Source organism: Salmo trutta, chromosome 18 (genome assembly GCF_901001165.1).
Source record: "Salmo trutta chromosome 18, fSalTru1.1, whole genome shotgun sequence".
NCBI classification, from domain to species: Eukaryota; Metazoa; Chordata; class Actinopteri; order Salmoniformes; family Salmonidae; genus Salmo; species Salmo trutta.
The window spans coordinates 19,508,965-19,581,053 of NC_042974.1; the positions used below are offsets into that span (position 1 = coordinate 19,508,965).

Genomic DNA, 72,089 nt, shown 5'->3' on the forward strand with positions numbered 1-72,089 from the left:
CGTGTATGACGTCATTCAGTGTGTTTGTATTGGTGCAGTGTTTTTGGCATTTGGCGGATTGTTTAGCATGAGGCAGTGTGTTTGGCATAGGGCAGTGTGTTTGGAATTGTGCAGTGTGTTCAGAATGGTGCAGTGTGTTTAGAATGGTGCAGTGTGATTGGCATGGGGCAGTGTGTTTGGCATGGGGCAGTGTGTTTGGAATGGGGCAGTGTGTTTGGAATGGGGCAGTGTGTTTGGAATGGCGTGGTGTGTTTGGAATGGGGCAGTTTGTTTGGCATTGGGCAGTTTGTTTGGAATGGGGCAGTGTGTTCGGCATGGGGTAGTGAGTTTGGAATGGGGCAGTGTGTTTGGAATGGGGCAGTGTGTTTTGCATGGGCCAATGTGTTTGCTATCAATCAGTGTGTTTGGCATGGTGTGGTGTGTTTGTCATAGGTCACTGTGTTTGGCATGGTCAGTGTGTTTTGAATGGAACAGTGTGTTTGGAAAGGTGCAGTGTGGTTGGAACTGGGCGGTGTGTTTGGAATGGAGCAGTGTTTTTGGCATGGGGCGGTGTGTTTGGCATGGGGCAGTGTGTTTGGAATGGGGCGGTGTGTTTGGCATGGGGCAGTGTGTTTGGCATGGGGCAGTGTGTTTGGCATGGGGCAGTGTGTTTGGCATGGGGCAGTGTGTTTGGCATGGGGCAGTGTGTTTGGCATGGGGCAGTGTGTTTGGCATGGGGCAGTGTGTTTGGCATGGGGCAGTGTGTTTGGCATTGGGCAGTGTGTTTGGAATGGGGCAGTGTGTTTTCTGTCAATCAGTGGTTTTGGCATGGTGCGGTGTGTTTGGCATGGTGCGGTGCGGTGTGTTTGAAATGGTGCATTGTTTTTTGCCTGCGGCAATGTGTTTTGAATGGGGCAGCGTGTATGACGTCATTCAGTGTGTTTGTATTGGTGCAGTGTTTTTGGCATTTGTCGGATTGTTTAGCATGAGGCAGTGTGTTTGGCATAGGGCAGTGTGTTTGGAATGGTGCAGTGTGTTCAGAATGGTGCAGTGTGTTTAGAATGGTGCAGTGTGATTGTCATGGGGCAGTGTGTTTGGAATGGGGCAGTGTGTTTGGAATGAGGCAGTTTGTTTGGAATTGGACAGTTTGTTTGGCATTGGGCAGTGTGTTCGACATGGGGTAGTGAGTTTGGAATGGGGCAGTGTGTTTGGAATATGGGCAGTGTGTTTGCCATGGGGCAGAGTGTTCGGCATGGGGTAGGGAGTTTGGAATGGGGCAGTGTGTTTGGAATGGGGCAGTGTGTTTTGCATGGGCCAATGTGTTTGCTATCAATCAGTGTGTTTGGCATGGTGTGATGTGTTTGTCATAGGTCACTGTGTTTGGCATGGTCAGTGTGTTTTGAATGGAGCAGTGTGTTTGGAAAGGTGCAGTGTGGTTGGAACTGGGCGGTGTGTTTGGAATGGAGCAGTGTTTTTGGCATGGGGCGGTGTGTTTGGTATGGGGCAGTGTGTTTGGCATGGGGCAGTGTTTTTGGCATGGGGCAGTGTGTTTGGAATGGTGCAGTGTGTTTGGCATGGGGCAGTGTGTTTGGCATGGTGCGGTGTGTTTGAAATGGTGCATTGTGTTTGGCCTGCGGCAATGTGTTTGGAATGGGGCAGCGTGTATGACGTCATTCCGTGTGTTTGTATTGGTGCAGTGTTTTTGGCATTTGGTGGATTGTTTAGCATGAGGCAGTGTGTTTGGCATAGGGCAGTGTGTTTGGCATGGGGCAGAGTGTTCGGCATGGGGTAATGAGTTTGGAATGGGGCAGTGTGTTTGGAATGGGGCAGTGTGTTTTGCATGGGCCAATTTGTTTGCTATCAATCAGTGTGTTTGGCATGGTGTGGTTTGTTTGTCATAGGTCACTGTGTTTGTCATGGTCAGTGTGTTTGGAATGGAGCAGTGTGTTTGGAAAGGTGCCGTGTGGTTGGAACTGGGCGGTGTGTTTGGAATGGAGCAGTGTGTTTGGCATGGGGCAGTGTGTTTGGCATGGGGCAGTGTGTTTGGAATTGTGCAGTGTGTTCAGAATGGTGCAGTGTGTTTAGAATGGTGCAGTGTGATTGGCATGGGGCAGTGTGTTTGGCATGGGGCAGTGTGTTTGGAATGGGGCAGTGTGTTTGGAATGGGGCAGTGTGTTTGGCATGGGGCAGTGTGTTTGGAATGGGGCAGTTTGTTTGGCATGGGGCAGTGTGTTTGAAATGGTGCAGTGTTTTTGGCATGGGGCAGTGCGTTTGCCATGGGTAAATGCTTTTGGCATGGTGCGGTGTGTTTGGCATGGTGCAGTGTGTTTGGAATAGTGCAGTGTGTTTGGAATGAGGCGGTGTGTTTGAAATGGTGCAGTGTGTTTGGTATCGGGCTGTGTGTTTGCCATGGATAAATGTTTTTGGCATGGTGCTGTGTGTTTGGCATGGTGCAGTGTGTTTGGCATGTGTCATCGTGTTTGGCATGGTCAGTGTGGTTGGCATGGTGCTGTGTGTTTGGAATGGGGAATTGTGTTGGGAAAGGTGCAGTGTGTTTGGCATTGATCAGTGTGATTGGAATGGGTCAGTGTGTTAATGGTGCTGTGTGTTTGAAATGGGTCAGTGTGTTTGGCATGGGGCAGTGTGTTTGGAATGGGGCAGTGTTTTTGGAAAGGTGCAGTGTGTTTGGAAAGGTGCAGTGTGTTTGGAAAGGTGCAGTGTGTTTGGCATGGGTCAGTGTGTTCAGAATGGTGCAATGTGCTTAGATTGGGGCAGTGTGTTTGGCATGGGGCAGTGTGTTTGGCATGGGGCAGTGTGTTTGGCATGGTGCAGTGTGTTTGGCATGGGGCAGTGTTTGGAATGGGGCAGTGTGTTTGGCATGGGGCAGTGTGTTTGGCATGTTGCGGATTGTTTAGCATGGGGTAATGTGTTTGGCATAGGGCAGAGTTTTTGTAATTGTGCAGTGTGTTCGGTATGGTGCAGTGTGTTTAGAATGGTGCAGTGTGATTGGCATGGGACAGTGTGTTTGGCATGGGGCAGTGTGTTTGGCATGGGGCAGTGTGTTTGGAATGGGGCAGTGTGTTTGGAATGGGGCAGTTTGTTTGGAATGGGGCAGTTTGTTTGGCATGGTCAGTGTGTTTGGCATGGGGCAGTGTGTTTGAAATGGGGCAGTGTGTTCACCATGGGGCAGTGTGTTTGGAATGGTCATTGTCTTTGGAAAGGTGCAGTGTGTTTGGAAAGTAGCAGTGTGTTTGACATGGTGCAGTGTGTTCAGAATGGGGCAGTGTGTTTGGCATGTGGCAGTGTGTTTGCCATGGGTAAATGTTTTTGGCATGGTGCTGTGTGTTTGGCATGGTGCAGTGTGTTTGGCATGTGTCATCGTTTTTGGCATGGTCAGTGTGGTTGGCATGGTGCTGTGTGTTTGGAATGGGGAATTGTGTTGGGAAAGGTGCAGTGTGTTTGGCATTGATCAGTGTGATTGGAATGGGTCAGTGTGTTCGGAATGGTGCAGTGTGTTAAGAATGGTGCTGTGTGTTTGAAATGGGTCAGTGTGTTTGGCATGGGTCAGTGTGTTTGGAATGGGGCAGTGTTTTTGGAAAGGTGCAGTGTGTTTGGAAAGGTGCAGTGTGTTTGGAAAGGTGCAGTGTCTTTGGCATGGTCCAGTGTATTTGGCATGGGTCAGTGTGTTCAGAATGGTGCAATGTGCTTAGATTGGGGCAGTGTGTTTGGCATGGGGCAGTGTGTTTGGCATGGTGCAGTGTGTTCGGCATGGGGCAGTGTGTTTGGCATGGTGCAGTGTGTTTGGAATGGGGCAGTGTGTTTGGCATGGGGCAGTGTTTGGAATGGGGCAGTGTGTTTGGCATGGGGCAGTGTGTTTGGCATGTTGCGGATTGTTTAGCATGGGGTAATGTGTTTGGCATAGGGCAGAGTTTTTGTAATTGTGCAGTGTGTTCGGAATGGTGCAGTGTGTTTAGAATGGTGCAGTGTGATTGGCATGGGGCAGTGTGTTTGTATTGGTGCAGTGTTTTTGGCATGTGGCGGATTTTTTAGCATGGGGCAGTGTGTTTGGAATGGGGCAGTGTGTTTGGAATGGGGCAGTTTGTTTGGAATGGGGCAGTGTGTTTGGAATGGGGCAGTGTGTTTGGCATGGGGCAGTGTGTTTGGAATGGGGCAGTGTTTTTGGAAAGGTGCAGTGTGTTTGGAAAGGTGCAGTGTGTTTGGAAAGGTGCAGTGTGTTTAGCATGGTCCAGTGTATTTGGCATGGGTCAGTGTGTTCAGAATGGTGCAATGTGCTTAGATTGGGGCAGTGTGTTTGGCATGGGGCAGTGTGTTTGGCATGGTGAAGTGTGTTTGGAATGGGGCAGTGTGTTTGGCATGGGGCAGTGTTTGGAATGGGGCAGTGTGTTTGGCATGGGGCAGTGTGTTTGGCATGGTGCAGTGTGTTTGGAATGGGGCAGTGTGTTTGGAATGGGGCGCTGTGTTTGGCATGGGGCAGTGTGTTTTGCATGGGCCAGTGTGTTTGGCATTGGGCAGTGTGTTTGGAATTGGGCATTGTGTTTGGAATGGTGCAGTGTGTTTGGAATGGGGCAGTGTGTTTGGCATGGTGCAGTGTGTTCGGAATGGTGCAGTGTGATTGGCATGGGGCAGTGTTTTTGGAATGGGGCAGTGTGTTTGGCATGGTGCAGTGTGTTCGGAATGGTGCAGTGTGTTTAGAATGGTGCAGTGTGTTTAGAATGGTGCAGTGTGATTGGCATGGGGCAGTGTGTTTGGAATGGTGCAGTGTGTTTGGAATGGGGCAGTGTGTTTGGCATGGGGCAGTGTTTGGAATGGGGCAGTGTGTTTGGCATGGGGCAATGTGTTTGGCATGGTGCAGTGTGTTTGGAATGGGGCGCTGTGTTTGGCATGGGGCAGTGTGTTTTGCATGGGGCAGTGTGTTTGGAATTGGGCATTGTGTTTGGAATGGTGCAGTGTGTTTGGCATGGGGCAATGTGTTTGGCATGGGGCAGTGTGTTTGGAATGGTGCAGTGTTTTTGGCATGGGGCAGTGTGTTTGGCAGTGGGCAGTGTGTTTGGCAGTGGGCAGTGTGTTTGGAATGGGGTGGTGTGTTTGGCATGGGGCCGTGTGTTCGGCAGGGTGCAGTGGGTTTGAAATGGTGCATTGTGTTTTGAATGGTGTAGTGTGTTTTGAATGGTGCAGTGTGTTTGGAATTGAGCAGTGTGTTTGGCATGGGGCAGTGTGTTTGAAATGGTGCAGCGTGTTTGGAATGGTGCAGTGTTTTTGGCATGGGGCAGTGTGTTTGAAATGGTGCAGCGTGTTTGGAATGGTGCATTGTGTTTGGAATGGGGCAGTGTGTTTAGAGCAGCCAGTTTAGTTCCATCGTCTCCTTCTCTCCCCTGAGCAGCCAGTTTAGTTCCATAGACCCTCCCTTCTCTCCTCTGAGCAGCCAGTTTAGTTCCATAGTCTCCCCCCTCCCTTCTCTCCCCTGAGCAGCCAGTTAGGTTCCATAGACCCTCCCTTCTCTCCTCTGAGCAGCCAGTTTAGTTCCATAGTCTCCCCCCTGCCTTCTCTCCCCTGAGCAGCCAGTTTAGTTCCATTGTCTCCCCCCTCCCTTCTCTCCTCTGAGCAGCCAGTTAGGTTCCATAGACCCTCCCTTCTCTCCCCTGAGCAGCCAGTTTAGTTCCATAGTCTCCCCCTCCCTTCTCTCCCCTGAGCAGCCAGTTAGGTTCCATAGACCCTCCCTTCTCTCCTCTGAGCAGCCAGTTAGGTTCCATAGACCCTCCCTTCTCTCCTCTGAGCAGCCAGTTTAGTTCCATAGTCTCCCCCTCCCTTCTCTCCCCTGAGCAGCCAGTTTAGTTCCATAGTCTCCCCCCTCACTTCTCTCCCCTGAGCAGCCAGTTAGGTTCCATAGAACCTCCCTTCTCTCCTCTTTGCAGCCAGTTTAGTTCCATAGTCTCCCCCCTCCCTTCTCTCCTCTGAGCAGCCAGTTTAGTTCCATAGTCTCCCCCTCCCTTCTCTCCTCTGAGCAGCCAGTTTAGTTCCATAGTCTCCCCCCTCCCTTCTCTCCTCTGAGCAGCCAGTTTAGTTCCATAGTCTCCCCCCTCCCTTCTCTCCCCTGAGCAGCCAGTTTAGTTCCATAGTCTCCCCCCTCCCTTCTCTCCTCTAAGCAGCCAGTTAGGTTCCATAGACCCCCCTCTCTTCTCTCCTCTGAGCAGGCAGTTAGGTTCCATAGACCCTCCCTTCTCTCCCCTTAGCAGCCAGATAGGTTCCATAGACCCTCCCTTCTCTCCCCTGAGCAGCCAGTTAGGTTCCATAGACCCCCTCTCTTCTCTCCTCTGAGCAGGCAGTTAGGTTCCATAGACCCTCCCTTCTCTCCTCTGAGCAGCCAGATAGGTTCCATAGACCCTCCCTTCTCTCCCCTGAGCAGCCAGTTAGGTTCCATAGACCCCCCCTTCTCTCCTCTGAGCAGCCAGTTAGGTTCCATAGACCCCCCCCTTCTCTCCTCTGAGCAGCCAGTTAGGTTCCATAGACCCCCCTTCTCTCCTCTGAGCAGCCAGTTAGGTTCCATAGAACCCCCTTCTCTCCTCTGAGCAGCCAGTTAGGTTCCATAGACCCCCCCCTTCTCTCCTCTGAGCAGCCAGTTTAGTTCCATAGACCCCCCTTCTCTCCTCTGAGCAGCCAGTTTAGTTCCATAGAACCCATAGATCATGGTGACCTAATGGAGCAGAGAGGAATGTCTTTCACTGACCTGGACAGTAGTGGTAGCAGCAATGCCAACACACACCAACACCCTCTGGAAAACACTCCACGGGACTCCAACAACACACATCATTATGGCACATACTGCTTACCAACTTTATCATACAAACACCACTGTCCGTAGCACTGCTAGTACTGCCCCATCAGAGTAGAGGCCTGACTGGAATGATATTTAACACAATTTGAATAGACAGAGAAGATCGCCTTCTACAATGAGCGAGCACCATAAGCTATTCATGAGATTCAGGGAAAATAAATGGCATCTCTCTGTTTCTCATTTCAAGCTCTCTGTTCTGCAGCTTATAGATCCCCCCTTTACTACTACTGTGCAGTGGTTCAATGGTGGCACACATTTCCAAATTGACCACCCCATTCCCTAACTCCTAGGCACTTGTGTAGACCTGGATAATTAATTTATTTGTAGGTGCATTTGAAGTCGGAAGTTTACATACACTTAGGTTGGAGTCATTAAAACTCGTTTTTCAACCACTCCACAAATTTCTTGTTAACAAATTATAGTTTTGGCAAGTCGGTTAGGACATCTACTTTGTGCATGACACAAGTAATTTTTCCAACAATTGTTTACAGACAGATTATTTCACTTATAATTCACTGTATCACAATTCCAGTGGGTCAGAAGTTTACATACACTAAGTTGACTGTGCCTTTAAACAGCTTAGAAAATTCCAGAAAATTATGTCTGATAGGCTAATTGACATAATTTGAGTCAATTGGAGGTGTACCTGTGGATGTATTTCAAGGCCTACCTTCAAACTCAGTGCCTCTTCGCTTGACATCATGGGAAAATCAAAAGAAATCAGCCAAGACCTCAGAAAAAAAGTTGCAGACCTCCTCAAGTCTGGTTCATCCTTGGAGCAATTTCCAAACGTCTGAAGGTACCACGTTCATCTGTACAAACAACAGTATACAAGTATAAACACCATGGGACCACGCAGCCGTCATACCGCTCAGGAAGGAGACGCATTCTGTCTCCTAGAGATGAACGTACTTTGGCGCGAAAAGTGAAAATCAATCCCAGAACAACAGCAAAGGACCTTGTGAAGATGCTGGAGAAACAGGTACAAAAGTATCTATATCCACAGTAAAATGAGTCCTATATCGACAGCAAGGAAGAAGCCACTGCTCCAAAACCACCATAAAAAAGCCAGACTACGGTTTGCAACTGCACATGGGGACAAAGATCATACTTTTTGGAGAAATATCCTCTGGACTGATGAAACAAAAATGGAACTGTTTGGCCATAATGACCATCGTTATGTTTGAGGAAAAAGGGGGAGGCTTGCAAGCCGAAGAACACCATCCCAACCATGAAGCACGGGGGTGGCAGCATCATGTTGTGGGTGTGCTTTGCTGCAGGAGGGACTGGTGCACTTCACAAAATAGATGGCATCATGAGGAGGGAAAATTATGTGGATATATTGAAGCAACATCTCAAGACATCAGTCAGGAAGTTAAAGCTTGGTCGCAAATGGGTCTTCCAAATGGACAATGATCCTAAGCATACTTCCAATGTTGTGGCAAAATGGCTTAAGGACAACAAAGTCAAGGTATTGGAGTGGCCATCACAAAGCCCTGACCTCAATCCCATAGAAAATTTGTGGGCGGAACTGAAAAAGCGTGTGCGAGCAAGGAGGCCTACAAACCTGACTCAGTTACACCAGCTCTGTCAGGAGGAATGGGCCAAAATTCACCCAACTTATTGTGAGAAGCTTGTGGAAGGCTACCCCAAACGTTTGGCCCAAGTTAAACAATTTAAAGGCAATGCTACCAAATACTAATTGAGTGTATGTAAACTTCTGACCCACTGGGAATGTGATGAAAGATTTAAAAGCTGAAATAAATCATTATCTTTACTATTATTCTGACATTTCACATTCTTAAAAATAAAGTGGTGATCCTAACTGACCTTAGACAGGGAATTTATACTAGGATTAAATGTCAGGAATTGTGAAAAACTGAGTTTAAATGTATTTAGCTAAGGTGTATGTAAACTTCTGACTTCAGTGTATTAATAATATGTTAATAGTTTCAAATGGACCCCTAAAATATTAGTTGGAGTTTTCGTTCACCATATTGCTTCCATCTCATAACCTATAGTTCAGGTGCCTAGAATAGATAAGGGTCGATTTAGAATTGGTGGTCGTCACCTTTGATCGAAGAGGACGTCTGTCTGCATAAAAGCATGCACCACATTTATTTGCATTTAAATGCTTCTCTGTTTCTATAGCATACTGGTCCACTGAATAACAGAACTGTGCTTAATAGTCAACCCCCTATAGAATGAACCCTCTGAATAACATAGAACTGTGAGGGTAGGGTTAGGGCAAGTGAGGTGAGGTAAGAGGAAGGTTAGGGCAGGGCAGCTGAGGGGAGGGGAGTTAGGGCAGGTGAGGGGAGGGTAGGTGAGGTGAGGTGAGGGGAGGGCAGGTGAGGGTAGGGTTAGGGCAGGTGAGGTGAGGGGAGGGGAGGGCATGGTGAGGGCATGGTGAGGGGAGTTAGGGCAGATGAGGGGAGTTAGGGCAGGTGAGGGGAGGGTAGGTAAGGGGAGGGGAGGGCAGGTGAGGGTAGGGTTTGGGCAAGTGAGGGGAGGGCAGGTGAATGTAGGGTTAGGAAAAGTGAGGTGAGGGGAGGGCAGTGTAGGTAAGGGGAGGGTATGGTGAGGGGAGTTAGGGCAGGTGAGGGGAGTTAGGGCAGGTGAGGGGAGGGTAGATGAGGGGAGGGGAGGGCAGGGTAGGTAAGTGGAGGGGGTGCATGGTGAGGGGAGTGTAGGTGAGGGGAGGGGGGAGAGGGCAGGGCAGGTAAGGGGAGGGTTAGTGCAGGTGAAGCGAGGGGGGCATAATGAGGGGAGTTAGGGAAGGTGAGGAGAGGGGAGGGTAGGTGAGGGGAGGGCATGGTGAGGGGAGGGTTAGGGCATGGGGATGTTCTGGTCTCCATCCCAGATACCTCTGCTACGGTCTGAATGGATCTTCTTTAAGGGATTCTTCAATTAAGTGTTTGTTGTCATTCAACGCATTTTTTCACTTGAGAAATACTGCACCTGTCACGTCCTGACCATAGAAAGCTGATATTTTCTATGGTAGAGTAGGTCAGGGTGTGACAGGGGGGTTTTCTAGTTTAGTTTTTCTATGTTGTTATGTTCTAGTTTTGTATTTCTATGTTGGGTTTTGTTTGGGATGATCTCCAATTAGAGGCAGCTGGTCATCGTTGTCTCAAATTGGAGATCATACTTAAGTAGGTGTTTTTCCCACCTGGGTTTGTGGGAGATTGTTTTTGAGTTAGTGTATGTTTCACCTCTGCGTCACGGTTTGTTGTTTTTGTTATTCAGTTGATTTGTATGTATTGCATAGTTTCACAGTTCAATAAAATATGTGGAATGATAATCACGCTGCACTTTGGTCCGCTTCATCCTACGACAACCGTGACAGCACCAAACATCTTATTTAGATGTAAGATTCCGTGACTAATCTGCAAAAATGTCAAAATTAATAACAGATTCATTCAGACTATATTGAGGAAGTGTATACTGGCTGCAGCGTCTCAGAGGGACAAACAGTACTATTGCCGCTTTTTTCTAGTTTTTCAAGCGAACGTTTAAGGGAGCATGCGAGGCACAGACGTTCATTTCTCCTAGCCGAGTTCTGCTAGGAGCAAACCGAACCTAGTATACAGACGCCTCCATGTCCCTAATTGATTGCTGGCTAGGGGAGGAGGGGTGGGGGGGGGTGCATGAGTAAATGAAATTAGCACATCAAAAACTAATTAAAATGTGTGTGTACATGTGCGTGTGTGGGGGGGGGGCACACACACGCACACAACTTATAAGGTACAGCCACTGTTAATCATAGCCACATAGACAGAATGGTTAATTGCTGGGGGAAAGCTTCTGGGTTTAGCTTAACAATAACATCACTAAACCCCATTCAACACAGGCTGCTGAGAGCTTTTACATGTAAAGTGTTCTGAACAGACAGACATATGGACACACGTAGCAGGCACACACACACACACACACACACACACACACACACACACACACACACACACACACACACACACACACACACACACACACAGGCACGAACACAAACAATGTAAACCATTGTATCACTGGTACATAGTACACTGAGAAGCACAAGGATGAAAAGAGCAAAGATTGTCAAATGGAACAGACCCTCAAATGGAACCTGATTTACATGTCATGCATAAACATCAACATTTTAGAAAGGTCATTGAGGTGTATTTCCTTAGCCACTCCCCTTCCACTCCTCAGATTCCCTTCTCCTGTCCTCTATGTGTTATAGGGGTCTGTATGCACCCCGCTAATCAGGGTTTGGCCATAACCCCCCCCCCCCCCCCCACACACACACACACACACAGTGATAAAGTTGTGTAGCATAAGGCCACTGTGACAGGCCGGTCTTGTTCCTGGTCCTGCAGTCACAGCGTCTGCATTCTGGGTAGCGCTGGTCTTAGAGACAGGGTGAATAGAGCTGCAGGGACCTGCCCCATGGAGATAAGGTTATCTATTCAACCATGGGACCAATATTTAAACCACACACACACACACATTTACAAACAAACAGACATGAACACACACACGCCCCCACACACACACAGAGACACACATGCACACAGAAAGACAGACACACACACACACACACACACACTGACTGAACCCCACCTCTCCTCAATGTGCCCCTCAACAACAAGCGTTAGTGATCCCTTGACTTGGGAGAGCAGGTTAGTCTGCAGACCAGGCTAGTCTGAGAGACCAGGTTAGTCTGAGAGACCAGGCTAGTCTGCAAGACCAGGTTAGTCTGGGAGACCAGGTTAGTCTGGGAGACCAGGTTAGTCTGGGAGACCAGGTTAGTCTGAAAGACCAGGTTAGTCTGGGAGACCAGGTTAGTCTGAAAGACCAGGTTAGTCTGGGAGACCAGGTTAGTCTGAAAGTTCAGGTTAGTCTGGGAGACAAGGTTAGTCTGAAACACCAGGTTAGTCTGGGAGACCAGGTTAGTCTGGGAGCCCAGGTTAGTCTGGGAGACCAGGTTAGTCTGAAACACCAGGTTAGTCTGAAACACCAGGTTAGTCTGGGAGACCAGGTTAGTCTGGGAGACCAGGTTAGTCTGAAACACCAGGTTAGTCTGAAACACCAGGTTAGTCTGAAACACCAGGTTAGTCTGGGAGACCAGGTTAGTCTGAAACACCAGGTTAGTCTGGGAGACCAGGTTAGTCTGAAAGACCAGGTTAGTCTGGGAGACCAGGTTAGTCTGAAACACCAGGTTAGTCTGAAACACCAGGTTAGTCTGGGAGACCAGGTTAGTCTGAAACACCAGGTTAGTCTGGGAGACCAGGTTAGTCTGAAAGACCAGGTTAGTCTGGGCCTGACTATGATTGAGATATATTGTCTTCCCATCTATCAACAAGCTGTTCTTGACCCTTATTGACCAATGAATTGCATCTTTGACTTTCATATGCAGTATGGCAAACGAATGAGGTAAAACATCTAAATTGCCATTTATTGCATTGAGGTATGATTGCATTTTGAACAATTTATGAATTACACCAGAATTACATTGAAGACATTGTATCAAGTTTGAGCTGAACTTCACGATTGACTCAAGAAGTACAAGCCTTTCATTGGTTCATCACTTTTCCCAAACAAGATACTTTTTTAAAATGAATCATCCTTTTAAAACATACAAAATTATAGTAACTTGAAGTAATCAATCAGAAATCAATATCACTAAAAGGAAGCCGATCACCCCAGAGAGAGAATTTAGATTTCTTCAGTATATCAATGGGTAGCCTAATCCTGAACAGACTCATCGACAGAGTTCAATCAAATGCAAGATTGGCAGAATAAATCATGGAAAACTTGAACAAAAGCGTCTGTGCCTGCCAAGGCTGTGGTATTGTTGTCAAACAATGGAGTATTCAATCTGTGTCATTGCATGTTTTATGGAACAAGGGCAAATAGCATTCTGACGGACAGCAGAACATTAGAAATTGAAATGTATTCTATCCTCAAACAAACCCGTTGTCTCTCATATGCTTGGATATTCTGATTGAGGCATTTCAGTTCATTTATGTCCCTCTCTCCACTTCGCCATAGTCTATGACTCAAAAGACTCGTGCCCAGCCAGACTCTTATCATAGACTCTAATGGATATATATTAAATTGACTACTTGAAAAGCATATTGAAATCTGATCTCTAGGTCCGACTACGACCCAACACCATAAGTGCATCTCCACTTCATTGACTTCTCTAGTCCTCCAGTCCGTGATCAAACCAGAAACATAGATAATCTTAAAGTCCTAAACATACAGTATAGATCTCTCAAAACATAAAGAAAAAAACAGCATGTATATAAGACTTTATGATGCTAATGTAGCAAAATAGTAGTCTGTATGTAGGTCTCCTGGCCCACCGGTGATTTCTGACTTTCCTGTCCCAGCATTTGCTGTAAGAAAGCCGTGGCTAGGTCCTGAATCCCTTGGTTAATGGCTGGCGTAACAGTGGTTGGTCTGTCACAGGTAGGCCTCAGCCCTCTCCCAGGGTTGTATCTCAGAGAAGAATCCTTCACACAGCCCAAAGCCCTGATCCAGAGTCAGAGGGATAGCCTGTGCCTCCTCCTTCATCTCCTCCCAGGGGTGCACCTCCTGCTGCTCTGGGAACAGAGTCACCTCCTCGAACTGGTGCAGGTGGCTCTGTAACAACTGATCCTGGCTCAGCTGCTGCTGTTGAACGTGATGGTCCCCCATGTTACTGCTGTCACATCCCACTGAGCCACTCAGCTCCATGTAGTCGTAAGAGTAGTGGGTCTGCTGGGTCTGGTTGTCCCCCTCTCCACACCACCTTCCCAGCCCAGCGGAGTGCCTCCCCTGCAGGGTCAGGTCCAGAGAGCAGCCCAGGGAACTCAGAGCAGTGTCGATGTCCAGTTCTTCGAACGTACTGCAGTTACCACTGAGGACGTCATCAAACACAGACGCCAGGTCAAAATCTCCCCTCAGAACTATATCTGCGCTGTGGGCCTCCATGGCTAACAGCGGGGATTTGTGGGTCCGCGCCATCTTGCCGTGTTGCCTTGGAGAAGGTTGTTTACGCTTGCTGCTGGCTCCAGCTCCTAGGTAGTGGTAGCCATCTTGGCTCCCCTGAGTGCCTCTATGGTAGCCAGTTTCCTGGTTGTGTAGGAGCTTGCTCTGCCTGTTAGTGTTGTAAAGGTTGGAGGACATTCTCCTTCTCTTGAAGACTCCGTTAACAAACATGTCAGCGTACTGAGGGTCGATCTGCCAGAAGCCTCCTTTCCCTGGTTCATCCTTCTGCCGCGGCACCTTCATGAAACACTTGTTGAGCGAGAGGTTATGGCGGATAGAGTTCTGTTAGGGGAGGGGAGAAGGGGGGGAGTGGAGATGGGGAGGGGAGAATGGGAGAATGGGAGGGGAGAAGGAGGGGGAGTGGATAAGGGGAGGGGAGAAGGGGAGGGGGAGTGGAGAGGGAGAGGGGAGAAGGGGAGGGGGAGTGGAGAGGGAGAGGGGAGAAGGCGAGGGGCACAGAAGAAGGGGAGGGGAGAAGAAACAAATGTGTTAAATCCATGTTGCATGTGATGTGTATATAATAATCTAATTTGATATAGTGCGTGTGTGTGTGTGTGTTCGTATGCGTGTGTGTGTGTGTGTGTGTGTGTGTGTGTGTGTGTGTGTGTGTGTGTGTCAAATAGAGAGAAAGGAGAGAGAGAGGGCCTTCTAAGGGGGAGGAGGAGTTATTGTTGTTGTTTGTGTAGGAAATGTACCTAATGAGGCTTTCTAGTGTAGAGCTCTGTGCATTTCAAACATGATCAACCATGCTTAGCTGCCAAGGGAGATCTCACAGGGATCCTCATTAACACACACACACACACACACACAAAACCCCCTCCCTAGAGCAGTAAAGCCCCTCCCTAGAGCAGTAAAGCACTTGTGTCTGACCCCCTGAGATAGAAGCCTGACAGAGATCTTTCGGAGGGTAGAAATAGCAGAGATGTACTCTTATTTGAGACACCTTGGTTTATAAAATGATAAATGTAAATTCAAATGAATATCACTAGGATCTAATAAAATACAGTATAAGTTACTGTTGATGATTATAAGTTACTGGATGCTTATAATAAATAACAGGAACAATGTGTTTTAAATAGATTTTTGTGTATTAATATTCTTACAACAAAACAACAGGTTTAGTATGCATATTGCAACCCTTCTGCTAGCCCTTCTCTGGTCTCTCTCTTCTCTCTTCTCTCCCTGTCGCCATTTAGCTCATCAATAATAGAGTGACAGAGGATAACCGGGTCATTTACCTGCCAGCTGGGATCTGCGTGTCTGTAGTAGCAGAAGTTGTCTGTGATCCAGTTATAGATGGTGGAAAGAGTCACCTTGGGCTTCTTGCTGGCCTGCATGGCCATACAGATGAGAGAGGCGTAGGAATACGGCGGTTTGACTTTGGGGTTCGTTTTAAAGTCAATCTCCTCCGGTGGGATGATCTGCGCCTTGATGTGGTGGTCGTGGTGAGGGTAATTCACCAAACGCACGTCGGTGGAGTTACTGCCAGAGGTAACCGGGCTCCCGAGGCAGAGAGGCATCCCGGTAGCGGCGGTGTCCCCCGCTGGAGGGCTGGACGGGGAGTCGGTTCCCCGGGGATACAGGCGCTGGTGGTAGGAAAGCAGGTGATGTGATGGGTAACCGGAGCCAGTGCCGGTGGGTCTTTCCTGGTTAGCGCTGAGGATGGAGAAGTTTTGCAGCCAGTGGAGGCTGGTCAGGCTGTCATCCAGGTGCACTGAGCCGGCTGCGCTGTCCTGAAGCTCCGGCTGGAGGTTCAGCCATTTCTCCTTAAACTTGGAGGCGATCTCCGGACTCATCAGGACAGGCATTCTAAGCGTGACGCACCGGCCGTTCAATCGCGAAGATGTGGAAATTTTGAAGGACTGTTCAATGAGATGTCCTGCAGCAAAACAAATATTGAAATCGACCAAAACCACATAAGAAAATTGCATTTGAGCCACTACCCCATTACAGTAGCCTATTTAAAAACACACTATATAAAAAATACTATTTGTCTCAACAGTCGAATTCGAGTCACTACTCCCATTACAGTAGCCTATTAAAAACATTCTATATAAAAAAAGCCTAATTTTTTTTTCTCAAAATGCCAACATGTCAAAACATGACAATTAAACAAGTGATTATAACACAGTAGGCTATATACCCTTACCTCAAAAACAGGTCAGCGATAATGCTCAGGAACAGTGTACACCTGTTGCAGCGGTCGGTGATCGGTCGGTCCCTGTGCTCTATTCTCCTAGGACTCCGGAGAAGCAGCATCTATCTTCTGCGCAACAAGTGCAGAGGGGGAAGGCTCACCTAAGCATGATCCAGCACTTTATATAGAAATGTAGAAGATTATTTAATCAATTTCAGTCGTTTTTGCATAATCCATATTATTTCAATCCCGGCCAATTGCTCACCAGAATGATACACGAAAAGGACTCGGTGCTGGAAGGATCTTGGATGCTCATAATAAAGGTGGAGAGACTCCCCACGAGCCCTTTAAACGTCTTAGAGGTCTCTGATTGGTTGCCTGCTCTCCAGGTTTCTCTTGTCTTGACAGACAAAGCTGATGTGCATGAGGATATGAGGAGCGCTCTCAACTGCTCAACCAGGAATGTATCATTATACCGACATTAGACTGGCCTATGTTAAGGTTACATTGCGGAATACAAGGACAACCACAAAATCAACAACAATTGACTTCTCGTTCTTCTTTCCTAAAGGCTATTGTTGTCTCAAGCCCAATTCTGATCCAAGACCTGTTGAGAGCAATATGGCGCGACAATGCCCCCACGGAGCGCTGAAATGTCGCGCCACAAGTCCCGCGCGTGTGCTACACTTTACCCTCAACCCTCAGCATTCCATACCTTGTGTCAACATTTAGCTAACCCCTTATTAACTGTAAGTTATCAAATAGCACCATCCAACTGCAGAGGGAAATCTGAGAGGGAATTCCTGCACAATAGCATCATAGACTAGGCCTACTATAACATATTACGGTATCGGAATCATTTCATTTTAAATAATGTACTTTATATTCAAGTTGTCTCCAACTATAATGCTTGTGAAATAGAATACAAAATGACTCAAGTTGCACAACTTCACTCCTAGGGAATTAACGTAATATTGGGGATGACCTAACAAATTAGCCTACTCCAACAAATTATTGCAATTTTGAGGGATTTTGTATAATCCCTATGGACATCCAGTTTTTCTCTTTACTACAGTCCAGTTTATAAATGACAAAAAGAAAAACTTCCTCCATCTGTTGCCTATGGAAAACTATCTCAGCTCCTCACATAGGGATGCACTGCCGCTCTGTGGAGATATAGTGTACTGCAGCTTCATTTGAGCCAGTTTGCGACAGCAGGAAAATAATCCTCCAGCAACAAGAAATAATTCATATGCATTTTTGTAGTGGTTGATACATTTTTAATATGGGAAAATCAAGTCTGAAATTTCAGTGAAAAAAACTAAAATGCACAACAACTATAAATGTCCTGTATTTCAGGAAAGTTATCCTGCAACAGGGTGATCATATTAAGATCCTACACACTGTACCTAGACAGCTGAATCAATTTGTACTGATATGAGAAAACTGGACAGGTGAAAGCAAATTCCCAGCAGGTTTGTGCATGTAGATCAATGCAAATGAAGGATAGGGCATGAGCAGAGGAAACCACATAAGACATTGAGATGCTGCCTATGGTGGTTTCAGCATCTTCAAACAGATGGCCCCAGACCTGAGCCAGTAACGGAGCAGGCATTTTCTACAGGTTCACAGAGATGAAGGATCCTAACCTGACCTGACCTCACTCTCCCTCACGCACAGTGACCTGTCCTGCAATATTCACCCTTTCACAGGCCTCATTTAACCTCTGTTGTAGTTGCTCTGAATCCATAGTCGTGGTAAGTAGGGGTGCTGAGGGTATTAATATATTAATATGAATTATTTATTTATTTATTTTGCACAAAAGTAGAGCACTGGGCCTTTACTAGTATTAGTGGACCAATATAGCGGGCATCTCTGCTTTGGCATGAAAGGTAGTTGTATAATTAAGAACAGTATCTTGCAGGATTCAATAGCTGGAATTGTAAGAGTTGATGCCCTGTCCTCTTCTCTTCTAAATGCATTCCAGAAAGAACAAAACCCTGTCTGTCCTCAAATATTTACATCAAAAGGCGTAAAGTTATGAGCGAAGACACAAAACATCCACATCAAATTAAATATTTTTTTTGCTCAAATAACATGTAAAACAACCATTTTTTGTTCTGTATTAATTTACCATCCACTTAATGTAAATGTACATTACTGTATTGTACATAGGCTGGTTATCTAGGTTTGTACCTGTAGACTTTCCATCACCATGAAGAAAAACAATGCACAATACAGTAATTGAGTACATTGAGACATCAAGTGGTTTGTGATGATGTGATGATGTGGTGCAGTTGGTAGACCATGGTGCTTGCAATGCTGGGGATGTGGGTTTGATTCCCATGGGGGATCAGTACGAAAAAGTATGTAAATGCAACTTATTTCTATGTGAAAACTGAAATGGTCTATTCATTCCTTTTCCATTTTAGTAGACACTCTTATCCAGAGAAACTTACAGTAGTGAGCGCATACATTTTCAAAGTGAAAAACATATATCAACCAAGTATTTTTATATCCACAAGTATTATCAGATAATTATCAGACTCAAGTTACAAATACTTGTAAACACTCAAGTACATTTAGGTTTAAAAAAAAACACAAATGTAGTGCATCGCCCAATACATTTTTCGAATGAACTGCCGACATGCCTACATTTCATTCAAACAATACAGTGAATCCACAGCCGGTCACTGGCTGAAATCAGTTGATGATAGGACTTAAACAAGTTGGAAATGTAACAAGTACTGACATTGTTTCATATAATAGCACTCACAGCTTTCCCCCACTTTTATTTTTTATTTGGACATTTATGGTCCGTTTCCATATATTTTAGAGGCTATTTATACAGAAAATTGGTATAAAATCTGTATAAAGTATATTTATAATTATATGACAATATTCTAGGTTGACAAACATGTTATTACTCAATTTCTGATATATTACATAACTTACGCTACTTTTATTTTCCTGCTTTAAGTAAAATCAGGATTATGCCTCTACTGCCATTCATTCTAATTAGACTGGTTAGGATTTCTCCCTGACCAATATGGCTGCCATTTTCATTCATTCTGGAACTTTGAGGGTTTATGACAGTAATTGTAATTTAATAGAATCTCTACTGTGCTTGACCTGTAACAGGGTTGGTGGTTGGAGCGCAGAGCTGGCTGTTCCCTCTCAGTTGTTACATTGGTGGCAGTAATGGGAAAATACTGCAGTCTCTCAATCATTACACTGTTAATAGTGGGCATACTAAAGAGCCTTTGGTCCATGCGCTTGTAGAAGAGCGGGTTCACAAACAGTAGGCCTCGTTGCCTGAACAGATCTGGGGTAAAGCAGAGCTGTGAATGCTGGGACAAAGAAGAAGTGGGTCATGTTGTGAGAGTGGAGCATGAATGAGTGCATGTAAAAACTTAGATAAGCCAGTCCAGCTGTTGCAGGCTGCTCTCTGTCACGGAAAGAAGGAGGCACCACATGGTTTCAAAATCCCACTGGGCACAGACGTCAATTCAACGTCTACTCCACGTTGGTTCAATGTCATTTCATTGAAATGACGTGCAATTAACGCTGATTCAACCAGTGTGTGCCCAGTGGGATGTTTCCAGGTTTGTTTCTGGTCAATCACGAAGGGCCCTGGTGAAACAAGGTAAGTGTTTGACCAGCTGTTCTTATGGTTGTGAGAGGCAACAGCAGTGTTTGTCAAGAGAGGCCTATGGCATACAGTTCGTCTACAGACGGGGGTCTGTTGTAATAGGGGATGTCTTGTAATCTATCATTATTCACCTGTTTTGCATGACGTCTAACCCACTTTACATGAGGACACTGAAATCAGGCCACGGTATATGGTCTAAATATGATGTCCTTAAAGGGTGATCATAAAGGTCATCAGACCAATCAAAAAGGGGATTATAGTACTAAAAGCGACAACACTGACCATATTCATAGAGTCCAAAACTAGAATTTGACGGTTTGGTTGTGCGCTGAGGATAGCTATGTTATATTGATCTAATGCCCTTTTCAAAGGGACAATTTCACCAGCAGGTGTCTCCATTTCCAAAACCTAACGCAACCCACGCAAACACACACACACACACACACACACACACACACACACACACACAGAGGCTGCGCGTAAGAGAGGCTGCACAGATAACAGGATGTTTACAGTATCCAGTTTCCCACAATCCTTGTAGGTTTATTGACGGTATTGAGGGTTCGTTTTACACACAGTCTCCTCCAGGGATCATCAACTAGATTCAGCCTTCAGGACGATTTTTCTTGAGTAGATGGTCAGGTGGCCGGAATGTAATTACAAATAATTTGTCAACTGCAAATTGACCGGAAGAAGCCTAAACAGAAATACTATTTGACTAAAACAGAATGATTTCAGACCTTGCTGACATTTGTATATGGTCACATACAGTATGTCTCTATTATGCCTGGGAATACCTTGGAACAGTTTTCCTAAATTAAAATCACCTGGAGATGATTTGCTGGTGTTTTTACAGTCTTTTACGTCCAACAATAAAATAACCAAATATATCTATTATTATTTTTTGCTCAGAAAACGCCAGCTGGGGAACCGTTGTCTACTCCCTGTGGCTGCAATGTTATTTTCCTTTCACCTTGCATCCACTTCAATGCAATTTAGGCATTGGGGGCTGTTGTTAATATGGGTCTCATTGGGGCCATTAAATGAAACCTTGTTTTTCTTATGAGAGCTAATTGGGATGAAACCGTGTGCAAACTAGAGGCTCAGTACATAGGGTGTATGGACAAACAGAGAAAATGATTGCAGATTCTCAAATCTGCACGAGCAGAACGAGAACAAGTCACACATGCAGTAGTCTCGCGTTGCCATACTTTCAAAATCACGTCGTTGTAACGCCTGGTTCTCGACGAGGCTATGCGTACAGTAATAGAGTCTACGACTCTATTACTGTCTACGACTCTATTACTGTACGTATAGCCTCGTTGAGAACTAGGCGTTACAACGACGTGATTTTGGAGGTATATATAGACAGTATATATATAATAAATGTATTATAAAGTATTCACAATACAAAACACAGATATAATTGGTATATGACAGCATTTAACAAGTAATTTATAAACGTGTAATAAATGATTTAAAGACTGCATATAGACAATCTAGGTTGTGCTGCGTGGTGTTGACACCTTTAGTCACCTCACTAAAGAAATGCGAAGACACGACGCTTCTGAATGTGGGCTATATTAAATACACCCGTGAATAGACTCTCCCTAATGTAATTGTGGAAGTTTTGTTTACCATATTTGGCAAGATAGTGACACAGCGCGCATGGGAATTGGACAGGACCGGCTGTCATTCACAAAATTCTACCCCCTGGAACTTTACAAACAAAGCATTGACTCATGGGACTTGTAGTCCAAAACAAACAAATATAATAGATCCTCATTTTTGGGAACATAATCCTCTCATATTTGACCTTACTATTTTATATTTTCATGAACATGTGAACGGTCTAGATTCTAAGCATTTCTATATTATTTTTTTCAATGTACTGACAATTCCTGTCTTGTGATTCGAGAACATGGAATAATTCATCAAGGCCCCCTATTTATGGCAGGACTTTTGCGGCATACAAATCCCATTTGCAGTGCTTTCTCTTCACTGGCTGCCGGCTGGCGTCACTCAAGGGGCACTACTGCTCCTACAGTAAATATTTGTGTTTTCTCAACCGGTTGTGATGGTGAACGACTGAGACCGAAAAGAGAGGAATAAAACCACGAATATCGAAGTCTAGACAGAATACTACGAGACGCGAGTAGGAATAAAGCTTCAGCGCAAAATGGATGAGCTCAAACACCAAGTAATGATAAACCAGTTCGTCTTGACAGCGGGTTGTGCTGCAGATCAGGCAAAGCAGCTTTTGCAAGCAGCACATTGGCAATTTGAGGTAAGGGGTTAGCTACGATCAGTAGCGAGATGGCTTGCTAATGTTTATGTTTGACTGCGTATGTGACAGACAGTAAATGTAGTTTTGAACGGGCTGCCATGTTCATTGTTGTTGGTCATGGCCGAAAATCGATGTTGTACAAGAACAGTCGAAGAGAAAGATCAGTATCAACACCTAAACTCAACTTCTAACATGTCTTTATTTGTATTTTTTTATCGAATTGTGCTATTGTATTTGTGCTTTATAAATATCCGTAGTATCCATTAAGTACGGCTGGAATGGGAAACGTTTACCCAGTCAATATCCAATTATAGTTTACTCTAGAGATGAAATGAACCTGTTCCCATGCAGTGGTTAGGCGAGGCTGGAAAATGCAATTATGCAATGAAGACAACCGTTCGTTTGTTTTGACTGCACATGATTGTTTAGTCTGCACAGAAAAGTGAAATAGATTTTCACATCACATTTGATTCAGCTCCATTGTTTATGTGCTGAATGTTTTTGTAAACACACAGTGTAATGACATAAACCTCTAAACAACATGTATTTATATTGATTTATTTGAAATATACACGTTCATTGTTCTATGTTTTAGAGTCTAAATGTAATTGATGAAATGATATTTGATTTTTTATTTTAGACTGCCCTCAGTGCCTTTTTTCAAGAAACGAATATTCCATACGGTCACCATCATCAAATGGTGAGTATGGGCTCCGTATCTGAATGCAGTCCACTCTTCACCTTAATCTTTTTTTAATATGACGCTGTTATTTCTTTTTAACAGTGTCAATAGTAGTATGGCAGAATTTCTCTTAGTTAATGAATGACTTACTTAGAAAACGATAATTATGATGTAGCAACAATAACAAAGCACATGTCGGCCATGTGTGGTCGAGGTCGGGTCTCAGTAAACAGAGGCATGCTTGCAGCAGCAGCCAGGTTCCGTTCAGCCAGCACAGGCTGCGTTCGATCACAACGTTGGTGATCATGGAATGGACAGAGGAAAGTTGCAGATGGATTGGAAGAATATGTCGGTGATATGTGGACTGCATAGTGGTGGATACACGTGAACGGATTTCACATTCTGTGTGCCACATACACCATATAATGTAACACAGTCCACAAATGGAGACACCAGGTAATGTGATTTCCCAGGAAAGGACAGCCAGTCCCTGCTGCTGCAGTTGTCTCCATTTGTCGGACTATGTTACATCATTATGTGTTGTTCTAAGCGTATTACATGTGTAAAGCAATAGAGGAAACAACATCTCGAGCATAACATTGTCAGTCAGTCCCTTGTTATGGTTTTGTAAGCACTACTCTGCCCACTCAGTGGCACATAGGCCTTTGTGTTGAGCAGCATGTCATGGCAGGATTTAGCAACAGCTGCGTCCTGGGACACACCATAGAGGAGGATTTGGGGAAATGTTGATCAGTTTGAAGCTGAGCAGACGCCCATCGCTGTGTTTGTCCAGATTCTCTCTGTCAGGTGGCCTCACCACGCTAGTGAACATTTTAGTGTTCATGCTGCTGTGTGAATGCAATGATTGGTATCAGATATAGGTTTTATTGGGGTGCATGGCATGATGCTTACAGTACAACACTGTTTATTTAAGCTGGCGAATATGGTGTTTTACCTGAAGCTTTAGTGATTGAAAATACAACACTGTAGGAGTGATTCAACCGAGACCTGATGACATCGATTGGCTGTGCAGAAACAATACGTCTACCTTCCAACCTTTTTTAGCCTGTATGTGTGTCACCTGAAATGACTTTTTTATTTAGTAAGTCAACATTCATGCAGATATAGGTGAACCTGGGTCGTATACTTGCATTTGTGTACAGTAGCCTGTATCATATCAGTAGGGGGGATTTCATATCCATAGACACAGAATAATGACCCTCCGTCTCAATACAGAACAGTTTGCTCTGTGTCTGTGTGTGTGTGTGGTAGTCTACTTCATGGCAGGCTGCAGCCATTGGCAACCCCCTGGAGCCTGTATGTGTGGCTTGGCTATAGAGACTTAATCCACTTTGCTCCAGTCTTTCCTCTGACTGACACACTTTATAGTGATTGACAGACCTGATGGATACAGCTAAAGCTCCGTAAAGGAAACCGGCATAAACCAGGTCCTGAGCAACTGTACTGAACATTAACCATGTCAATGCTCTACAGTACAATACACATGAATATAAATCTACCCCTAACATGAATGGTAAGATACTTAGCTATGTGTTTGCATGTAGTGTTCTAATGTACGCTAACCTCTTGTCCTCAAGCAGGTGGATTTCTCTATTCTATGCTCATGAATTCACATAAATGTTTATCCTCAGTATGAGATGATGACTGTTCCAGAGTATACTATAAAATATTATCTTTATTAATTCTTTCCTTTAGCTAAGTCTAAATCATATTTACCCTAGCATCAACACATTCTACTTATGAGCTTTTTCCAGCTGGAGTTTGATCACCAATTAAATATGAACTGGTCCCAGTAGCGGCATGCAGCAGCCCCTGTCTCTTCTTGCATAATGTTGTGAAAGGTGGGAGATTTAGCCTAACTTAAGCTTTTTATTATTTTTTCAGCAGCTATTACAAAGCTAGAGGAGTGCCCTTTCCCTGGCACAACGTAAACAAACGTTAAGCTTTGCACAGACACAGATTTGATGGGTGTGTGTTTGTGTGTGTGTGTGTACACAATCTTTTTTTCAGAGAGCATAACAGGCTTCAAAGGAGTCGTGTTTATTGGACAGAATACTAATGAAGCATCCTCTGTTTGACAACACAAAGACTAATGGGCGTGAAGCAGACCCTTTACTGTGGACTTCAGTTCTGTGAGCCTGTTACTGATGTAAGGGGCTTAGTTAAAGCCTGTAGTTAAAGTGAGACTTAGCCTAGCCGTGGTGGAGTTAGGAGCCTACTACTCAGTGAGGAGCTTAGGACCGAAGTAGCCTTTCTGGTACAGATCTAGGATCAGCTTTCCCTCCCTAAATTCTAACCTTAACCATCAGATGGACTAGAGACCTATAGACCTTCCAAATCAGTGGCGAGGGGAAATGTACTCCTAAACTCCTGCCGGCTGCCTGGGTAGATTCCCTCCCTCCCCTCCACCCTGCTCCCCCAGCCCCTCCCTACTCTCTTCCCTGCTCCGCCTGCCCCTCCTTACCCTCCATCCTCCCTGCCCTCCCCCCTGTCGCACCCTGGCTGTCTCTTCCCCCCGCCCTTCCCTGTACTCCTCTCTGCCCTCGCCCCTTCCTGTCCCTCCTGACCCAGCGGTCCTCAGAGGCTAGCGTATGCTCAGCCATGTTTAGGTTTTCCTCTTTGTTGTGTCTGCTCGGCTCTCCCCTCCGCAGTTTCCCTCTCCACACACTATCTGCCCATACAAACAGTGCCACCGCAACACATTCCAATAGGAAGCCAGACTCCGGCTGTTCCAAATGGACTCTTTCAGAGCAGCAGGGGCCAGCTAGGCTGCAGACACAGAGCTAACTATCTGGCTGTGTTTTGGGCCTAGACCGTGGTCACACTGCACCTCTATGAGGGTGTGAGCTGGGGGACTTTCTGAATAGACAGAGGTCACACTGCACCTCTATGAGGGTGTGAGCTGGGGGACTTTCTGAATAGGAGGTGGTGAAACCACCCACTCTTTGAAGTGTGTGTGTGTGTGTGTGTTGTTGTTGTTGACTGGTGGCCTTGCTGGAGAGTGGAACTGAAAGTAACTTCTCTTATCTCTATCTGGGCCTTACAGCTGTAGTAAAGTGAATGGAGCATCATGTGACCTGGGAGAAGGAAGTAGGCTGGCTTTCACTACAGCACATGTGACTGATCACTAACCTAGAGAACCAGCTACAGTAACAACCAGGAAATATAGTTGTGGTAGAGTAGTGTGTAATAATGTATTGTATTGTAGATATATTGTGGTAGAGTAGTGTGTAATAATGTATTGTAGATATGTTGTGGTAGAGTAGTGTGTAATAATGTATTGTATTGTAGATATGTTGTGGTAGAGTAGTGTGTAATAATGTATTGTAGATATGTTGTGGTAGAGTAGTGTGTAATAATGTGTTGTATTGTAGATATGTTGTGGTAGAGTAGTGTGTAATAATTAGAGGTCGACCGATTATGATTCTTCAACGCCGATACCGATTTATTGGAGGACCAAAAAACCGCCGGTACCGATTAATCTGACGATTTACTTTTTATTTATTTATTTATTTGTAATAATGACAATTACAACAATACTGAATGAACACTTATTTTAACTTAATATAGTACATCAATAAAATCAATTTACCCTCAAATAAATAATGAAACATGTTCAATTTGGTTTAAATAATGCAAAAACAAAGTGTTGGAGAAGAAAGTAAAAGTGCAATATGTGCCATGTAAGAAAGCTAACGTTTAAGTTCCTTGCTCAGAACATGAGAACAAATGAAAGCTGGTGGTTCCTTTTAACATGAGTCTTCAATATTCCCAGGTAAGCAGTTTAAGGTTGTAGTTATTATAGGAATTATAGGACTATTTCTCTCTATACGATTTGTATTTCATATACCTTTGACTATTGGATGTTCTTATAGGCACTTTAGTATTGCCGGTGTAACAGTATAGCTTCCGTCCCTCGCTCCTACCTGGGCTCGAACCAGGAACACATCGACAACAGCCACCCTCGTAGCAGCGTTACCCATGCAGAGCAAGGGGAACAAACACTCCCAAGTCTCAGAGCGAGTGACGTTTGAAACGCTATTAGCGCGCACCTGCTAACTAGCTAGCCATTTCATATCGGTTACACCAGCCTAATCTTGGGAGTTGACAGGCTTGAAGTCATAAACAGCGCAATGCTTGAAGAATTGTGAAGAGCTGCTGGCAAAACGCTCAATGGTGCTGTTTGAATGAATGCTTACGAGCCTGCTGCTGCCTGCCACCGCTCAGTCAGACTGCTCTATCAAATAGCAAATCATAGACTTAATTATAACATAATAACACACAGAAATACGAGTCTTTCATCATTAATATGGTCGAATCCGGAAACTATCATTTCGATAAAACCAAAAGTTTATTATTTCAGTGAAATACGGAACCGTTCCATATTTTATCTAACGGGTGGCATCCCTAAGTCTGTGTGTGTGTGCTGTACCTGCGGGTGTGTGTGTGTGTGTATGTGTGTCTGTATGCGTGTGTACTGTGCCTGTATGTGTGTGTATGTGTGTCTGTATGCGTGTGTACTGTGCCTGTGTGTGTGTGTGTGTGTACTGCACCTGTGTGTGTGTGTGTGCTGTACCTGTGTGTGTGTTTGTGTGTGTGTGCGCGCTGTTCCTCTGTGTGTGCGCTGTACCTGTGTGTGTGTGTGTGTGTGTGTGCGCTGTACCTGCGTGTGTGTGTGTGTGTGCGCGCGCTGTGTCTGTGTGTGTGTGTATGTGTGCTGTACCTGTATGTGTTCCTGTGTGTGCGCTGTACGTGTGTGTGTGTGTGTGTGTGTGTGTGTGTGTGTGTGTGTGTGTGTGTGTGTGTGTGCTGTACGAAACGTTTATTATTTCAGTGAAATACGGAACCGTTCCGTATTTTATCTAACGGGTGGCATCCATAAGTCTGTGTGTGTATGTGTGTCTGTATGCGTGTGTACTGTGCCTGTGTGTGTGTGTACTGCACCTGTGTGTGTGTATGTGTCTGTGTGTGGCGCTGTACCTGTGTGTGCGTGTGTGTGTGTTTGTGTGTGTGTGCGCGCTGTACCTGTGTTTGTGTGTGTGTGCGCTGTACCTGTGTGTGTTTGTGTGTGTGTGTGTGTGTGCTCTGTACCTGAATGTGTGTGTGTGCTGTATCTGTAAGTGTGTGCGTGTGTATGTGTTGTACCTGTGTGTGTGTGTGCTGTACCTGTGTGTGTGCGCTGTACCTGTGTGTGTGTACGTGTGTGTGTGTGTTTGTGTGTGTGTGCGCGCTGTACCTATGTGTGTGTGCGCGCTGTACCTATGTGTGTGTGCCTGTGTGTGTGCCTGTGTGTGTGCGTTGTGTGTGTGTGTGTGCTGTACCTGTGTGTGTGCACTGTACCTGTGTGTGTGTACGTGTGTGTGTGTGTTTGTGTGTGTGTGCGCGCTGTACCTATGTGTGTGTGCGCGCTGTACCTATGTGTGTGTGCCTGTGTGCGTTGTACGTGTGTGTGTGTGTGTGTGTGTGTGTGTGTGTGGATAGCCAGATCCAGTGTTCTGGGTGTGTTGCTCATGGTGTTGCTCATGGAAAAATGCAGAACAGCACGCTGGAACATGCTGAGCTCAGGACAAGCCTGTCTGGTACTGTGACACACCACACACAGACCCCACAGAGAAATACTATACACTCTGCATGGCCTGAACAGATGGTAAACTTGGAACTATGAGCAAAAATACACACACATATACACACAGTCCTGCTCCCACACACACCTGTCTTTCTCAATACGGGAAACACAGTGGATTTCAGTTCATTCTAATGGTATTTTTCCAGAGACAAAGTACAACTTTTTTCACCAGCCAGACAGACTGCCACAGACAAAGATGATCTGTGTTAGTAACTGAGGAGAATCATCTCTCGTCTCCAAATACTTCATCATCATTACCCTGTTATTACCCTATTCTACCCTGCTGGAAAACCAAAATTCAATACTCTGACTTTATTTTCCTCCCTTCCTTATTGCCTCACTTACTCTCCTCTCTTTTCTCTCCCTTCTTCCCTCCCTCCACCCTCGTTATCACACACTACTCTAACACAACATATCTACAATACAATACATTATTACACACTACTCTACCACTACATATCTACAATACAATACATTATTACACACTACTCTAACACAACATATCTACAATACAATACATTATTACACACTACTCTACCACTACATATCTACAATACAATACATTATTACACACTACTCTACCACAACATATCTACAATACATTATTACACACTACTCTACAACAATATATCTACAATACAATACATTATTACACACTACTCTACCACAACATATCTACAATACATTATTACACACTACTCTACCACAATATATCTACAATACAATACATTATTACACACTACTCTACCACAACATATCTACAATACAATACATTATTACACACTACTCTACCACTACATATCTACAATACAATACATTATTACACACTACTCTACCACAATATATCTACAATACAATACATTATTACACACTACTCTACCACAACATATCTACAATACAATACATTATTACACACAACTCTACCACAACATATCTACAATACAATACATTATTACACCACTACTCTACCACAACATATCTACAATACAATATTACACACTGCTCTACCACAACATATCTACAATACATTATTACACACTACTCTACCACAACATATCTACAATACATTATTACACACTACTCTACCACTACATATCTACAATACAACACATTATTACACACTACTCTACCACAACATATCTACAATACAACACATTATTATACACTACTCTACCACAGCATATCTACAATACAATACATTATTATACACTACTCTACCACAGCATATCTACAATACAATACATTATTACACACTACTCTACCACAACATATCTACAATACAATACAATACATTATTACACCACTACTCTACCACAACATATCTACAATACAATACATTATTACACACTACTCTACCACAACATATCTACAATACAATATTACACACTGCTCTACCACAACATATCTACAATACATTATTACACACTACTCTACCACAACATATCTACAATACAATACATTATTACACACTACTCTACCACTACATATCTACAATACAACACATTATTACACACTACTCTACCACAACATATCTACAATACAACACATTATTATACACTACTCTACCACAGCATATCTACAATACAATACATTATTACACACTACTCTACCACAACATATCTACAATACATTATTACACACTACTCTACCACAACATATCTACAATACAATACATTATTACACACTACTCTACCACAACATATATACAATACATTATTACACACTACTCTACCACAACATATCTACAATACAATACATTATTACACACTACTCTACCACAACATATCTACAGTACAATACATTGTTACACACTACTCTACCACAGCATATCTACAATACAACACATTATTACACACTACTCTACAAACACATATCTACAATACAATACATTATTACACCACTACTCTACCACAACCTATCTACAATACAACACATTATTACTAGAGGTCGACCGATTAATCGGAATGGCCGATTAATTAGGGCCGATTTCAAGTTTTCATAACAATCGGTATTTTTGGCCACCGATTTGCCGATTTTAAAAAAATAAAATAAAATAAAAAAATAAAAAAAAATCTAATTTTTTATTTTTTTTTTTATTATTATTTTTTTTACACCTTTTTTACACCTGGCCTTGGAGCTGGACTGGACACCGTGCCTGGAAGCTCCGGACCGTTGACCGTCGCCGGAGGTTGTGGACCGTCGCCGGAAGCTCCGGACTGGGGACCGTCGCCGGAAGCTCCGGACCGGGAACCGTCGCCGGAAGCTCCGGACCGGGAACCGTCGCCGGAAGCTCTGGACTGGGAATGCGCACTGGAGGCCTAGAGCATGGAGCCGGTACAGGTGGCACCGGACTGGTGACACGCACTTCAGGACGAATGCGAGGAGCAGGCATAGGACGTACCGGACTAGGGACACGCACTTCAGTGCGAGGAGCAGGCACAGGATGTACCTGACTGGGGAGGCGCACTGGAGGCCTGATGCGTGGAGCCGGCACAGGTGGCACCGGACTGGTGACACGGACTTCAGGGCGAGTGCGAGGAGCAGGCACAGGACGTACCGGACTGGGGACACGCACTTCAGGGCGAGTGTGAGGAGCAGGCACAGGACATACCGGACTGGGGACACGCACTGGAGGCCTGATGCGTGGGGCCGGCACAGGTTGCACCGGACTGGTGACACGCTCTTCAGGGCGAGTGCGAGGAGCAGGCACAGGACGTACCGAACTGGGGAGGCGCACTGGAGGCCAGATGCGTGGAGCCGACCCAGGTTTCACCAGACTGCTAACCGTATCTTCTGGTCGAATGTTGAGCAGAACACACTTGCACAACATCTCTCTCTCTCCTCCAACTTCTCCATTGCCTCCCTGACAGTCTCTGGCTCTTTCCGCGGCTCAGCTGCCAGCTCCATGTGCCCCCCCCCCCCCCAAAAAAAATATTGGGGTTTCTTTGGCTGTGGTTTGACAACACGCTCCTCCAGAGTTTGCCATTCGGGCTCTGGCACTCTCCTCGACCAGCCACCCCTTGTGCCCCCCCCAAAAAACTTGGGGTTGTCCTTGGGCTTTCTGTGGCCGCGAACCCTGGCGTCGTCGCTGTCCTCCATTATTACCTTCTGTCTGCTGCCAAGGAAGGGTTTCGCATCCACCCATCACTTCTTCCCATGTCCAAAACTCCTTTACCTGGTGAACACGCTGCTTGGTCCTGGTTTGTTGGGATATTCTGTCACGTTCTTGAAAATGATCGGACCAAGGCGCAGCGTGAGTATAGTTCCACATATTTATTTAAGTGAAACTAACAAAACAAAATAACAAAACTTACAAAGACCGTGAGGACGTAGTGCCCAAACACACTAGCAATCAATCAATATCCCACAAAACACAGGTGGGGAAATAGCTACCTAAATATGATCCCCAATCAGAGGCAACGATAAACAGCTGCCTCTAACTGGGAACCATATTAGCACCAACATAGAAATAGACATACTAGATCACCCCCTAGTCACACCCTGACCTACTACACCATAGAGAACCAAGGGCTCTCTATGGTCAGGGCGTGACAGATTCAAATGAAAGAGTCATTCGGAAATGCAAGTCATGACTCACGAGTCAGTTAAAAAGAGTCCGTGAACTGCACACTATTGTATATTATACTGTATATGACTATGGCCAGTGTCTTGTGAGAGACTCACGTATGGCCTTCTGTCAATTGAAAATGGTTGACTGAATCAGTCACTAGTTGTCAATTCTCCCCTCAGGGACCCCCAGCTGTTCCAGAGGTAGCTGACTTGATTCAGCTTGTCAATGAACACATAATAACACCTATGGAATTTAACAATATAATATGGCTGACCAGAATAAAAAACATTATGGTTCTTCAAAAGGATTTTCAGATTGAGAAAGGTTATTTTATAGAACCGTTCTCTATAAAGGTTCTAGAAAGAACCATACAAACGTGTTCTATATAGCCCCAAAAAGGTTTGTAGCCATAGCGAAACCCTTTTTTGGTGCAGTATAGAACCTTTTATTAATGGTTCTTTATAGAACTTTGGGAAAGGGTTCTTTATAGTACTATACAGGTTCCATTTAGAACCTTATCAGCATGGTTCTTTATATCAAAAAGGGTTCTGCTATGGTTACAAGCCAAAGAACCCCTATCTGGTACCTGAACCTTTATTTTTGTGTGTATCCATCACCACCAGATCTGTCTTCATCATAACAATGGGCCGTCCCCATGACAACGCCTCAGTGTTTGCCTATTTTAGAACACTCTCCTTCTAGAACAAATACACTCTCCCTCTAAATAATGGATGCTGTGGTCAGTAACATACATTTCTCTTAGTGTGTACATGCATGCATTTATGCACCTTTCTCATTTCAAGTGCACATGCCCCCAGTCGCCTCAGCCAATCGGACTTGATGCTTTGCCCTCACGCACTGTCCCAGCACCCATTTCAGCATTACCTGGCTGTGTCCTTCACAGACAGACAGGTCCTAATTTTTGTCTTCTGCCAGCCTGATCAAGTGACTATGGCTTTACAGCAGGCCGTAATGCTGTAGTCTGCAGCCTGCATAGCCCAGTGTGTGCTGCCTGGCTATGACTGAAAATAAACTGGACACAGACTAGTCCTCTGAGCATGTGCTTCCTTCCAGTCTGGATAAACATCAGCACCCTGTCACTGACTGCAAGGTTGAGGACAGACAGACAGACCTCTACAGACACTGACTGCAAGGTTGAGGACAGACAGACCTCTACAGACAAGGAGTGTGTTGCAGCCTCTACACTGAGCACCGATCCGTTTCCCTATGGATCAGTGTGTGTGTGTGTGTGTGTGTGTGTGTGTGTGTGTCTAGGAGTGAATGTATGTGAGTGAGAAGCGCATATGTGAGCTCAGCAGTAAGAAAATCTGGGGTGGTCCATTTAGCGTAGCAGTGTTACATACTAGTGGTGCTAGGGACAGCTGTATGTTCACCCGCAATTGCTAATAACCCATCCACAACCGCCTGACTATATGTGATAAAGTGAAAATTTCAGGCCCACACCCGTCTCTAAACCGCTAATATAGAAAATGCGCTGTAGGCTACAGTCAGACGGCGGAATGATTTTTTTGACAGGGTGCAGAATTGAATCTTTCTTAATATATCATTTCTGACATTTTGGTAGGCTATTTGTTAGTCAGCTTGTCTATAATTAGATACATGCAGCTTCTCTCCTGTCATTATATGTTGCCCTAGAAGACTAAATAAACCCTCACGAGAATAATGTTATAAATCGATATAATGAATCGCTTCAATCTAGTTGAAATCAGTAAAAAAGTTTCTGTCATCTCAGCTTCTTTGGGGCTCCCAAGTGGCACAATGGTTTAAGGCACTGCATTTCAGGGCAAAATTGCAACACTACAGTCCCTGGTTCAAATCCAGGCTGAATCACATCTTCCTGTGATTGGGAGTCCCCTTTTCTGGCAGCATTGTCCGGGTTTGGCTGGGGTAGGCTGTCATTGTAAACAAGAATTTGTTCTTAACTGGCTTGCCAAGTTACATATATAGGATAAATACAGTTATTTCTTGGAGCAAAGATGTTTAGGGACCGGGGCGGGAAACAGGAAAGATTTTTCTGCGCAAAATGTCCAAATTACTTCAGTTTGACGGTTGTAAGGAAATAGAAAGCTGTGAAATCGACCCAACATGTTTCTGATCAGATTTCAGTTCGGCTTGGATGCACATTTTATGTGTATGAAATACTATCAGCTTTTATGATGCTGATAAAGACAGCACCTCTACAGACGGTCCCTAACTGCACATTCACATTCTATCAAGATGCTGATACAAAGAAATCATATTTCTCCACTCCTGTTCACAAGTCAAAATTTTGCCTACATTTGGTGTATAATTTTACTGCAATGAAGGGTTATTAATTCTGCAGGAGTTAATATTAAGGCTATGTGAGAGGTTATAGGCCAATAGTCAGTGTCCAGATTTCAGTTTCCATTTAACCCATCTCAAAAATAGACTACAGTTCGCTTGACATCCCATAGGCCTATTTGAAGTCCCCATCTTGTGACTGGAATTTGTATAGCGCCTCACAATCATCACCAAATCTTTCCCAAACATTACTTTTCTGGCCCTCGCTTCTCTTTTTTTTCAACTTTCCATTTTGCAGCTATTTGCCTCCGTGGATTGACGGTAACTTTTTCTGACTGTTCCCAAAAGCGATTGGTTTGTAGGCTATTTGGCGGGAGTACAGTTAGGCCCTAAAGCTTAGGGTAATGCACTAATGCCAGCTAGCCTAAAATAAAGAAAAACCTCAATGTAGCTTATAGATATAAATTGCACAACAATGATACATTTATGGATTTTTCAAGGTATTGTTTTCTCTTTACTCAACCCGCCCTTCATCCACACTATTTCATGACCCTCCCTAAACTGTGGGTTATGAGTCAACACGCGTATCACTATTTCGATACCTAAGTAGAGGAAATAGGGAGGAAGTAGAGGGGTTAACCAGGAAGTAGAGGGGGTAACCATGAAGGACAGGACGTTTCCTCTTGCTGCAGGGTGTCTGTGTGCATACATGGCATGTATTTTGTTATAGGCAAACAGTGTTGTGTAGACACAGTACTCGTGGCCCATTCTCAAAATTAGCATTCATCGTCACAAGTTGGGCTATTCTTGTTTACCTCCGGTCCTGCCGTTGGGAGTTGAAGGCTGTGTAACGTCTTGTTGTTGAGGTCAGGAATAGACAGTAGTCTATAATAATAATATCGATGTGGAGTAAAGGAAACTGGCCCTGGAACAACCAGGCCTCTGGGAGTGAGATGCTGTGTGTTGTTGTTCCAACACTCTGAGGAGTGTGTTATGAAGACAGTGTGTTATGAAGACAGTGTTTACGTCTGCCTGGCCTGGCTCCTGAACTGCAGGGAGGTGATGGTTGGCTGGTGTTGTTTTTGGGAGGGTAGGGGGTTGTACTGTAGATGTTGTGACATTGTCTTCACCCCCACAACTATCATCTTCACTGAAGGAGTTACTACCAGAGATGGCGCCGTGACAATGGGGTGGGAGGATGGGGGTTGGCAGAGAGATATGTCAGGGCACTGCTAACAGGATGTGAGGTTGTGGAGAGGCTGAACCCAAACACAGGTTGTTAGGAACCAAACAGAGAGAAGGGTGGGAGGAATGTCGTCAGGATCCTCAGGGAGAGAGAGGACGGGATTCCCCTACATTCCCCTCTATTTTGGACCGACCATATACAGGCTTAGATACAGGCCTCCTCATCCTGGATGCAGTGATGGTGTGTAACATATAGTGATGGTGTGTAACATATAGGGATGGTGTGTAACATATAGTGATGGTGTGTAACATATAGTGAGGGTGTGTAACATACAGTGATGGTGTGTAACATATAGTGATGGTGTGTAACATATAGGGATGGTGTGTAGCATATAGGGATGGTGTGTAACATACAGTGATGGTGTGTAACATATAGTGATGGTGTGTAACATATAGTGATGGTGTGAACATATTGGGATGGTGTGTAACATATTGGGATGGTGTGTAACATACAGTGATGGTGTGTAACATACAGTGATGGTGTGTAACATATAGGGATGGTGTGTAACATATAGGGATGGTGTGTAGCATATAGGGATGGTGTGTAACATACAGTGATGGTGTGTAACATACAGTGATGGTGTGTAACATATAGTGATGGTGTGTAACATACAGTGATGGTGTGTAACATACAGTGATGGTGTGTAACATACAGTGATGGTGTGTAACATATAGTGATGGTGTGTAACATATTGGGATGGTGTGTAACATATTGGGATGGTGTGTAACATACAGTGATGGTGTGTAACATATAGTGATGGTGTGTAACATACAGTGATGGTGTGTAACATATAGTGATGGTGTGTAACATATAGTGATGGTGTGTAACATATAGGGATGGTGTGTAACATACAGTGATGGTGTGTAACATACAGTGATGGTGTGTAACATATAGGGATGGTGTGTAACATACAGTGATGGTGTGTAACATACAGTGATGGTGTGTAACATATAGTGATGGTGTGTAACATATAGTGATGGTGTGTAACATATAGGGATGGTGTGTAACATACAGGGATGGTGTGTAACATACAGGGATGGTGTGTAACATACAGTGATGGTGTGTAACATACAGTGATAGTGTGTAGCATATAGGGATGGTGTGTAACATACAGTGATGGTGTGTAACATATAGGGATGGTGTGTAACATACAGTGATGGTGTGTAGCATATAGGGATGGTGTGTAACCTACAGTGATGGTGTGTAACATACAGTGATAGTGTGTAACATACAGTGATGGTGTGTAACATACAGTGATGGTGTGTAACATACAGTGATGGTGTGTAACATACAGTGATGGTGTGTAACATATAGGGATGGTGTGTAACATACAGTGATGGTGTGTAACATATAGGGATGGTGTGTAACATACAGTGATGGTGTGTAGCATATAGGGATGGTGTGTAACATACAGTGATGGTGTGTAGCATATAGGGATGGTGTGTAACATACAGTGATGGTGTGTAACATACAGTGATGGTGTGTAGCATATAGGGATGGTATGTAACATACAGTGATGGTGTGTAGCATACAGTGATGGTGTGTAACATACAGTGATGGTGTGTAACATATAGGGATGGTGTGTAACATACAGTGATGGTGTGTAACATATAGGGATGGTGTGTAACATACAGTGATGGTGTGTAGCATATAGGGATGGTGTGTAACATACAGTGATGGTGTGTAACATACAGTGATGGTGTGTAGCATATAGGGATGGTGTGTAACATACAGTGATGGTGTGTAACATATAGTGATGGTGTGTAACATAACTGTATGTTACACACCATCACTGTAAGTCACAAACCATCACTATATTATATACAGTATGTACAAGAACAGTGTCAATAACAATATCAATGATAGATGAGGTAGTTATATGCATACAATCAGGGGTAAAGTGGCTGAGCAGCAGGATAAAAACAACAATAGTAGCAACAACGTATGGTGTGTGTTAGGAGAGAGTCATTTGAATAGAGGCACTGCAGATTGTTCTGATGACTGGTCCGTCCGAACCTCGCATGAACAAGGAAATCTATATTCGGAGAGCCTGTTTCTGTCCTACCCTTGACTTTGATGCAGGGCATCTGATGCCCATGGCCTCTTCGTTGCAAAACTCCCTGATCTTCTCAAAAAGATAAGTTTGTCTAGCTGTGTCCAGTCCAGGCGGTGCTTGTACAGGCAGACCATCTATGGGAGGAAGGATGTCAGCGTTGCGCAGCAGCTGAAACCTGGTCCTGACAGTCTGAATGCTCCTTGGTGACAGCAACACCAGGCTTCAGAGCATTGAAGCTGTAAAACAGGGAATAACAGAAAGACATTACAACCTTGAACTACATCAATTCACCTCCCAAGTTTAGATCGGAAGAATAACCTCATACAATTCAATGAAAATTATATTCACCTGAAGTGCTGGTACTGCTTCAACTGTGGCAGCGACCTTAAGTACGGAGTCAGGTGTTGTTGCCAGCCATAGCTTTCCACCAGCACCGTACCATCCTCCAGTCCAACCAGCTGTGGGATGTTGACCCCGTCACAGTGCTGTTCTTCACAACAGCAGCAATCTCAGACAAAGTGTTGACTCTGGTCTTCCTGATGCGCTGCTTGGGGAGGCCGAAGCACCAGTCGGGGGCAAACTTGGTGTGGCTTGTGATCAGGAAATGAAGGTCCAGACTGTGAGCTTGTGCATGGTCCGCCAGGCACAATACGAGAGCACAAACTTGTTCTTGTTTTGGCCACTGCAGTTATCACAATTCTGGTCCACACGTGTTTCCCCAACTGCCTTTGCTGGATGACATGCCTTCATCAATTAAGTAGTTGACTTGTTGTGGTGTTCCTTCACAGCAGACACCAAACAAGCCACACTTGCAAGGAGTTAAAAAGTAGATGGGACTTGGCTGCATAGAGCAAGAAGGATAGTGCACCTGCAAACAACAAAATAACATTAAGATAAGTTAATGAAAAGAAAATGTAAAGTAAAACGTAATACCATTTTTTTAATGCATCATTATCAGGTAAGTTTAACTTACCTACAAATGTGCAGAGCAGCAGCACTGCATACAGAAACATCATCATGGAAACTGGAAGTTTAAATAATAACACACAGCCTGACTACACGCACCTTTTGGAAAATACAGAAATAATGTGAGATCAATAAAAGTAATGACAATCATGTTGGAGGTCAATTAAATAATAGAAACGTGTTGTTTATGCTTTACATACCAAGGTGTAACCTGTGCTTGCTTGGTCTTTTTCATGGGAGGCATTAGACCATTCTCCTTGTATGACTGGTGGAGGAGAGTCGGGTGTGTTCTACTGATGCTGAAAGACAAATTCCAGATACACATATTTTGGCATTATTATACAATAGATAGCCGTAATCACTGTCACACACACCTGGCTAACTTGATGGGTCATGTAATCATCTGGCAAAGTGGAGTCTTTTTTGTTCAGACATGGTAGCTAAACAATTAAGCATAATGCCAATCCATAGAGTACTAGCCATACAAACCGATTGTCATAGCTAGCTTGGCATTCTGAGATAACATTACTACACACAGATCATAGATGTAATGTTAGCTAGCGAGCCAGCCATCTAACGTCAGCTAGCTAGCTAACAGTACGCTTTAACTTGGTCTTTTGTTTATACCTGAAGCTAGCTAGCTAAACAATGAACCATAATCCCAATCCTTAGAGTACTAGCAATACAAACCGATTGTTGTAGCTAGCTAAAGTTAACCAAATAGGTTCCGGCTGCAACCCCTTTCATTAAATAAGACGTCCTGTATCATTTCCTTTTTGTTTGTACAGCTTGCTTGGCCCGTTGTTGTGTCACGTCACTCTGGTTCACACTGACCATAAGAATCATCTTAAACTTTAGCTCCCACCCAAACTCTGACCCTTTTACCCGCCCTAACAGAGCTGGTTAGGCTGTTTTCATGTTCTCCAGTGTTGGTGACTGTAATTGTTCTCCTGGCAACAATTTAATTACACTTTTTTGCCGTGTTTACTGACACCGGCCATATTCAACCGGTGTTGAGCGTGCGTAAATTCATCAGTTATTCTGCGCTCTGGCACACTCAGAAGAGAGTGCTCTGAAACAGTTGTTTGCCTTAACATTCTATTGAAATGGATACTTGCATAGTGGAGTCTTTTGTTACGTTTTACTACGCAATAAAAAACATTATAAGCAGCGTTAGACAGGTTTCCTAGACATACTGACCAGCTCAAATAGACAGAAGCGTGCTATATGGCAGACCAATCCAAACTCTCGGCGTATGGGGCGGCAGGTAGCCTAGTGGTTAGAGCGTTGGACTAGTAACCAAAAGGTTGAAAAATCGAATCCCTGAGCTGACAAGGTAAAAATCTGTCGTTCTGCCTCTGAACAAGGCAGTTAACCCACTGTTCCTAGGCCGTCATTGAAAATAAGAATTTGTTCTTAACTGACTTGCCTAGTTAAATAAAGGTAAAATAAATATCCAGCCCACTTGTTATCTCAGCCAATCATGGCTAGTGGGAAGGTTGCTTTCTTTTTCTGTGGCTTAACAAACAAGGCTTGTAATTTAACAATTTTACTCATATTTACAGATGGCAGGTAGCCTAGTGGTTAGAGTGTTGGGCCAGTAACCGAAAGGTTACTGGATTGAAATCCCGAGCTGACAAGGTCAAAATCTGTCATTCTGCCCCTGAACAAGGCAGTTAACCCACTGTTCCCCTGAACAAGGCAGTTAACCCACTGTTCCCCGGTAGGCTGTTGTTGTAAATAAGAATTTGTTCTTAAGTAACTTGCCTAGATAAATAAAAATTAAGGCAATTGAAAATTCACAAGGCATTTCTGCCCAAAAAAACGATTTAGATTTTAGAGTTCAAATGGCTCTCCTGTGAAGTATTGACCATGACATACGCCTAGTTTCCTGAAACGGGTCACACACGGTGATGGTGTGTCACACACAGTCACGTTTATGAACAGTGGGCTCCTCCTCGTTTGTCCCTCTAACATCTCTGTCTCTCTCCTTCAGATGTGCACCCCAGCTAACACACCGGCCACCCCACCCAACTTCCCTGACGCCCTCACCATGTTCTCCCGACTGAAGGCCTCAGAGAGCTTCACCACCAGCAGCCCCATGGCCTCCATGGCCACCTCTCCCCCTCCTCCACACGATTGCTGGGGTGTGCCACTGCCCCCCATGCCCATGAGTGGCCCACAGGGTCAGGGACTCTGGATTCAGGGGGAGCCCCCCTCACACCCCGCAGCCTGGCCCACGGGGGTCACCATTAACCCCCACACCCACCAACACCCGGCCACCGAACAGAAGGCGAGTGTGGCCATGGAGGCCGAGAGATGAGGGGCCAGGACTGGACGGCCCTTTGGGGAGGAAGGGAAAGGGAGGGATGGGTGAGGAGAAAAGGAAAGGTGAAGGTGTCTCTTTCCAATTGAGAATGGGAGGGTGGAAACAGAGACAGCTACATAAACCAAGAAAAACCAAGCAACTACATAATGTGGACATTTCAACAAGAGGTGGAGAAAATGATTCAAATAAGGAATCAAAAGTAAAACATTTAATGGAAAAAGCAGTGCACACACTTAGCAATAAGAGAGCAACTGAAATCTTTGTTAGTTTGTTTTTCTTCTCTCTCAGTAAATGTATAGATAAGACAAAGAAATGTATGGAACTAAAAGTAATCACCATCATGCTGATGTTTTCTGACAAGGCAGCAACTGTTTCGTCTCTTGTTCTTCTTCTTTTCTTTTTGTCTGTTCATCCAGTGTTTTCCCTCTACTGGGGACCTGTGATAAGAAGTGTTTGTGCTGCATGGAGAGATAATCTGTCCATCCAGTGTTTTCCCTCTACTGGGGACCTGTGACAAGAAGTGTTTGTGCTGCATGGAGAGAGAGAATCTGGCAGTGTAATGTTTTACTCTAGTATTCTCAACATCTGTCTGTGTGCAGTGTAACCGTCACACACACTTACACACTCAACTAGCGAGCAGAAGAAACAGTGACATAGTTTTCATTACCCATCGGAAGGTGGAACTCTTCTTACCTCACCTGGTGGTCACCTGACTTCTTTCAGCCTATCAGGGATTCTCAACTGTTTGACAATGCAGAACATTTTTTTAAACTGATTGTAATTTTTCAGCTCTGGTATTTTCTCATGATGATGACACTGTTCACTGCTATAGCTTTTCTTTCCAACGAAGGGTGATGCTTTACTATTAGCCTGTTCTGGAAGATACAACTGGCCACTAGAATGGTTATGCAGATTTGGGTATTATATAAAAATCATGGTTTGATATATTAAAGTTCATGTTTTTCTTGGTGGGAGGGATGGGCGGGGTTTTGGAGGATTTGAGAGTGGGCGGGATTTGTTTATGTTGTGTTTGGGAAGAGCCAATCGGAGAAGCTAAAAATAAATCTACAGAAAAAACAGACTACTATAAATACATTGACCATTTGTAAAGCAGAACTTGCCACTTTGCATGATGTATACTGTCTTGTAGCGAACACTTGAAACCGAGACGTGTTTCTGGCTGTTGGTGCAGGGGATATTACATGGTTTATCCCTCTGATTTATCATTTGTATAGCAGCATTATACAACTGGTTATGGTCACATGTGTACTGTGGTCCTGCCTATAGCAGATTATGTAAAGCATTGATTTAAGACAATATTCACATGCAGGGTCGGTCCCATTCAGTTTTGTTGTCCTTGGGTTATTTCAATTGAATAAAGAATATAAAATAAAACCCAGCTAGAAATCTTTGTTTATGTAAGTTCTTTTTTTAGGAAGAACATTTTCAGGAAAATATCATTATAATTCTGAGTAAACCATCTTAAATTTAACTAAAATAATGTTTCAGTTCATCCCTTTTCCATAATTTTTGTTTGAATCTGGGCATCTTGGGATGGCCTGTACCTGAATGGTTTCTCAGTGTATGTTTCCCCCTGTGTGACTGTATTACCATTCCCACAATATTTGTGGACTACCTGATAATTAACTTAGCATTTTTTGTGTTCCTAAATAAATATTGTATGTCGACCTACACAGTATGATCTCTCTTTAGTTGTGACTGAACTGAATGTAGCCATCAGCTGGTGAAAGATATAGAGATGGAGATAGATTTAGAGAAGAGATGGGTAGATATAGATAGAGAAAAGAGTTGGGGGAGAAAGGGTGAGTCAGCTTGGGTGAATTTAAATGTGTTAACCGTGACACAGAGAAGATTGGTGAATCCAAATCGACACGCCTGGCTACTCTAGAGAGGAACGGATTTAATCCACCAGTCCAGTGTCAGACCGAAGTACTCCTAAACTGACTACTGTCTGTCTGTTGATCCCTCCAGACTCCTAACTAGTTTAACCAGTAGACTTGTTTCCGTGCTGCTGTGCGGTTTGTTGCTAACCTTACTTTGCTACCTGCCAACTTTACAGTTTTTAGTTACCGTTTATATTTTTAGTTTTTCCCTCGCTCGACTTTTTTCATTCAACTTTTTCACCCCGGACGCTTTATCTGGACGCGGTTCGTCAGGACCTCCACCAGCCGAAGCTAAGTAGTAACAGTAACATGATGCCTTCTAATTGCTGTCGCTGTACTCATAACATACAAGAGAACGATCGCCTTATGGCGAGGATAGCTGTGCTGCAAGCCCAGCTTCGCAATTGTTAGGCAAGGGTAATTTAAGTGTGGGAAAGGATGAAACAGCGTCTGTGCACCCAGTAAGTACAGATAGTAGTATAAATCCCCTCGCACAGTCCCCGCAGCCGGACACTTTTCTCATGGCTTCTGGAAGGAAATGCTGTAGGAATACTCAACCGGTGTCGCTCATTCAGCCAACAGAAACTTTCAACCGGTTCTCCCCATTAAGCAACGGTTTGGAGTCAGACCAGCTCCCTGGTATACAGAAAATACCCGAGCTCTGAAGCAAGATTCCAGAAAATACAGAAATGGCGCTAAACCTAACTGGAAGTCTTCCAACTAGCTTGGAAAGACGGTACCGTGCAGAATCGACGAGCCCTCACTGCTACTATCGCAAAAAGCAGCATTCCCCAAGAGAGGATGGCTTTCACTTCAGCAGTGATAAATTCATGAACTTCTTTGACGAAAAGGTCATGATCATTAGAATGCAAATTACGGACTCCTCTTTAAATCTGCCTATTCCTCCAAAGCTCAGTTGTCCTGAGTCTACACAACACTGCCAGGACCTAGGATCAAGGGAGACACTCAAGGTTTTAATAATATATCTCTTGACACATTGATGAAAATAATCATGGCCTCTAAACCTTCAAGCTGCATACTGGACCCTATTCCAACTAAACTACTGAAAGAGCTGCTTCCTGTGCTTGGCCCTCCTATGTTGAACATAATAAATGGCTCTCTATCCACCGGATGTGTACCAAACTCACTAAAAGTGGCAGTAATAAAGCCTCTATTGAAAAAGCCAAACCTTGACCCAGAAAATATAAAAAACTATCGGCCAATATCGATTCTCCCATTCCTCTCAAAAAGTTTTGAAAAAGCTGTTGCGCAGCAACTCACTTCCTTCCTGACAAACAATGTATACGAAACGCTTCAGTCTGGTTTTAGACCCCATCATAGCACTGAGACTGCACTTGTGAAGGTGGTAAATGACCTTTGGCATCAGACCGAGGCTCTGCATCTGTCCTCGTGCTCCTAGACCTTAGTGTTGCTTTTGATACCATCCGATACCATGTGATCACCACATTCTTTTGGAGAGATTGGAAACCCAAATTGGTCTACACGGACAAGTTCTGGCCTGGTTTAGATCTTATCTGTCAGAAAGATATCAGTTTGTCTCTGTAGATGGTTTGTCCTCTGACAAATCAACTGTAAATTTTGGTGTTCCTCAAGGCTCCGTTTTAGGACCACTATTGTTTTCTATATATTTTACCTCTTGGTGATGTCATTCGGAAACATAATGTTAACTTTCACTGCTATGCAGATGATACACAGCTGTACATTTCGATGAAACATGGTGAAGCCCCAAAATTGCCCATGCTGGAAGCCTATGTTTCAGACATAAGGACGTGGATGGGGGAAAATGTTCTACTTTTAAACTCGGACAAAACAGAGATGCTAGTTCTAGGTCCCAAGAAACAAAGAGATCTTCTGTTGAATCTGACAATCTTGATGGTTGTACAGTCCTCTCAAATAAAACTGTGAAGGATGTCGGTGTTTGTCACTCGGGTTGTAGAATGGAGACCAAGACGCAGCGTGGATAGTGCTCATTCTTAATACTTTAATGAAGACACTTGACAGCAAAACAAGAACCACGACCAACAACAGTCCCATCAGGTACACTTAGACTAAACGGAAACAACTACCCACAAACCCCAAAGGAAAACAGGCTGCCTAAGTATAGCTTCCAATCAGAGACAACGAAAGACACCTGCCTCTGATTGGAAACCATACCCGGCCAAACATGGAAAAACAACACATAGAAATAGAAAACTAGAACACTCCCACATAGAAACACAAAACCCCAAAACCCACACAAAACAACCCCCTGCCACGCCCTGACCATTTTACTATGGCAAATTACCTCTTTACCTGGTCAGGACGTGACAGCGTTACTCTGGATCCTGATCTCTCTTTTAACGAACATATCAAGACTGTTTCAAGGACAGATTTTTTCCAACAACGTAACATTACAGAAATCAGGAACTTTCTGTCCAAAACTGATGCAGAAAAATGAATCCATGCTTTTGTCACTTCTAGGTTAGACTACTGCAATGCTCTACTTTCTGGCTACCCGGATAAAGCAATAAATACACTTCAGTTAGTGCTAAACACGGCTGCCAGAATCTTGACTAGAACCCCAAAATGTGATCATATTACTCCAGTGCTAGCCTCTCTACACTGGCTTCCTGTTAAGGCTAGGGCTGATTTCAAGGTTTTACTGCTAACCTACAAAGCATTACATGGGCTTGCTCCTACCTATCTCTCCGATTTGGTCCTGCCATACATATCTACATGTACGCTATGGTCACAAGACGCAGGCCTCCTTATTGTCCCTAGAATTCTAAGCCAACAGCTGGAGGCAGGGCTTTCTCCTATAGAGCTCCATTTTTATGGAATGGTCTGCCTATCCGTGTAAGAGACGTAGACTCGGTCTGAATCTTAGGTCTTTATTGAAGACTCACCTCTTCAGTAGGTCCTATGATTGAGTGTAGTCTGGTCCAGGAGTGTGAAGGTGAACGGTAAGGCACTGGAGCAACGAACCGCCCTTGCTATCTCTGCCTGGCCGGTTCCCCTCTCTCCACTGGGATTCTCTGCCTCTAACCTTATTACAGGGGCTGAGTCACTGGCTTACTGGTGCTCTTCCATGCCATCCCTAGGAGGGGTGCTTCACTTGAGTGGGTTGAGTCACTGACGTGATCTTCCTGTCCGGGTTGGCGCCCCCCCTTGGGTTGTGCCGTGGGGGAGATCTTCATGGGCTATACTCGGCCTTGTCTCAGGATGGTAGGTTGGTGGTTGGAGATATCCCTCTAGTGGTGTGGGGGCTGTGCTTTGGCAAAGTGGGTGGGGTTATACCCTGCCTGTTTGGCCCTGTCCGGGGGTATCGTCGGACGGGGCCACAGTGTCTCCCGACCCCTCCTGTCTCAGCCTGTCACGTCCTGGCCAGTATAAGGGTTAATTGTTATTGTAGTTTGGTCAGGACGTGGCAGAGGGTATTTGTTTTATATGGTTCGGGGTGGTGTTTTGGTAGAAGGGCGTTTGATTTAGTATTTCCGTGTTTTTTGGTTCATGGTCTATGTTTATGTATTTCTATGTGTAGTCTAGTGAGTGTGTTTCTATGGTTGGTTAATTGGGGTTGGGACTCTCAATTGAAGGCAGGTGTTTTCTCTTTGCCTTTGATTGAGAGTCCCATATATTAGGGTGTGTTTGTCATTTGTGGGAGATTGTTTCTTGTTTAGCGTGTGTGAGCCTAACAGGACTGTCTAGTAAATCGTGAGTACGTTGTTTATTATTTTGTGTTCATGTTTTGAGTTAATAAACTTCAAGATGAGCATTCCCAATTCTGCGGCATATTGGTCCTCCTTTTCCGACGATGATTTCGCCATATCGTCTCACGACGACGAAATCCCTGACACAGCCTCCAGTATTTATGCTGCAATAGTTTATGTGTTGGGGGGCTAGGGTCAGTCTGTTATATCTGGAGTATTTCCCCTGTCTTATCCAGTGTCCTGTGTGAATTGAAGTATGCTCTCTCTAAGTCTCTCTTTTTCTCTCTCACTCTCACTCTCACTCTCCAGACTCCTAACTCTAGTTTAACCAGTAGACTACTGTCTGTCTGTTGGTCCCTCTAGACTCCTAACTCTAGTTTAACTAGTATACTACTGTCTGTTGGTCCCTCCAGACACCGAACTCTAGTTTAACTAGTTTACTACTGTCTGTCTGTTGGTCCCTCCAGACTCCTAACTCTAGTTTAACCAGTAGACTACTGTCTGTCTGTTGGTCCCTCCAGACTCCTAACTGTAGTTTAACTAGTATACTACTGTCTGTCTGTTGGTCCCTCCAGACTCCTAACTCTAGTTTAACCAGTAGACTACTGTCTGTCTGTTGGTCCCTCCAGACTCCTAACTCTAGTTTAACCAGATTAAAGGAGTGATAGAGAAAGTGACATTTGATTTGATAGAGGGTTGGATCAAGAAGGTAGTCATCCCTCTGTTTATCTCCCAGAATGAGAGTTGTTCATATAAACGCAAACACCAGCTGTTTCCAAAACAACGACGCCCCTCCCATCGTCTTAGTAATGGAGGGGTCACTGGGTTTGAGCGTGTCCTCAGCTCACCTCTGCCTGCCTCACACTCCTCAGCAGGAAATGAGAGAGAGCGCCTTTGATTCCTCTGTGCCCTGCCCCTCCCAACACAGCGGTGTGTGTCCTTGCCACCGTGTGTGTGTGTGTGAGATTGAAAGCACTGCCAACTTGGCACTGGGCTGCGGCTCTGAGCCTGTGGAAGCAAACATGAGACCCAGCCTAACAGTACCCAGAGTATTCTGTCTCAAACACACACACACACACCGTAACACACACACACACACACACACACACACACACACACACACACACACACACACACACACACACACACACACACACACACACACACACACACACTGTGGTGTCTACCGCATAGCGCAGCACAGAACGTCACAACCTGGTACAGTATGATGCAGTGGAGGTTGCTGGCCAAAACACACTCACATGACGAGACCTGAAGACTTACATCAAGGCTTTAGCTCTGTGTGCTAACATGGCCCTGAGTCACGCGGACCAGACCACCCCGGGTGGATACCTGTTTAGTTGCTATAGAAGAGTAGGCTATGGCGTAGATTTTCCATGACTCATCCAACCACATTACATGGGACTAAAGCAGTAGCACTTCTCACAGAAACTCAGTACAGCATAGAGAATGTTATAGGAAAGCTTTTTATTTCTTTATTTATTTTTTATTCAACCTTTATTTAACTAGGCAAGTCAGTTAAGAACAAATTATTATTTACAATGACGGCCTACACCGGTCAAACCGGTGGGACTCCCAATCACGGCCGGTTGTGATACAGCTTAAAGGAAAGCTTATAGGAAAGATTATTTCAAAGCTTATAGGAAAGCTTATAGGAAACCTGCATATAATCTAATAATGACAAAGTCAGAGTTTCATGCATAGGCTTCTGTTATTCAGCAGGCACACCATTTACAAAGCCACCAAAATGAGAAAGCAGCCTTTGAGACCAACCACTCTAGTCAGGAATGCTGGACTTTAGTGTACTCTTTCTTACACTGTAGCTGGCAGCTGGCCCTGGACCACACTGAGATAGCTGCTTCAGCACAGATCCTGTATCAGCCCACACTCCCCAATCCCTTTCCTTTCCCTTTCCCAATCCTAGGATGGGAAAAACTAACCTTAGATCAGTGTCTAGGGAGAATTTCATCCTCTGCTGAGTTGGCCAGGTAGGAAAGAGAAAGGGAGATAAGGGAGTGAATGTTATTTATAATAAGGGTTACATGGTGAAAATTGGAGAGGAGAGTAGAGGAGAGCACAGGAGAGGGGCGTTGAGCAGGGGAGGGGAGGAGAGGAGAGCAGGGGAGAGGAGAGGAGAGCAGGGGAGAGGAGAGGAGATGCGAGCAGGGGAGAGGAGAGGAGAGGAGAGAGGAGAGGAGAGCAGGGGATAGGAGAGGAGAGCAGGGGACAGGAGAGGAGAGCAGGGGAGAGGAGAGCAGGGCAGAGGAGAGGCAAGCAGGAGAGGAGAGCAGGGGAGAGCATGGGAGAGGAGAGCATGGGAGAGGAGAGCAGGGTAGAGGAGAGTACAGAAGAGGAGAGCAGAGGATAGGAGAGCAGGGGAGAGGAGATGAGAGTAGGGCAGAGGAGAGGAGAGTAGGGGAGAGGAGAATAGGATGAAGGAGAGGAGAGCAGGGGAGATGAGAAAAGAGAAGAGGGGAGAGGAGAGCAGGGGAAAGGAGAAGAGAGCGGGGGAGAGGAAAGCAGGGGAGAGCAGGGGAGAGGAAAGGAGAGCAGGGGAGTGGAGAGGAGAGGAGAGGAGAAGAGAGCGGGGGAGAGGAAAGCAGGGGAGAGCAGGGGAGAGGAAAGGAGAGCAGGGGAGTGGAGAGGAGAGGAGAGCAGGGGAGAGGAGATGAGAGTAGGGCAGAGGAGAGGAGAGTAGGGGAGAGGAGAATAGGATGAAGGAGAGGAGAGCAGGGGAGATGAGAGAAGAGGGGAGAGGAGATTATAGCAGGGGAGAGGAGAGCAGGAGTGAGAGAGGATAGGAGAGCAGGGGAGAGCAGTGATATTGGGTGCATTGGTAACCTGGCCCCTATGTCTTTCTGGGTGAGGCTGAGGAAAAGTTAGTTGCTTAATGAATGGCCTGAGTTAGCAGGAAGTGTGACAAAGGTAACACGCTGGGTGGGAGGGACAGGAGGGAAAGAGAGAAATAAGATGAAAGAAAGAGTGTGAGTGTACATGGAATCCAAAAGAGTTCTTTCTGGAACCAAAAATAGTTCTATCTGGAAGCCAAAAGAGTTCTATCTGGAAGCCAAAAGAGTTCTATCTGGAAGCCAAAAGAGTTCTATCTGGAAGCCAAAAGAGTTCTATCTGGAAGCCAAAAGAGTTCTATCTGGAACCAAAATAGTTATATCTGGAACCAAAAAGGGTTCTCCTATGGAGACAGCCGAAGAAGTGTTTTAGTGTGTAGTGTTTTGTAGTGTTGATACTCAGGCATACTGTAGAGGACACCTCACTGCCTTCATACTCACTAATGACCAAAATAGACATTCAGATGAACAGCAAATCCCAGTTCTAAACACTAGCCAGGATAACATGAAATGTACTGACACACAAATGAACAGATATATAAGTCAAACACATAATAAGATAGTACAATAGGCACAGTGCTTTATTGTCCATGTTTGTTAAAGAGATGGTGTGCCAGGTTTGAAGCGTCATGCCCAAGAAGACTCGAGGCTGTAATCGCTGCCAAAGGTGCTTCAACAAAGTACTGAGTACAGGGTCTGAATACTTATGTAAATGTCATATTTCAGTTGTTTAAAAAACTGTTTTTGCTTTGTCATTATGGGGTATTGTGTGTAGATTTATGAGGGGGAAAAACGATTTAATCAATTTCAGAATAAGGCTGCAACGTAACAAAATGTGGAAAAAGTCAAAGGGTTTGAATACTTTCCGAATGCACTGTATATAGCCTACCACGTGTATGAGCTGTTCCATCTATTCTCTACAGCAGCAGTAGCAGTAGCTATAGTACCCTGTACTAACTGACCTTGACATGCACCCTGTGAACCTACAGTAGCATGACAATGCCCCATGCAGCTTCAGCCCTTCCATGGTCCACTTCCTAAGTGGGGCACAAAAGGCTGGTTTACCATGCCTCTGTTCTGCGTGTCAGTGCTGCCTGAGTAAACACATTAGCAAGCCTCTTACACTGCAGATACAGGCTGGATGGGCTGGACATGGACACACACACACCAAGCACACACACCAAACACACACATACACGCAGTGAAGATCTGTGTAAAACATTATTTCATCTGCTTGAGTCTTCCTAGAAACAGGAAGAGGCCTCTGCTGCGCTTTGGTGTGTCATTGGAGCTTTTATGCTGAAATCTGGTGAAGTGTTTAGTACAACCTTAGTAGCTAATTGTTGTTGTGTGTGTGTGTGTGTGTGTGTGTGTGTGTGTGTCTACACTGACAAACAGGTCAGACAAGGTTAATAACAACAAAATGCATCAGAGAGCACATTTCTCCCTCTGTCCCTCTATCTGTCCCTCTATCTGTCCCTCTATCTGTCCCTCTATCTCTCCCTCGCACTCCTTCACTCCTTCCTGTGTGTGTGATAAAGCTCCATCCCCCTGCGGCTGACAACACACAGACACATTCCAGTGTCCCCCACCCAAAAAACACTCACACTCAATACACACACCCTGAGAGAGAGAGAGAGAGAGAGAGAGACCTTTTTATGGGTAAATCACCAGGTTCCTAAGCTACGTTATGTACGAAGACACTTCTGACCTATGGTGAAGACATTCAGCTCTGTCTCAGAAAATGAATTCCCAATCTGCCTACCACGTTGCACCACAGACTGTGTGTGTGTATGTGCCTGTGTATGCATGTGGTGCAGTGGACCAGTCCGTCCGACACCAAGCATGTCTTGGTATGATGACATCACTGCTGCTCACGTTTAGCCAATGTGTCGGTGGGGAGACGGCTGCTCTTCTGTGTCCTGAATATGCTGCAGCATGAGAGAGGGAGGGAGGGAAATAGAGAGGGAGAGGAGGAGATTGATAGAGAAGGTACGGAAAGAGCAGAAGAGCGAGAGAAAGAGAGGAGGAGGAAAGCTGAACAGTGAGTGATTAGTGGCTGTGAGTCTCATCATGTCATGTGTCAGTTCTTTCATTCTCCCGGCATTACTCACATCCAGAGGCCAGCTGCTCAGTGCTACATGGGAAATAGCCTCATTCAGACAAATATTGAGAACACACACACATATACTTTTGTGCAGCTGAATTTTTGGAACGTGACGCAACTATGAAATCACTGTGGCGAGCACCTAAAGGGTTAGTTTAGCCCTAACCCTAGCTTTATGTCTACATCCCAGTTTAACCCTAACCCTAGCTTTATGTCTACATCCCAGTTTAACCCTAACCCTAGCTTTATGTCTACATCCCAGTTTAACCCTAACCCTAGCTTTATGTCTACATCCCAGTTTAACCCTAACCCTAGCTTTATGTCTACATCCCAGTTTAACCCTAACCCTAGCTTTATGTCTACATCCCAGTTTAACCCTAACCCTAGCTTTATGTCTACATCCCAGTTTAACCCTAACCCTAGCTTTATGTCTACATCCCAGTTTAACCCTAACCCTAGCTTTATGTCTACATCCCAGTTTAACCCTAACCCTAGCTTTATGTCTACATCCCAGTTTAACCCTAACCCTAGCTTTATGTCTACATCCCAGTTTAACCCTAACCCTAGCTTTATGTCTACATCCCAGTTTAGCCCTAACCCTAGCTTTATGTCCACATCCCAGTTTAACCCTAGCCCTAGCTTTATGTCTACATCCCAGTTTAACCCTAACCCTAGCTTTATGTCTACATCCCAGCTCAACCCGAAACTTAGCCTCAACTCTAACTCAAACCCTCAACCCTAACCCTTGCGTCATGTCCACATCCCAGTTTAACCCTAACCCTAGCTTTATGTCTACATCCCAGTTTAACCCTAACCCTAGCTTTATGTCTACATCCCAGTTTAACCCTAACCCTAGCTTTATGTCTACATCCCAGCTCAACCCTAAACTTAGCCTCAACTCTAACTCAAACCCTCTACCCTAACCCTTGCGTCATGTCCACATCCCAGTTTAACCCTAGCCCTAGCTTTATGTCTACATCCCAGTTTAACCCTAACCCTAGCTTTATGTCTACATCCCAGCTCAACCCTAAACTTAGCCTCAACTCTAACTCAAACCCTCTACCCTAACCCTTGCGTCATGTCCACATCCCAGTTTAACCCTAGCCCTAGCTTTATGTCTACATCCCAGTTTAACCCTAACCCTAGCTTTATGTCCACATCCCAGTTTAACCCTAGCCCTAGCTTTATGTCTACATCCCAGTTTAACCCTAGCCCTAGCTTTATGTCTACATCCCAGTTTAACCCTAACCCTAGCTTTATGTCCACATCCCAGTTTAACCCTAACCCTAGCTTTATGTCCACATCCCAGTTTAACCCTAACCCTAGCCTTGAATCCCCCAAGGGAAGGGAAAGATACATATTTTGGGTGTTCTGTTGAGAAAGGCACTTGGCGCCAACTGTTTTATGGTACGCTGTTGATGGGAATTTATGCCATTTAGTGACCACTAACAAATATTACAGGGAACAACCCTGTCTTCTGGTTGGAAGTGTTGAGCTTTCTGGGACCACTTCATCTATTTTTACACTGTATTAAAATGGTACCTTGGTTTTAACTAGAGGTTCATAAAATGAGTGGGGTAATTGTATATGTGCCCGTGCACCCTGTACCCCTTGTGGGTAACAGTTTTTTTCCCCATTATCTAACCCAAACCCTAACTCTTCACCTTAACCTGACCCCAGCACTTACATGTTACCAAGTCATGCCCTTGATCCTTGACCTAATCTTAACCCCACCCTTTACTGAGGCCTTAACCTTAACCTTCGTTTGGGAATGTTTACTCACCTCTCATATAACACATTTTATAAAGATGTCTCGATAGGAGCAATAGAATTAGAGAACATGTGCCCGTGCATTTCTTTCACCTAACCCTAACCCTAACCTAAACCCTAGCTTCATGTCCACATCCCAGCTCCACCCTAACCCTCAACCCTAACCCTTAACCCTAACCCTTAACCCTAACCTAAACCCTAGCTTCATGTCCACATCCCAGCTCCACCTTAACCCTAACCCTAACCTAAACCCTAGCTTCATGTCCACATCCCAGCTCCACCCTAACCCTCAACCCTAACCCTTAACCCTAACCCTTAACCCTAACCTAAACCCTAGCTTCATGTCCACATCCCAGCTCCACCTTAACCCTAACCCTAACCTAAACCCTAGCTTCATGTCCACATCCCAGCTCCACCTTAACCCTAACCCTAACCTAAACCCTAGCTTCATGTCCACATCCCAGCTCCACCCTAACCCTCAACCCTAACCCTTAACCCTAACCCTTAACCCTAACCTAAACCCTAGCTTCATGTCCACATCCCAGCTCCACCTTAACCCTCAACCCTAACCTTAACCCTAGCTTCATGTCCACATCCCAGTTCAACCCTAACCCTCAACCCTAACCTTAACCCTAGCTTCATGTCCACATCCCAGTTCAACCCTAACCCTCAACCCTAACCCTTAACCCTAACCCTTAACCCTAACCTAAACCCTAGCTTCATGTCCACATCCCAGCTCCACCTTAACCCTAACCCTAACCTTAACCCTAGCTTCATGTCCACATCCCAGCTCAACCCTAACCCTCAACCCTAACCTTAACCCTAGCTTCATGTCCACATCCCAGCTCAACCCTAACCCTCAACCCTAACCTTAACCCTAGCTTCATGTCCACATCCCAGTTCAACCCTAACCCTCAACCCTAACCCTTAACCCTAACCCTTAACCCTAACCTAAACCCTAGCTTCATGTCCACATCCCAGCTCCACCTTAACCCTAACCCTAACCTTAACCCTAGCTTCATGTCCACATCCCAGCTCAACCCTAACCCTCAACCCTAACCTTAACCCTAGCTTCATGTCCACATCCCAGCTCAACCCTAACCCTCAACCCTAACCTTAACCCTAGCTTCATGTCCACATCCCAGCTCAACCCTAACCCTCAACCCTAACCTTAACCCTAGCTTCATGTCCACATCCCAGCTCAACCCTAACCCTCAACCCTAACCTTAACCCTAGCTTCATGTCCACATCCCAGCTCAACCCTAACCCTCAACCCTAACCTTAACCCTAGCTTCATGTCCACATCCCAGCTCAACCCTAACCCTCAACCCTAACCTTAACCCTAGCTTCATGTCCACATCCCAGCTCAACCCTAACCCTCAACCCTAACCTTTACCCTCGCTTCATGTCCACATCCTATATACCTCTGGTGTACTATTTCTCTATGTGTTGTGTGTCCCTCCCTGGGTGGTAACACTGAGACAGCTGAGACAGGTAACACTGACATGGATCCTCTCTGTCTGTCACGCCATAAACAGTGCGTTCGGAAAGTATTCAGACCCCTTGACTCCCCATGCAACCTCACAGAGCTTGAGAGGATCTGCAGAGAAGAATGAGAGAAACTCCCCAAGTACAGGTGTGCCAAGCTTGTAGCACCATACCCAAGAAGACTCGAGGTGCTTCAAAATAAATCTTTAAAAAATCTGTTTTCTCTTTGTCATTATGGGGCATTGTGTGTAGATTGATGAGGAAAAAAATCATTGTATACATTTTTGGATAAGGCTGTTACGTAACAAAATGTGGAAAAAGTAAAGGGAACTGAATACTTTCCAAATGCACTGTATGTCACATCTCACAGGAGAGTTTAGGGAGCAGCAGGACACTATCACCCATGTAGTGAGACTGTGTGTGTGTGTGTGTGTGTGTGTGTGTGTGTGTGTGTGTGTGTGTGTGTGTGTGTGTGTGTGTGTGTGTGTGTGTGTGTGTGTGTGTGTGTGTGTGTGTGTGTGTGTGTGTGTGTGTGTGTGTGTGTGTGTGGGGTAATGAATGGCGATGAGTTGACCCCCTGTGGGAGGATGCCTGAACTAGGCTCACTCATGTCACCTGGGAGAGAGAAAGAAAATGGAGTGAGGGGAGAGAGAATCAAGGAAGAGTTGAAAAATAACCAAAAGAGCGAATCGAGAGAGAGGAAGATTAGTTGAGAGTGGGGTGTGAGGGAGGAAAGGAGGAAGTAGAGAAGCGGGGGCGGGCAGATCTCTTCGTCTGGTAATATTTTACCTCTGTATGTCGCAGCGCGACAGAGCACACATAGAGCTGTTCTACTGATTACTTCAAACCAGAGAATTCTTCAATAACAGGCCTCAGGCTGCATGGAAATCTGTGTATGAGGCTGCCCTCTAGTGGTGGTTTAACTGAATAACAACAGCATATACAGTATCCTAAGGCAGTGGTTCCAAAACTGTGGGCTGGGGTCCCCCCCACAAAAACATATATATATATAAATGTGTGTATTTTTTTTTTTTAAAGGAACTCAGTCCGGTTTTAAACTTACCCTTTAAAGTTGTAATAGTAGGATGCAGAAGGTGCAATTTCTAAATTGAGTAGCACATCATCCGTTCCTCTTGTCATGTTAGTCATTGCGTACCTTACAGAGCTATTTATGACTTGTCAGAAATGTCCAGATCAACTAGCCCATGTCAGCAAAAAAAAATATATTTAGGTTTTTTAGTTCATAGATAATGTACTTTTTTTGTCATTCAAATATCACTAGAATACACATTAGACATGGCAAAATGTATAGAATTACAAGAAAATTAACTTGAAAACTGTTAAATGTTCTTTGCACCCCAAATTTCTCTCCACCAACAAGAGGGGTGTGAACAGTTTGTATCATGAACAAACTGTGGCCATAGAAATAGATGTGGTATGTGCAATGCTGGAAGGAGGCCCCGGGTGAAAACGTTTGGGAATCCTGTCATAAGGCACCCACTCTATACCACTGTTGAAGAGGCTTCAATAAAAATGAATTAGGCCAACACCATAAGGCTACAGCTACTGCTATTCTTATCTATATAAACTGATTACAGTTACAATTATTTATTTGATCAAAGCAGCTGGTGATTATGTAGCAATGTGATGTAAATGGGAGGTTGTGTACAGTACTTATTATTATGAATATAGGACAGGATGGAATCAGCTCACTTCCTGTTTTCTTATGATCAAAATAAATAACAAATAATACAAAAACAAAGATGTTTTATTGTCACACCAGGGATTATGAGTGTGTAGATTGACATAGTCTACAGTGGAACAGATAAGACAACGCTAGTCTCTTTTGATTGTGTGCATGTGGCTCTTCAAAACAGGTGGCCATCCATCATATGCACTGTAATGGTTTGTTGTCATCATGGGTAATAACAAAACATGCAAATGCATGAAAGCCTATGTTTAGCCCGTCATAACCTGCTAGGTGCTGCCCAGAGAAACATTTGCCAGCTAACAGAGAGGTACGTTCAATCGGTTATTCAGAAGAACTTCAGGTCTTTTCCCCTCTTGGAGCAGCCAAGCATTTATTGTTAATCAATGGAGCAACACTGAAACTACTTTAAAGGATGGAAATAAAGGAGAGTTTTCCCGCTCAGGACCCAGAGTTCCCCTCAGCTAGATCGGTGATGGACTGGCAGCCTGACACAGAGCAGGTGGAGACAATCTCTGAAGACCCAGAGAAGCCCTCCTTACAGGGGGAGAGCGTCTCCTCCGGGCTGGACCAGGGCTCCCCAGACCTGGGTAGGGTGTCCTCTGTGCTGGCCTTCATCACCTTCCGGAGGCAGCTGCTCCACAACCGGTGGATCATGCTGCTGAAGGTGCAGCAGTTCACAAACAAGAGCAAAGACAGGGAATATGAATGGTCTGGTCAAGGCAATCATAATAGTGGGGCTAAGGGGGAATCCAACACAGACAGACAGACAGACAAACAGGCAGACAGACAGTCAGATAGACAGACACTCAGACAGACAGGCAGGCAGGCAGCAGGAGCTGAAAAGCAGTGTTGGTTTCTTGTGTTCTGAAGCAATCCCAAAGTTTTTCAACCACTTCCCCGTCTTCCTCTGTCTCCCTCAAACTCCCAGCCTTGTTCCCTGTCGTCTCTTTCCCAAAGCAGTATGAGCCATCAGAGCTGGAGGCCATAGTACAGGAGCTACATGAACTGATGGAGAGAGAACAGAAGCTACTACAGAAACCAGACAGAAAGCAATGCTGGGGCTGAAGTTGAACGTGGCCCACTGCCGGGTAGACACAACAAATACATTTAGAAACAAGCTGCCTTATACTAGATATGTTAAGCTTGATTGATTGTTTGTTTGTTTGAGCCTACAGTGCAGCAGAGATCTTTGTCCTGTCTGTAAAAGCTATTGAACAACTATATATTGTTGCTATCCATTCATGTTTGGATAGATGTCAATAGGATGTTTCATAACTTTATTTCTCAATGACTGAGCACTATTTTTTTTATATATATACCTTTGTATCTTTATAGACCATATAGAGGAACTCATGGGCCGCTATCACAGAGTGTATGTCCTACCTAGTAACACACCAGAGGACATGACTCAATATACACTACAGGCTACACCTCCTGCTGCGCCAGGTATGTGAGCATTGGTAGGATGTACAATTAGGTAGAGAAGATACTGTACATGATGAAATAATTCCCATAATGTGTCAAGCTCTGACATAAGCTCTACAGTACTTGTCATTTCTCCATCTATGTCCAGATGAGCACAGGAAGAACACATATCAGGGAGTGAGGCCCTGCCCCCATCTGGTTCACTACAAGTTAGGGTGAGTCCTGTCAGAGAAGTGAGGGTGAGTCCTGTCAGAGAAGTTAGGGTGAGTCCTGTCAGACAAGTTAGGGTGAGTCCTGACAGAGAAGTGAGGGTGAGTCCTGTCAGAGAAGTGAGGATGAGTCATGTCAGAGAAGTGAGGGTGAGTCCTGTCAGACAAGTTAGGGTGAGTCCTGTCAGACAAGTTAGGGTGAGTCCTGTCAGAGAAGTGAGGGTGAGTCATGTCAGAGAAGTGAGGGTGAGTCCTGTCAGACAAGTTAGGGTGAGTCCTGTCAGAGAAGTTAGGGTGAGTCCTGTCAGAGAAGTGAGGGTGAGTCCTGTTAGACAAGTTAGGGTGAGTCCTGTCAGACAAGTTAGGGTGAGTCCTGTCAGACAAGTTAGGGTGAGTCCTGTCAGACAAGTTCTTGTCATCAGATCTGGGGCCGTATCAAGCGTCACAGACCAGGAGTGCTGATTTAGGATCAGCTCCCCCTTGTTCGTGTAATCTTATTCATTGGGATCTAAAAGGCAAAACTGATCCTAAATCAGCACTCCTGCTCTTAAACATCAATTTGACATTAGATCAGAGTCTAGGGGCAACTTTATCTAACTACCAGAAACCATATGTCCTAATACTTTAGACTGTCTTATTAAGCAATAATTCCCGGAGGGATGTGGTATATGGCCAATATACCACGGCTAAGGGCTGTTCTTATGCACGACACATCGCGGAGTGTCTGGATACAGCCCTTAGCTGTGGTATATTGGCCATACTGTATATCACAAACCCCCGAGGTGCCTTATTGCTATTATAAACTGGTTACCAATGTAATTAGAGCAGTAAAAAGTACTTTTTTGTCATACCCGTTGCATGCGGTCAGACATACCACAGATTTCAGTCCATTAGCATTCAGGGCTCGAACCACCCAGTTTATAATAAGGTAGAAACCCTCTCCCTCTCCGACCAGGTGTGTGGATGGGTGCTGTCTCATACCTTTCTGCTTGGACAACCTAAAGGACGTCAGACATCGATGCCCTGAGTGTCACAGCAACATCTACACCGCAGAACGGATGTGAGAACAGGATGGTACTTTTACAAATCAAATCATATTCAAATTAAATCCAGTTTTATTGGTCACATACACATGGTTAGCAGATGTTATTGCGAGTTGTAATATCTAACCATTCCACAACAAAACCTAATATGTAACAAATTCCACAACAAACACTAATACATACAATCTAGTAAAGGAATGGGATGAGAATATATAAGTATAAAATATATGGATGAGCAGTGGCTAAGATGCAATAGATAGTGAAGGATACAGTATACAGTATATACATATGAGATGAGTAATGGGAGATATGTAAAATGTTAAAGTGTCATTATTAAAGTGACTAGTGTTCCATTTATTAAAGTGGCCAATGATATCAAGTCTGTAGGCAGGCAGCCACCTCTCTGTGCTGGTGATGGCTGTTTAACAATCTGATGACCTTGAGATAGAAGCTGTTTTTCAATCTCTCTGTCCCAGCTTTGATGCACCTGTACTGACCTAGCCTTCTGGATGTTAGCGGGGTGAACAGGCAGTGGCTCGGGTGGTTGTTGTCCTTGATGATCTTTTTGGCCTTCCTGTGACATCGGGTGCTGTAGGTGTCCTGGAGGGCAGGTATTTTGGCCCCGGTGATGCGTTGTGCAGCCCGCACTACCCTCTAGAGAGCGCTGCATTTGTGGGGTGTTCAGTGCCGTTCACAGATACTGTATTCGTGGCTACAGTTTCTCCGGTGTTGGATATCTTGGGACAGTGAATGGTCTGGTTGGGTAGGCGTTATGCCCTCTGGACTGTGTGACATGAGAAAGAGAAAGACGGTGTTATGGTTACAGTTTGAGGGGATGGAGATTGGAGATTAACTGTTGTTGGGGTGATAGCTTCTCTCTGTGAAAAAGTTGGAGGATGATCCTAAAAAGCAATGGGAGTCTGTAGCAGTGTCCAGTTGTGACAGCATTTTGGTTCTAACAACAGTGCTGATACCAACAGAACCTGAGAAAAGCTTCTGACCTAAATGTACTGTAATAGCACTCATAGTGAATGGATATACCATTCCTTTACTTTCCTTGCTTCCTTATCTTAAAAAGTTATTTTTGAATATTATTTTCGTAATACTTTTTTATTTTATTTTCATAAGATTTTATTTCATATTTTATCAACAATGCAAAACATACACATACAAACGATGACATCATACAAACATCAACTATATCACTCCTGCCCAGACCCACCAGCCCTCACCCCTACATCACTCCTGCCCAGACCCACCAGCCCTCACCCCTACATCACTCCTGCCCAGACCCACCAGCCCTCACCCCTACATCAACTACATCACTCCTGCCCAGACCCACCAGCCCTCACCCCTACATCACTCCTGCCCAGACCCACCAGCCCTCACCCCTACATCACTCCTGCCCAGACCCACCAGCCTTCACCCCTACATCACTCCTGCCCAGACCCACCAGCCTTCACCCCTACATCACTCCTGCCCAGACCCACCAGCCCTCACCCCTACATCACTCCTGCCCAGACCCACCAGCCCTCACCCCTACATCACTCCTGCCCAGACCCACTAGCCCTCACCCCTACATCACTCCTGCCCAGACCCACCAGCCTTCACCCCTACATCACTCCTGCCCAGACCCACCAGCCCTCACCCCTACATCACTCCTGCCCAGACCCACCAGCCTTCACCCCTACATCACTCCTGCCCAGACCCACCAGCCTTCACCCCTACATCACTCCTGCCCAGACCCACCAGCCCTCACCCCTACATCACTCCTGCCCAGACCCACCAGCCCTCACCCCTACATCACTCCTGCCCAGACCCACCAGCCCTCACCCCTACATCACTCCTGCACAGACCCACTAGCCCTCACCCCTACATTTACATTTACATTTAAGTCATTTAGCAGACGCTCTTATCCAGAGCGACTTACAAATTGGTGCATTCACCTTATGATATCCAGTGGAACAACCACTTTACAATAGTACATCTATATCTTTTTTGGGGGGGGATTACTTAATCCTATCCCAGGTATTCCTTAAAGAGGTGGGGTTTCAGGTGTCTCCGGAAGGTGGTGATTGACTCCGCTGTCCTGGATTCGTGAGGGAGCTTGTTCCACCATTGGGGTGCCAGAGCAGCGAACAGTTTTGACTGGGCTGAGCGGGAACTGTGCTTCCGCAGAGGTAGGGAGGCGAGCAGGCCAGAGGTGGATGAACGCAGTGCCCTTCTTTGGGTGTAGGGACTGATCAGAGCCTGAAGGTACGGAGGTGCCGTTCCCCTCACAGCTCCGTAGGCAAGCACCATGGTCTTGTAGCAGATGCGAGCTTCAACTGGAAGCCAGTGGAGTGTGTGGAGGAGCGGGGTGACGTGAGAGAACTTGGGAAGGTTGAACACCAGACGGGCTGCGGCGTTCTGGATGAGTTGTAGGGGTTTGATGGCACAGGCAGGGAGCCCCGCCAACAGCGAGTTGCAGTAATCCGGACGGGAGATGACAAGTGCCTGGATTAGGACCTGCGCCGCTTCCTGTGTGAGACCTGTGTCACTCCTGCCCAGACCCACCAGCCCTCACCCCTACATCACTCCTGCCCAGACCCACCAGCCCTCACCTCTACATCACTCCTGCCCAGACCCACCAGCCCTCACCCCTACATCACTCCTGCCCAGACCCACTAGCCCTCACCCCTACATCAACTACATCACACCTGCCCAGACCCACCAGCCCTTACCCCTATCTCCAGCATCCGTATCACTTTCCACTACATGGACTCAAACTGCATGATTTTGTTTCTCTCTGTTGCCCACGCACTTAAAATTTTTAGATAGTAAAGCATTTGACCTTTCCATTGCGTGAACGATGGAGGATTGGTTCATTTCCAGTTTCTAAGTATATTTTTTTAAATAATGATTGATATGAAAAGTATTGTCCAACCCATCTGGTATCTCACTGCACCCTCATATGCCATATGTTGAAGTATGCAGACAGACAAATTAAAAGTAAATGTACACTACCGTTCAAAAGTTTGGGGTCATTTCGAAATGTCCTTGATTTGAAAGATGTCCTAGTTTTGTCCATTAAAATAACATCAAATTATCAGAAATACAATGTAGACATTGTTAATGTTGTAAATGACTATTGTAGCTGGAAACGGCAGATTTTTTATGGAATATCTACATAGGCGTACAGAGGCCCATTATCAGCAACCATCACTCCTGTGTTCCAATGGCATGTTGTGTTAGTTAATCCAAGTTTATCATTTTAAAAGGCTAACTGATCATTAGAAAACCCTTTTGCAATTATGTTAGCACAGCTGAAAACTGTTGTTCTGATTAAAGAAGCAATAAAACTGGCCTTCTTTAGAGTAGTTGATAATCTGGAGCATGAGCATTTGTGGGTTCGATTACAGGCTCAAAATGGCCAGAAACAAAGAACTTTCTTCTGAAATTCGTCAGTCTATCCATGTTCTGAGAAATGAAGGCTATTCCATGCAAGAAATTGCCAAGAAACTGATGATCTCGTACAACGCTGTGTCATACTCCCTTCACAGTACAGCGCAAACCGGCTCTAACCAGAATAGAAAGAGGAGTGGGAGGCCCCGGTGCACAACTGAGCAAGAGGACAAGTACATTAGTGTCTAGTTTGAGAAACAGACACCTCACAAGTCCTCAACTGGCAGCTTCATTAACCTGTTGAGGATCTTATCCCGATCTTATCCCGGTATTGGGATTCATTGTCATGTGACCATGGCGGGGAATTCAAAACTGCAAGAGTAATCATTTCAAAAAATCAAATAATCAACTATTTTCCTCCATTTGAAAGACATATCTCCTAAATCTAACCACGCTGTCCGATTTTCAGAGGCATTACGGAGAATGCATAAAGTTAGGTTATGTGAGGAGAGTACATTGACAATAGCTGCGTGTAATGTTTAGCCAATTCAAAGAAGGGCATCAACAGACAGAAAACTAGCTAGAATTATGCACTTACCTTTGACAATCTGCATCAGATGACACTCATAGGACATTATGTTATACAATACATGCATTTTTAGTTCCATCAAGTTCATATTTATATCCAAAAACAGCATTTACAGTCGCGGTGAAATTCAGAATTTTTTTCGGCTCGAATGCACCCAGTGAATCCAGCATTACAAATCACGGAATTACTATTCGAAAACATTGGTAAATTATAATATTGTCATTCAAAGAATAATATATTATCATCTCGTAATTGCTACCGAATGGCCAGATCTCAAAATAACTTTACTGGGAAATCACATTTTGCATAAACTGGGTACTATGCTAACAACAATAAGCTATATGCTAAGCTAAGCTAAGCTATACCGTTAGCATTAGCATCATCTAATATCGATAATAACATTCTAAATATCCCCTTACCTTTGATTATCTCCATCAGAAGGCGCTGCCAGAGATCCCAGGTCCAGAACAAATGTGGTTTCTTTTGACAAAGTTCATAATTTATGTCCAAATAGTTAGCGTTCAGTAGGCTCCCACAAAATGAGGTGGGCAGTATAAAGTCACGTCGAAAAGCTAAAGAAAACCTAGTAAATAATCTATTTACGTTTGTTTAAACATGTCAAACGTTGTTTAGCACTAATCTTTTGTTCCATTTTTAACGTGAAACATCAGTAAACATCAGTAATATTTTCACACAACCTATCAAGTGTCTAGAATAAACGATAATGACAAAGGCACTCTTCTCAGATTCATGCGCAGGCGCAAAAAATGAAGTGATGACGTGTCAACTTGTAAGCTTTCTAATTCGGTCTGTATTCATGACAGATGCTTCCAACAACTTTCTAAAGATCGTTGACATCTAGTGGAAGCAGTAGGAGTTGCGAACTGAATCCTTTCTCACTGTGGTATCTTTAAAACAATGACACTAAATAGTACAGTCACAAAATTCTCATTTTTTTTAATCTATTTTTCACAGGTTTTTGCCTGCAATATGAGTTTTGTTATACTTACAGACACCATTCAAACTGTTTTAGAAAATTCAGAGTGTTTTCTATCCGAATGTGTTAATAATATGCATATCCTAGCTTCTGAGTTGGTGTAGGAGGCAGTTAAAAATGGGCACATATTTCTTTCAAAATTCTCAATACTGCCCCCGTGGCCCGTAGAGGTTAAATGGTACCCGCAAAACACCAGTCTCAACGTCAACAGTGAAGAGGCGACTCCGGGATGCTTATTTATCAAAAATCCCTTCTGGTGAGCATTTCTCCTTTGCCAAGATAATCCATCCACTTGACAGGTGTGGCATATAAAGAAGCTAATTAAACTGCATGATCATCACACAGGTTCACCTTCTGCTGGGGACAATAAAAGGCCACTCTAAAATGTTCCGTTTTGTCACACAACACAATGCCACATATGTTTCAAGTTTTGAGGGAATTGGCATGCTTACTGCAGGAATGTCCATGAGAGCTGTTGCCAGAGAATTTCATGTTAATTTACGTCCAACCGGCCTCGCAACCGCAGACCATGTGTAACCACGCCAGCCCAGGACCTTCAACTGAATCCCGGTTTCAACTGTACCGGGCAGATGGCAGATGTTGTTGTGTGGGCGAGTGGTTTGCTGATGTCAACGTTGTTAACAGTGCCCCGTGGTGGCGATGGGGTTATGGTATGGTGAGGAATAAGCTACGGACAACAAACACAATTGCATTTTATTGATGGCAATTTGAATGCAGAGATACCATGACGAGATCCTAAGGCCCATTGTCGTGCCATTCATCCTCCGCCATCACCTCCTGCCCCATGTCGCAAGGATCTGCACACAATTCCTGAAATTATTGTGTATTCTGTATTCTGAAACAAAATGAACAAAGGGGGCAGTGAGTTTTCAATATTGGTCAGGTATATCAGGAGATCGTTTGCAAATAAGTGTAGTTTATATTCATGTTTACCAGTACTGATACCTGCTACGTTAGGGTCCTTTTTTTCTGCCAGCTGTTCAATTTCCAGTGCAAACAAGAGGGGAGAGAGGGGACATCCCTGTCTTGTTCCTCTTTTCTAAAGCAATTGAATCAGATAATGTATTATTTGTATGTATTTTTTGCTTTAGGAAAATTATATAATTTATTATTTCAGCTGGAAAATGTAACGTTTCCAAAGTTTTGAATAGAAAAGGCCATTCAAGACGGTCAAAAGACTTTTCTGCATCAACCGCCTTTATTGTTAAATCTATATCTTGTTTATTTGCATATTGTATTAAACTGAAACATGTTCTTATATTTGTTTGTGTCTATTAATAAACCCTGTTTGATTGATATGTATCAAGTATGGTAATACTTTTACCATTATAATGCTTATATTGCTTTGTTATTATTTTATTGTCACAGTTTATTAAACTTATGGGTCTATAAACAATAGAGGACTCTCCAGATGTTCCTGGTTTTAATATAACTGTTTGGTACATGGAACTTGGAAGTACTGAATTGAGTTACATGCGTGTTGTCATTTGTGTAAATAGGGCCACTACATTGTCCCAAAATGTTCTATGGGAAAGCACTCCATTCCTGGTGATTTTCTCTGTGTGAATGTTTTAACAGTATAAAATATAGATTTTTGGGTGCTCTTTGTTTTTAATATATATATATATATATATATATATATATATATATATATATATATATATATATATATATATTGTCGTGTCTTTGGCTATGCCGGATTAAGTGATATGACATGCTAACTTATAAAATTATTTCTCTGTAATTGATATTACCTGATTAAGCTAATCATGTAAATGTAATTAACTAGAAAGTCGGGGCACCACAGAAGAACGTTTATAGAGCTGTTATCCTCTGAATAAACTCTTAAAATACTTAGTAATATTTTACATCGATAGCAGTCAATCTTAACCCGTATGTTGTTTCAGTCTCATCATGAAAGTTGTAATTCTTGGTTATCTGCACGAACCCAGTCTTTACTAAAATCATCCATACATCAATTGTCTTAAAATCATTTATTTACCACACTAAGTAATTAACAGAAAACATACAAACAGTAATTATCGTCACCAATGATGGGTAGAGGAATGTGCCCTACTGGCTAACAAGCATGGCTGGTCTGTTAGACAATGGGTCATAAAACGGTAAGCTGAGAAGTTACACAGAGTTCATTAATATTAACAATTGCAAATTGAAGGCTCACTCATTCGGGAACCTTTGCAATCAATATATATTTACGCTCATGTGTCGTCGGGATTCTTGTTGGAGAGTTTTGTTCTGATGGAGAGTTTGTCAGCGTTCTCTCTCTCTCTCGGTTAGAATGGATCTGTCAGAGCGACATTCATGAATGTCGTCATAGAATGGATGTGGTTGGTCTTCGCGTTCAATGATATAATTTACTTAGCTGCAGACTAATAATTAATATCAAAGACCTGTTCTTATTCTGTCCATATCGATAGTCTAAAAGTTAACCACGTGGTATGGTTCACTTTCAGTAGAGTACTTGGCTGGTCAAACCTATGAGCCAACTCGCAATGGAGTGTAGGCCTGGTCTGTAGAAATGTAAATCAGGGGGTGTTTTATAGTACCCATAGAAAAGGCTTGTCAAATGACGCCTGGTCCTGTATGTGTCCCTGGGGGCGTGCCTATGACTGAGCTAGACTTGGTTACAGAAATATAATTCTATCACATTAACATCAGTACATAGCATCTCAATGTATTACAAATAGCTTTATCCTTATTAATACATTTTATACACCCATGTGGATTCAGTCTCATCGCTGAGGCTATCATGTAGACCGTTTTAGGGTAATATGGCTATATTGTCTCTTCTGAGTATCACAAAATTGTACCAAGCGGATCAGTTCGTAGCTGGAGTCTTCATCAATCTTCCATATCTTCTCCAGAACACACATGTCTCTTGGTTCTCCAATTCTATGACTTGGAAGAATTTCCTTTGTCTCTCTATGAAACATGTTGTAGTAGATTCTCCTCTTGGAATTTTTACAACCCTGGGTTGGGGGGAAATCAGGTTGGGTGATGGTACAAAGGGGAGGGGGTCAACTGTCCTTCCTGTACCCAAAGAGGCCAACGTCATGACATACCCCCCCTGGTGGTTTGGATCTTGTTTATCCTGCAAGTTACAAATCAACATAAAATCATGACCACGTGATGTCCCATTGGTAGATCATCGTTGCAGTCCTCTCTGGTGGTTGAACTTGGTAGGCTCTCTGAAAGCGGAGCCGTCCACCACAAGGATGGGCAGTTGATGTCCGGTTGGTGGTCGCCGTTGCGGTCTCCTCTAGTGGTGTACCTTGGTAGGTTCCCTGGAAGCTGAAAAGTACCCCAGGGAGGGCCAGGGGATGTCCTGGTTGTTGATCGCCGTTGCGGTCCCCCCCTCTGGTGGTTTACCTTGGTAGTCTCTCTGACAGCGGGCATGCCGCCACAAGGATAGGTTGTGGGTGTCCGGATTTGGGGTCGCCGTTCCGGACCCGTCGTCCAGACTGGAAGATCTGGGCAGTAACTTAGGCAGATGTTAACAACGCACACACACTCATGAAATATATATGATTACATTCATTCCCCAATGAGCGGCGTTGTGGCACTAAGGGATGGTTGTATGGGGACTTTGTTTATGGCTCTATCACTTCCTATGCATCAAAGGAACTGAACCGAAAAGGAATGAAAGCATAAAAATAAAAAATAAAAATACAAAATATAGTTCTCACACAAAAAAAAAATCATCTAATTGGACTGTATTCTATATACGTCCAATGTTCTGGCAAAATGATTATCATGGCATTGTCTCTTATGCCATATCTAGGGTTTTTCCTACTTGGTGTGTTGCTTAGGCGCTATCCTAAGTTGATAACTATATGATAAGTCTACTGCTGTAATGCACTAGTTTTGGGCAGTCTACAGGGATGACCTATGGACTTCTGGGAAGAAAACTGGTGAGTGCTGTAGAGTCAAAGGCCTAGAAGTAAATGTTCACCTTTACTAAGGCTGGTATATTGCTTGGGCCCTTAAGTGGTCCTAGCATAAATCCTAATTGGATGTTCCGTTGTGCATGTGCGCTTCTGCTTACACAAGCGCGCATGTCAAGGGAAGAAAACCAAGTATCCGGGCAGATTACAACTTGTTCAGAATGAGTCTGACGTAGTCAGGTAATTTTCAGGTCAATGCCTGGAGGTCAGTCAGAATTGGTGTCAAATGAGTCTGTAGTAGTTTTTCTACAAGTCACTGTTTCTTCCACTTTTGTAGTGGCGATAGGTATGAAGTCTATTTCATAGCTATGTTATCCACGGAGGAGCTAACCTCACGACGGAAGTACTCTTTAAGTATTGGACCAGTCATACGTGGTGTGATCATGGTTCATGACTTCTAATAATTTTCCTCCTGAATGGAGGGTCCTATTTATTAGTGACATGTGTGTTAACCATTGGAAGAGTGCACTGGAGATTCCCCTCCACGTGTTGCACTCTGAGTGACTCCTATGTCGCTGTTGTCGATGGTAACTTGATTGGTTAAATCTCTAACCTTCTTACTGATTGTAGCTGGACTGACTGTTGCTAGTATTGGTACTGGTACTCAAGGGGACCAGTTATCCTACCGATTTATTCTGAAATGTTATCTACCGGAACACGTGATTGGAGCAATTTACTAGTTGTATTGTAGTTGAACCTACACATGGCAAAGAATGATTATTGATGCCATTTGTTTTGGAGGTGGACAAGTCCACTGGACTTCCTTTACGACCAGTGTGGTACACCTCATTACTATCTTAGATGTGTTCTAAGATAATCCCCGTCTAGGGGCCTGTCTGCTCCTCACTGTTCTCATAGGAGAGTTTACAACTAGATTTGATTTATGCTCTGGCGGCCTCGTACGGTGTTGTCCGTAGTCTTGACCCCCCCACCGGCCTCGATGAGGCTCATCATGGGTCTGGGCTACTATTCCCCCCCTTTGTGCCTCGGGACCCCCCCACCAGCGGGTGGTGTTGGTGTCCGATGCGCAAACAAGAAGATCGGACCCTACGTACGAGTTTTCAGCGGCCGCGTTGTTATGAGAATGGCTGTAACCTTTCAACCAAATCTCCTGGTGTTTGTGCTTCAAAACGCTCAGTGGCTGTCGAGGCATGTCAGTCCCCATCGCGTCCGCGTGTGGCAACCTCTTCATTACCTGCGAACTGAGACGAGGATATCGGTCTGTGATATCGCAAAGTGTTTCACCAGTGGGGGTCATCGGGTCAGTTGCTGGACTGACGCCATTAGTGTCATTGTAAGGGGTGACAGTCCCGAACAAAGCGGAAGGTGTATCATCGGAAGCAGAGTATACTCTGTGCATCAATGTTTTACTTGCTGAGATGGCCGCAGTGCTTGCGGAAGTGTCCAAAGGGCAAGAGAAGTTCATATCAACTATCGTATTGCACGACTGCAAGGAGGAGGGAAGTTGCTTATTCACAGAGACAGCTGGCTCGAAATCATGAAAAGAATGGTCAATCAGGTTGGCTGATGGAATGTGTCGAGATATCGTAATATCTCCATGGATCGGATTTTGTACCAAGAGGTTTCTAAATGTCTTTTTCCCAAGGGGTGCTTTCGACAGATACCCCTCGTGAAGGACTGCGTTGCAGCTAGCGTTAGGGGAAGACAGTGTGGTCAGTGGAGAAGGCACTGTGGCCTGTGACCATACCTGGTTGGTTTTCCAATCCATCAATGGGAGTAACCGATCCATCAAGTCTGCTCCAAGTAGGAGGGTTACAGTTTCGAGGCTGGTAACATACACAGGGTGAACGAGCGATACGTCCTGGAAGTGTAGTTTCAGCATGACTCTCAATGTGAGAGGCGAGGTAGTCTGAGTGACCCCTCGAAGTTTAGTGTCGCATCGTTCCACTTTTAACCAACGTTTAGTTGGCTTCAAAGCCCTTTTGAGATCATCAAACAATGTTTGAGAGATGAGTGATATTGTCGCACCCGAATCAATTAGCGCATGACAAGCTAAGCAGTCCTCCAGGACTGTTTCCAGGTATGGCCGTTTAGATTCGTGGTTAGTGGACATATTCCCCACGTTCGCAACGACGTGATGTGCCATGTCTGTTCAAGATGGAAGCAGATTGACTTTTCCGATTTTGAGTGGGCTTGGCTTTAACGAAGCGTTTGACCTTTATCTTCGCAACTTTTGTATCAGAGTCTATAGACAAAGCCCGGGGGCTTGTTTCTTGATCAAGCGGGCCCTGGATAGGGTCTTGAATGAGAGCGGGAGAAATTTGAACTTTAACGTCCTTGCTATGGGTGTTAATTCCTGCGGACCTGGTGTCCGGTAATTCCCCGTCTAGTCCTTGTGACTTATCTTTTACCCTTTTCTCAAATTGTTCTCGCTTAAGTTCTTCCCGTAGTGGGACTTCTGGAGAACATTGGTCTACGTTTTGATCGTCCTTCAACCCTTTGTTACCCTTGTGCTCTGACACTTTTTGTGGGTTGGGTGCAGGAACGTAGCGAACGGGTCGATTGTAGCGGTAGTCATGTTGATGGCTACCTACTTTACAGTTATTTCGACCGCGGAGGTTATTGGAATCGTGGTTTCGTGGTAGAAACTGTTGTTGTGCGTCATCTGTCGACGCTCCAATACCTGATAATGCACCCTCTAACTGGAGTGAGTGCTCCTGGTTAAACTTCAAAACTGAGTGGTCAGGGCTCTTAGCGTTGTGAACTTTTGATGCCTCAAAAGCTGTGCTTGCAAGCTCTCTGAGTTGTAAGATAGGCAAGCCAACGTGGGCGGCAGTGCCCAAGTAGGTAATGAAGGTGGGATACATGTTCGACAGAAACATTTGTTTGAATGGTAAAAGCTCTTCCATTCCTGTTTCTGTGAGTAGGCCAAAGTAAGCTGAACGAAGCCTATGATAGTAAGCTTGTGGGTGTTCGTTCCGAGCTTGTTTGACGGTGTTAGCCAGTGAGCTATCGTGTTTGCGAGTCGCAGAACCACTGAATTCTAATTTCAAAGCTGTGGCAAGTTTAGTGTAGTCATTTAGCACGTGTTGCTGTTGTAGATGAATGAACCTTGTCACGTGTCTATTTGACGTTCGCTTCAACAGGTTAACCCTGTCAGAACCCGTAGCGTTTGGGTAGCCATCCAACGCGTCCTCTATGTCAGCTAGAAACGTCTCAGTATCGTTTGGCTGACCTGGAACGGGGTCAAAGGTGGGGAAATTCTTGACGAGTTTGTCAAGGTATTCCGCGCCAAGCGGGCGGAGAGGGTTGGCTTCATCCTGTGGAGAGATTGGGGCCGAAAGGCCAAGAGAGGAAGCCAAGCCTTGTTGTTGTTGGCCAAGAGGCGCCATATAACTCAGTGCCGAAGGGCAAAGAGGAGAAGACTGAGGGACACATGAGGGAGGCAATGTCTGAAACCTATTGTCTTCACTCCTGTGAGTACAGGGCTCCGGTTGCTTGGATGGGAAGTCGCGCTGTAGAGCGTGACCATTCTGGATTTCCTCCAGATGGTACCTAAGGGTGGAATTCTGCTGCATTGCAGAGTCCACTTGAGCGCTTAGAGTACTGATTTTGGACACGTGAGTGTCACACCTGCTCCTTTCGGTCTCAAACTTATCTGTCATGGTTTGCAGATAGAGGTCTTGAGTACGGAGCGAGAGATTCAGTGATGAGGTTTCCTCTGCTTGCTTAGAAATCAATATTTCCAACCTCATCACCTGAGTTCTCTCATCATTCATTTGGTCAGCGACTTCAATAAGTTCTGCTGATTTATCATCCAACTTTGTCATTGTGTTCATTAACTGATCGTCTTTGGTCTGCAGCGCTTTGAGGAGCACCGTGTTATTTTGAGTAACATTCAACAAAACAGCATGCATGTTGTCAAGTTGAGCGCTCCTGTTTGTAGATAACTCTTCAGATTTATCTAGTTTGGCGTGGACATCATCGTATTTAGTTTTGGCTAAATCGAGTTGTTCCTGTAGCCTATGATTTTGTTCCTGTAGAAAACGATTTTGTTGAAGAGCTTGTGCTTGTTCATCGTCATACGTTTTTGCAATTACATTTAATTGTTCAGTTTTCGAACGCAGTTCCATAGCTAGCAGAATTTTTCCCTTGTCTGCCTTGGTCATTGGTTTCCCGGTTCTCTCCACCTGTCCCTTTATGTCTACCATTACCTGCTCGTGCTTCAGC

At 44.6% G+C, this 72,089-nt stretch overlaps 2 protein-coding genes across 3 annotated transcripts; one reads left to right on the forward strand and one right to left on the reverse strand.

Moving 5' to 3' along the window:
- Positions 1–12,251: 12,251 nt before the first annotated feature.
- Positions 12,252–16,791, reverse strand: LOC115152953 (forkhead box protein J1-B). Of its 2 annotated transcripts, XM_029697901.1 has the most exons (4): positions 16,255–16,791; positions 16,002–16,167; positions 15,091–15,731; positions 12,252–14,134 (listed from the first exon to the last, which is right to left on the reverse strand). In XM_029697901.1, exons 3-4 carry the CDS (start codon positions 15,658–15,660, stop codon positions 13,286–13,288), a joined length of 1,419 nt encoding a protein of 472 aa, XP_029553761.1. In that variant the 5' UTR covers positions 15,661–15,731; positions 16,002–16,167; positions 16,255–16,791; the 3' UTR covers positions 12,252–13,285. The 2 variants fall into 2 exon arrangements, with proteins under 2 accessions (XP_029553761.1, XP_029553762.1); XM_029697902.1 differs by having other exon boundaries at positions 16,002–16,791.
- Positions 16,792–21,611: 4,820 nt separating this feature from the next.
- Positions 21,612–42,400, forward strand: LOC115152955 (UBA-like domain-containing protein 1). Its single transcript, XM_029697903.1, has 3 exons — positions 21,612–21,928; positions 22,569–22,628; positions 40,376–42,400. The coding sequence occupies exons 1-3, from the start codon at positions 21,821–21,823 to the stop codon at positions 40,700–40,702; spliced, it is 495 nt and encodes a 164-aa protein (XP_029553763.1). The 5' UTR covers positions 21,612–21,820; the 3' UTR covers positions 40,703–42,400.
- Positions 42,401–72,089: the final 29,689 nt, after the last annotated feature.

What these genes read in the sequence shown, in the direction of transcription:
- LOC115152953 (XM_029697901.1), bottom strand. Translation starts at nt 15,660, where the DNA reads ATGCCTGTCCTGATGAGTCCGGAGATCGCCTCCAAGTTTAAGGAGAAA. An exon ending in ACGCAGATCCCAGCTGGCAG is followed by an intron (nt 14,135 to 15,090) that starts GTAAATGACCCG and finishes CTCCCCTAACAG; the next exon opens with AACTCTATCCGCCATAACCT.
- LOC115152955 (XM_029697903.1), top strand. Translation starts at nt 21,821, where the DNA reads ATGGATGAGCTCAAACACCAAGTAATGATAAACCAGTTCGTCTTGACA. An exon ending in CAGCACATTGGCAATTTGAG is followed by an intron (nt 21,929 to 22,568) that starts GTAAGGGGTTAG and finishes TTTTTATTTTAG; the next exon opens with ACTGCCCTCAGTGCCTTTTT. An exon ending in ACGGTCACCATCATCAAATG is followed by an intron (nt 22,629 to 40,375) that starts GTGAGTATGGGC and finishes TCTCTCCTTCAG; the next exon opens with ATGTGCACCCCAGCTAACAC.